Source organism: Glycine soja, chromosome 15 (assembly GCF_004193775.1).
Source record: "Glycine soja cultivar W05 chromosome 15, ASM419377v2, whole genome shotgun sequence".
Lineage (NCBI taxonomy): Eukaryota > Viridiplantae > Streptophyta > Magnoliopsida > Fabales > Fabaceae > Glycine > Glycine soja.
The window spans coordinates 7,451,188-7,522,453 of NC_041016.1; the positions used below are offsets into that span (position 1 = coordinate 7,451,188).

General features: G+C 32.2%; 7 protein-coding genes, 1 long non-coding RNA gene and 2 pseudogenes across 20 annotated transcripts; 6 read left to right on the top strand and 4 right to left on the bottom strand.

Annotated features, from left to right (window-relative positions):
- Positions 1-6,709: 6,709 nt before the first annotated feature.
- On the bottom strand, positions 6,710-10,227 carry LOC114388120 (annotated as a pseudogene).
- A 475-nt stretch (positions 10,228-10,702) lies between these two features.
- Positions 10,703-11,371, top strand: LOC114388121. Its single transcript, XM_028348454.1, has one exon. It carries the CDS (start codon positions 10,703-10,705, stop codon positions 11,369-11,371), a length of 669 nt encoding a protein of 222 aa, XP_028204255.1.
- Positions 11,372-12,131: 760 nt separating this feature from the next.
- LOC114387329 lies at positions 12,132-14,099 on the bottom strand (annotated as a pseudogene).
- A 4,025-nt stretch (positions 14,100-18,124) lies between these two features.
- LOC114386349 (anaphase-promoting complex subunit 7-like) lies at positions 18,125-25,486 on the top strand. The gene is made up of 18 exons (XM_028346346.1): positions 18,125-18,306; positions 18,425-18,493; positions 18,623-18,673; positions 18,850-18,984; positions 19,069-19,131; positions 19,433-19,548; positions 20,215-20,299; positions 20,936-20,995; positions 22,067-22,112; positions 22,455-22,528; positions 23,066-23,116; positions 23,250-23,450; positions 23,537-23,581; positions 23,703-23,796; positions 23,947-24,092; positions 24,172-24,401; positions 24,496-24,556; positions 24,793-25,486. Exons 1-18 carry the CDS (start codon positions 18,238-18,240, stop codon positions 24,877-24,879), a joined length of 1,683 nt encoding a protein of 560 aa, XP_028202147.1. The 5' UTR covers positions 18,125-18,237; the 3' UTR covers positions 24,880-25,486.
- A 917-nt stretch (positions 25,487-26,403) lies between these two features.
- On the bottom strand, positions 26,404-33,761 carry LOC114386539 (acyl-CoA-binding domain-containing protein 4-like). Of its 2 annotated transcripts, none has more exons than XR_003661107.1 (16): positions 33,184-33,761; positions 32,729-32,810; positions 32,491-32,643; positions 32,296-32,373; positions 32,042-32,146; positions 31,672-31,738; positions 31,523-31,584; positions 30,731-30,870; positions 30,422-30,548; positions 30,211-30,325; positions 29,626-29,714; positions 28,881-28,964; positions 28,452-28,802; positions 27,324-27,851; positions 27,184-27,246; positions 26,404-26,767 (listed from the first exon to the last, which is right to left on the bottom strand). XR_003661107.1 is itself a non-coding variant. In XM_028346553.1 (16 exons), the coding sequence occupies exons 1-16, from the start codon at positions 33,219-33,221 to the stop codon at positions 26,687-26,689; spliced, it is 2,160 nt and encodes a 719-aa protein (XP_028202354.1). In that variant the 5' UTR covers positions 33,222-33,760; the 3' UTR covers positions 26,404-26,686. The 2 variants fall into 2 exon arrangements, 1 of the variants encoding a protein (XP_028202354.1); XM_028346553.1 differs by having other exon boundaries at positions 27,184-27,243; positions 33,184-33,760.
- Positions 33,762-35,874: 2,113 nt separating this feature from the next.
- Positions 35,875-37,734, top strand: LOC114386742. Its single transcript, XR_003661174.1, has 2 exons — positions 35,875-36,228; positions 37,052-37,734. It is a non-coding gene; the product is annotated as an uncharacterized LOC114386742 (long non-coding RNA).
- A 944-nt stretch (positions 37,735-38,678) lies between these two features.
- Positions 38,679-42,128, bottom strand: LOC114387191. Of its 12 annotated transcripts, none has more exons than XR_003661265.1 (4): positions 40,682-41,030; positions 40,170-40,302; positions 39,271-39,320; positions 38,679-39,135 (listed from the first exon to the last, which is right to left on the bottom strand). XR_003661265.1 is itself a non-coding variant. In XM_028347337.1 (4 exons), the coding sequence occupies exons 2-4, from the start codon at positions 40,307-40,309 to the stop codon at positions 38,992-38,994; spliced, it is 354 nt and encodes a 117-aa protein (XP_028203138.1). In that variant the 5' UTR covers positions 40,310-40,837; positions 41,845-42,128; the 3' UTR covers positions 38,679-38,991. The 12 variants fall into 12 exon arrangements, 3 of the variants coding, with proteins under 3 accessions (XP_028203138.1, XP_028203137.1, XP_028203136.1); XR_003661256.1 differs by having other exon boundaries at positions 39,419-40,302; XM_028347337.1 differs by adding an exon at positions 41,845-42,128 and having other exon boundaries at positions 39,251-39,320; positions 40,170-40,837.
- Positions 42,129-44,086: 1,958 nt separating this feature from the next.
- LOC114387378 (monothiol glutaredoxin-S2-like) lies at positions 44,087-44,837 on the top strand. The gene has a single exon (XM_028347553.1). It carries the CDS (start codon positions 44,237-44,239, stop codon positions 44,543-44,545), a length of 309 nt encoding a protein of 102 aa, XP_028203354.1. The 5' UTR covers positions 44,087-44,236; the 3' UTR covers positions 44,546-44,837.
- Positions 44,838-48,154: 3,317 nt separating this feature from the next.
- Positions 48,155-49,072, top strand: LOC114386335 (monothiol glutaredoxin-S10-like). Its single transcript, XM_028346323.1, has one exon. The coding sequence runs from the start codon at positions 48,548-48,550 to the stop codon at positions 48,854-48,856; it is 309 nt and encodes a 102-aa protein (XP_028202124.1). The 5' UTR covers positions 48,155-48,547; the 3' UTR covers positions 48,857-49,072.
- Positions 49,073-63,759: 14,687 nt separating this feature from the next.
- Positions 63,760-69,297, top strand: LOC114387338 (serine/threonine-protein kinase PBL27-like). Its single transcript, XM_028347506.1, has 5 exons — positions 63,760-64,236; positions 65,042-65,241; positions 65,457-65,646; positions 67,797-68,188; positions 68,505-69,297. The coding sequence occupies exons 1-5, from the start codon at positions 64,086-64,088 to the stop codon at positions 69,114-69,116; spliced, it is 1,545 nt and encodes a 514-aa protein (XP_028203307.1). The 5' UTR covers positions 63,760-64,085; the 3' UTR covers positions 69,117-69,297.
- The last annotated feature ends 1,969 nt before the right edge of the window (positions 69,298-71,266 follow it).

Consider the following 71,266-nt stretch of genomic DNA (forward strand, 5'->3'; position numbering starts at 1 on the left):
TATGTATAAACTACAAATAAATCTATCATAAGGTCTTCACCTTTAACTTTCAGCTAGTACCATTTATGGTGAACTTTACTGGAGGACTGATAGGGCAGACCAGAAATGGAAAGCAACAGCATTAATTGTCTGGATACTAGAGTCTCCAATCTTTGAATTTGGAGGCACTTTATCTTAGCATGCTGTTCACCAGCTGCATGTAATATACACATGTGAAACCTTTTATGCAAAATAATCAACCAATTACATCGTAAACTCTTGTTTGCTTCATAGTTTTCAAAGGGAGCAGTTAAAATTATCTGACCAGGATGAACATTATTCAATAATTTGATATTTTGTGTCTTCCCTATCTTGTGTCATTGAAACAACGCCACTCTAGAGTACACAAATGGAAAAGGTTGTCTTATGAAAGGCCCACTTGTTAAATTCTTAGTTTTGTTTGTTACTTCGCATTTCAATGGTAGAATATTCAATTTTGTTGTATGGTTTATATATCTTAGACAGAACTGATGGTAGTAGTTCACATGCCTCAATAATGAAGTTAAGTTAGCACAGGAAAGAGTGTCAAACAATCGAAACCACTCAATTATAAAAGGTTAGAGTTTCTTGTTAATATCTCTTACATGCCAAAAAACATTTGTAGTTTCAAGCAGAGTTTAGTTTCATTTAAAACTTTATTATTATGTTTGTGTTTGGGATCATTCAATCAGAAAACCAATTTTGGATTCTAGAATGTTCATTAACAGTTTTCTTGTAATAATAAATATTTTAATCAAATTTTGGTGGTAGTTATGTCCAAAGGTAAAAATCGTCAGGAGTCATAAATTTTGGCCACAACGTCAAGGTTTATGAGGTCTTCGTTATCACAACTACGACTGCATTTATTTGCAATTTCTTCTATATCAAGGATCACAATAAAACTGTAATTGTGACCGCAATTTAAAACCTTGGTTTTGTCTGGACTTTGGATTTATACAACAGCATAAATGTACCCTGCAGAGAGTGTTTAAGAGCTAGTGAGTAAATGTAAGAAAATGGCTAATGGCACAAAATAGTAGATTATCAAACATTGCATGCATGTTCCTTGCAAATTTCCTTTGATCAATTTTCAATAAACTGATAATGAGAGACATGAGTACTGATCTCCAAAAGCCAATGGAAAAAAGGGGTAGTCAAAAAAGGGCAAGGAAAAGCTTAATCGAAGCATGCAAATTGAAGTTGACTAAACCACCCCACAAGACAAAAGCTATAGTGGGCCACAATTTTATTGATTCACAGCTCTTGTAGTATTATAATTTTACTCTCTTTAATTAAGCCTGCAAAATCATTCTATATGGCATTGGAAATAGCATGCCACTAATCATATCAAAAGGGTCAAGCCGTTTTGTTTTTATTTTTTATTTTTAGCATTTTCCCCTTTGCCACACAATGCTTTGTCATCAGTAACACCATGTTGGCTCAATTAAACCTGCAGTGAACCCACTAAATTGTGCAAACAGTGCAAGTGAAAAGTATTCAAATAGGAGACCAAAATGAAAGAGATCACAAACGGCTCAATTACAGTTGTTTGATTAAGAAATCATTTGGGTTTTGACTCTAAAACCTTGACTCTTCCACTAAAGATTTTAAGCAGCCGAAAGATACAGATATGTTTGCTCCATTTGGGCCCCCATGTTTAAGGGTAAGATATTATTAGTATTAATGATCTTCTTGTACCAAGACAAGCAAAAAATATGGACATACATAAATTCAAAAATAAAGAAAAAGCAAGAAGTTTCTTCTAGTCATAGACTATTAACTATAGAGCTTTAGTTGTATGCTAATCAATGCATGGGAAGAGAAAAACCAGTTTAATTATGAATGACATAATGACAGATTATATACTTATACATAGACACAACACATATAAGGTGTTTATTTGGTAAGAGCATATTTTTATGAGAGGAACTAACTTTAAACATACAACTATAAATTAATAGTCAAGATGACCGACCTCCTTTCTTTTCTCAATATATATAATATGATTAGATTCTTATATGTAAAGTCTTGGAACTTACCATTTTGTATGAAGAAAGGTTAGTCAGGGCACATCTAAAAAGATGTGTTTTAGTTGGGTTGGCAAATGAATTTTATACAAGGTACTTTGCATATCCCTAAAATGGATTGTTTTTTTCTTCTTCTTCATAATAGTAAAAGAAAGCACAAAAGATAGCTATCTTTCCCATTTTTCTCATTACTTTTTTTAGTTTATTTATTGTATTATACATGGTTTTGGAATTACAATTTTTTTTCCTTGTTTTAGATAATTTAATGTATCTTTTCACTTACTTAGGTTATTATTGTCTCTTGATTTTATTATGTTTTAGCATCGTAATTAAAGTGACACATTAAATAATAAAATGTTATTTTGTAAAATATGAAAACACTTGCGAATATCTCTTTTTTGAGTTTTTACAGTATAACCTTTATGGTTAGAAGAGAATTTTGCACATTCTCCAAAACTAACTCTTACTTTTTTTTTTTATGTTAAAGGTCATCCGGCATTTAGGGATAAAGATAACTATGTTTACTTGGACTTTGACGAAAAATAGACTAACGAGTTTAAGTGACAAGTGTTATAGTAAGCAACTTTTGGTTCAAACCAAACTTGTCTCATGTTTGCTTTAGCACCTTCAGCTTCAGCTTCTATCTGTTCATATACACACTTGTGTCCTCCCACTTTGCAACCAAAGTTCACGACACAATCTGGTCTTTTTTGCTTTTTAAACTCTTGCTTTATTTTTCGCTTTATTTAGTTAATTATGTGCCGTGGTGTTTTGTTCTGTCTTCGTGAATCGTGACCACCACAAAATACGCAGAAATGACATCATATTAAATATGCAAGAAAATTATGTAGAAGTAAGAAATGGAGAAGACAAGAGAATGATGACTAAGTAGAAATATAAATCCGAGAGAGAATATATTTCATATTGGAGAAATGAAGAATGGAAAAGAGTTTTCACAATAGATGTCACCACGGGTTGTATTTATTTCTTACTGGTTCTTAAATTTAATTGGGTCATGAGTCAAACAAAATCAATTGGTTCAATTATTTAGATTGAAAATTTGATTTTTTTTTCAAGAGCCACCGACGGTTTTGAACACGTTATTACAAGTAGATGTCATGGGGGTTTGCTTTTCTAGAACTTAACGGTCAGTTTGTTTAGAGTGGTTTTGGCGAGAGAGAAGTAGGTGACAAAGAAGTCTGAGAGAACAAGGTTTTCAATTGTTTTTGAGAGAGAAGAGAGAAAAGAATGATATGACCTACTTAAAAACAAATACTCTTTGAGTGATGAGATTTTGAGAGGAATTTTTTTTTTTAGATCCATTAAAATTGAAATAACATGAATATCATTTAATTTTGGACCACGTAATTATGATATTAGGGATAAATATGTCTTTTAATGCACACCCACTTTTCTTTCTCTCATACTTCTTTCTTAATTTTATCAATCTAAACAACTTAAAAATCTATTTATTTTAGTCATTTATTCTTTTCTTTATTCTCAAAATCTTTATCCTCCAAACAAAGTGGCAGTATTTTCGTGTTTTTTCCTTTTTCTTTACCTTTGTAACAAAATACCTTGTTCTTAAATTTGGAAAAATTCAATAATATACAAGTCTATTTAAGAATCGGTTTACTCGAATAAAGATATTATAGTAAGTACAATAATTATTTTTAGCAAATAAGATTGTGAATTAAACATGTACTATTGAGACTAAATATTCAATGTGATTCTCTAATTGTCAAAATATATTATATACAAAGTGGTCCTCCAATTGCCAAAATGTAAAATTAAGAAAATTATTTAAAAAAATAAAAATAAATGTTCAATACAAGATTAAGATAATACGTGGTTTAATGAGAATAAAAACAATCCTTAAAATGGTTCTCATTTAAGAATAGCTTATAGAAACACTCTTTTATCAATATGATAATTCAGATTTATAAGAGTATATCATTTTACTCGAATGACAGAAGTATAACTTGCCAATCATCCCCAGTATACAATATAAACTACCCGAGTTTAAATCAATCAAGGGCAGCGATAGAAAGCCGTCAACACTTCTAAAGGACGAACCAAAGTTCAATTCTTACAAAGGCAATTGTTAGGAATGAGTTCAGTTGCCATTGTTAAATATAGAAGTATAATTAATTCTTGAGGAAAATTTAAATTATGCTCAACAATTGTTTTCATCAGTTTTAAAATTTAAACATCTACAAACAAATGAACTAAGATAAATAAAATGATATGATGAAGCTTTGTAAAAGAATAGGAAGACAAAGTTGATGCACACTTGACCCGCTTCCTTACCAGTTACCACCTTTCGTAACTCCTTACTTTCACCTCAGTGATCGATCTTTCCAAATATTCTATATTTATAACGGAAAAAAAATTATTCGACATGAGAATGTAAGGATTTTTATGTGCACATATCACTTCCTTAATTGTTGCACTGCCAATCAACAAGAGTTTCATGAGAATGAAGGCAGGGGAGTTAAGATTGAGAAACTGGTCCTTCTCAGTATTTCATTCCAAACTCAACTCGGGAAAAATCACCAACTTAATTTTGGTTCCAATTTTATTGTGATTTACACATCCCTATTTGGAAGTTAAGGTAACATACAACTATAGCTCTTCGGATTTACAAACCACACTAGTCAGGAAAATCAAAACATAGAGTCGGTGTAGACAAGGATAATTATGGGAAGGATGTCGTCTAACTCTGATGCAGGAAAGCAAGGAAGGGGAAGTAGCAGAATGTCTTCACAGTTTTTCCCTACGATCATTAACATCTTTCTTCTTTGTAGAATCAGGATCATATCTCAAGCATATTTATAGTTAACAAGCCAGTAAAACGAGCTACAAACATGTTAATTAAGAGATAAAATAGAACAATCTCAATCCAGTCGCTTATATGATGACTTCACACAAAACTTGAAATTTGATGTTTTCTTTAATTTCATCGAAATATCCAACCAACATAAAAGCAATCTGTCAAGAGTAAGGATGCAATCATATTGATATTAGGCAGGTTACATCCTATACAAAATAATAAATAATACATCATTATACAATTACATGAGTAATCACGTTCTTCTGTTTGCTAGTTGTCTGATTTAAATGTGTATCACAACAACTGCTTCGTACCTGAATTACTCATGAGCAGTTGAAGACCTCAGCTTCAAGTCAAATATAAGAAACTTGAAATTGTAAATACAGCCAGCATCATGCCATCACAGGACAACCATGTAATGGTTTGCATTAACTTTATGTTCTTCGATGCAACTTTTCATGACTTTTATCCTCTTCTATATTAGTATCATGTAATGGTTAGCATTAACTTTATGTTCTTCGATGCAACTTTTCATGACTTTTATCCTCTTCTATATTAGTATCAACGCATTGTGATTGAATTTGCTTCCTACCTGAACAGCTGATCATCAACGAGTAGTAAACATAATTTCAAGATGGGGGTACCCTAATTGATAATCTTGATTTCACAAAATCACAAAAAGCTAAAGTACAAATGTTTGAAAATATTGTCAACTAAACTACTATAACAACGGTGTTGATGATGATATCCAAAATAGACACATAAATAAAAATGAAAGCATGATGATATCCTTATCAGGGAAGGTTAAAGAACCAATGGATAGGTTGTCACCTCTCCATTTGGCTGTCATTGGTGTCCATATGCACAAATAAAAAAAATAAAAAAAATAAAAAAAACTTCGTACCCCATTGCCCGGAGGCTCTTCGCTATGCGAAGGTATGGGGGAGGGATATTGTACGCAGCCTTACCCTTGCATATGCAAAGAGGCTGTTTCCGGATTCGAACCCATGACCAACAAGTCACCAAGGCACAACTTTACCGCTGCACCAGGGCTCGCCCTCGTCCATATGCACAAATGTTCCAGGAAAATATTATATAGGGGAAAGGGAAACCAAACCATGGTAAGAGCCACTATTATATTCAAACTAGATTGTTGCCAAGTTTCATAGGGATAACAAAGAATAAAAGTATAAAACCATTACAAGAACAATGTTCTCCTTACCTATGACATACTTGCAGCATACACGAATCTAGCAACACCAAAATTGAGTGGCATTACTTCCATTCAGCCCATTTAAATGAATCCGTGGACATTTTCTTCATCCTAGATACACCAGAATTGTCAGACGAGTCATGCCATACCTTCTTCATCTGATAAGCAGCAGAATAAATGGTCATTGAGTGCATATTATGGAAATGCAACAAAATATTATAGAAAAGCTTCATGTAGGACTGCATTAGAATATATTGAGAAGATTTTCTCCAGCTGCTAGATGAACCCCAGGTTGTCCTTGATGTCATAGAAGAGTAGGGGTCAATAATGTTCCACATTTAAGAACAACACGTCATTTAAGGAAATTAAAGGACAGCTAAATTTCATTTACTAAACCATATGCTAACATCATTGTTCACTGTGCTAGCAAGGATTGCAGTGAATAGAAATGCTGAAGAGAAACAAAAGACACACCTCTCCAACAATTACTGTGTCCCCTTCCTTTACACCAAGTTTCATGAGAGACTTGTACACACCACAAGCCTCAAGAACACGTTGGAATCTTCTCTCCAAATCAATGTACCCGTTAAAGATCCACAAATCTCAATGAAACTAGACATGAATGGGTAGGGTGTTACAATTTCAAGCATAATGCTTATCCTAATACACATTTTTTCTAACACAGTATCAATTATTAAGGATGGAATTTCAAATCTTAACGTTTTCTCACACTATTCAAAAAAGGTCTTCCATGAAATTTCCTATTATTATTGTAATACTCCCTCCATTCCAAAATAATTTGTCGTCCTAGGTTATTTTACACAGACCAAGAAAAAGCAATAAATAGATGAAAGAGAGTAATAGTTTTACAAAATTAACCTTATATCATCATTAATTCATTTATAGATTTTGTTTCCATCATTAATATTATAAGGGATATAAGTGAAAAAAGGTAATTAATGTTACATTAAAAAACTAAAATGACAATTATTTTGGGACAAATTTTTTTCTCTCATGGCAATTATAATGGGATAGAGGGAGTAGTATTTTTTGTTAGACATCTTCACATTAAAGTTGAAAATCTATGCAAGAAGCTTCATATCAGTGATCATAAATGGCTTTGCAAACAAATACAAAATGAATGCAGGATAATGATGTCAATACTATTTGTTAAATGTGATTTAGAAGTTACGCCTCAATATGTATGTTCAAGATGCAAGAAAAGTAACACATTGGTGGAAAAAAAATATATTAAGGAATTGTACTCCTGGTCACGTTTTTGCTGTTTAACCTACCGCCAATTCATCATCTGTATAAATCTTGCAATCCAGATCCAACTACATGCCAAATATTTGAATCACTGTCATGACAAATCTCAAAATCACTAATGGATGCATTCCGCAGCTTCTTTACTGCAACAGCGACATGGTTCAAGTTTACCATATCTCCTCCATCTGAAACAGGTCAAATTTATCCAAACGCAATAACTTTAATAGAGAAAAAAGAGTATTCAGGTGATGTGACAATAATACATAGAATAAGTTTAAAACATATTATTACCTTCATATTCCACCTTGTCTTGTTACTTTTACGCAAAAGCTCATAAGCAGCACAGATAACTTCATGAGTACCTTCCCTTTTGACAGCACTCATACAAAAAGGTGTGATCCCATGAGATTGCAACTTTTCTTTGAAGGATTTCCAGTTTTCATATGCTTCTGGAAGATCCATTTTGTTAAAAGCAACTACATAAGGCTTCTCAGCAAGTTTAGGATTAAAAAGCTTCAGCTCTAGACAAACTGCATCAAACTCAAGATCTGGCAGCGGTGACGAAACGTCAACAACATGTACCTGAAACCCAATATAGGCTTGATTTAAAGTTTAAACCACAAATATCAGGGTGCGAGAAAGAAGCAGGCAAAAAATATCAAATTAGCTTTACTTTGAAATAGCATGGTTAGATGGTAGCCAAATGTTGACAGGAAAAAAGTAAGATACTGGATAGTAAAAAGATTCTATGAGCTCAGAAAAAGCAAACAAGTTGAAATTTTACTCAATCTAATTTAGACAGAACTGACACGGGCAGAGGTGGGATCAAAAGGTTGAAGTGGCCAAAATAGAGATGGCTTAAGGGTCTCTAAAAGAATTACTTTTTCAGAAAAAAAACCACTGATGTCTCAAATTCATTTTTAGAAGAAAAAAAAGAAAGCAAAGAAAATACTTATAATTTACTCTTCTGAAACCCTAGGAGCAGTGTGGTAAGCTGGTAACTCTAGAATCAAACACAGCTGTATCAGAATTGAGATTTTCAAATGTAGCTATATCTAACTATATAAAGCAGAATAAAGCATCTCCGTTCAAAAGTACCAACCAGGGAAGCACACCTTTCAGTGTGTCGTAGAAACTCATGGCCTAAACCAAAACCTCGATGTGCCCCTTCAAGCAGACCTGGAAGGTCTGCCACTACCATGGTTGAATCATAGTCAAAGGAAACAACACCAAGATTGGGAAGCAGAGTTGTAAAAGGATAATTAGCCACAGCCGGCTTGGCAGCACAAACAACACTCAAAAGTGTACTTTTCCCCGCATTTGGAGCACCAACTATACCAACATCCACAACCAGCTTGAGTTCTAACTCCAACCACCTGATCAAAAGAAACCACCATTCTATGAACTCAAATGATTCCAACAAACTCAAAACAAACTTTTTTTTTCTTTCTTTCAGTATGCAATACACAAATGGTAGTTCTTATGTTACCAAAACAAATTGCATCCTTCATATGTAGACGACTAAGGAACCCTTTTTTGGTCTGAAAAAATGGCTTCTGTTTTCATTTTCAATTACAAAGATGCCAGTCTAACACATTATTTTCATTTCATTTCTTGTTCTCAAAACTTTGTAAGGTAAAAGCATAAAATGAATACAGAAAATACTTTTCTCAAGCCAAACAACCACAAACCAAGCGTGTGAATCAATTGATACAGAATTTATTATAGATCAACTAGTGATCTCAAGTTCGTGACCTGGTATGTAGCTGCATTAATTATTCTAATGGAGACTTTAGTTGACCATAACAATTCTACCATTCTGTAGAGAATATTTGTGGCTTCTATCCAAAATCTAAAAGATCCTAGCTATGTATTGTAGGGTAAAAAGAACTCACATTTCAGGACCCTCTTCGCCATTCTCGGCAATCTTGGGGACCTTATAGTCCCTGACTTGAACGAAGCATTCCCTCTTCCCCCTCTACCGCCTGGCAACAGCAACCCTTTATGTCCCGGATACACCAACAACACATTATTCTTGCCACTCATTCGAACAACCGTTCCAGGGGGCACCTTCACCACCACATCTTCCCCTTTTGCCCCACTCTGCATGCTCCCATGCCCGTGGCCCCCTCTCTCTGCCCGGAAATGCACGCTGTTCCGAAACGGCAGAAGCGAGTTCATCGCCCCGTCGACCTCCACGTACACGTCGCCACCCCTACCTCCGTCGCCCCCCGACGGCCCCCCCACCGCCACGTACTTCTCCCGCCGGAACGCTACCACGCCGTTCCCCTCGTCCCCTGCCTTCACATATATCTTCGCCCGGTCGAAAGACCGCATCACCGCCGGCACAGACTTCTCCTTCACACTCGGAGTCTCTTCCTCGCCTTTGACCACATTCTCGTCTCCCGAAAACTCGTACTCGCCGTCGCTTTCAGGTTCGGTTGGGTCGTTTTCGATTGCGGAGGAAGCGGGTGACCGGTGGCGCCGTTTCGGAGAGCTTGATTTCGGGAGAGGAGAGAGGGGAGGGAGCAGGAGGCGAGTGTAGGTGGTGGATTCGCCACCGGGGACGGGGAGGACTGGTTTCTGAAACTTAGGGTTTGGGATTTTGCTGCTGCGGTTCCCATTGCGACGAGCGAAGGCTGAGATTGAAGATGTAGCAGACTCAACATCTCAAATCAAGTGGAAGTAATACAAAACTCAAAAATATCAATTGGATAAGGCCACGGGGTTACAAACTCAAATTAATTTGATTAGAACTAAGTAAGGAATAGAAAATAAGTGGGAATGCTCTTTGCTCGGAAAACAAATACTTTGATGGACTAAATTTGCATTTTCCTAACTTTGAAACCTATTAAGCGCATTCCCATGTTCGGTCACTATCGCAGGGCATTGCTCTGCTTCAAGCACAACCCAAACTCCATCACTGCAATCTCCACACCCTTCTCTATTCTTCTCCGATCATTCTCCACTTCCTCTTCCGACCATAAACAGCAACACTCATTCACCTTAAACTACCTCCTCAACACCTTCGGCTTCTCCCCAGAAACCGCCTCAAAACTCTCCACCCGAATCCGCCTCGAAACCTCCCACGACCCCGACTCAATCCTCTCCCTCTTCAAATCCCATGGCTTCTCCGACGCCCAAATCCGCCGCATCATCCAAACATACCCTTACTTCCTCTCCTACAACGCCCGCAAAACCATCCTCCCCAAACTCACCTTCCTCCTCTCCAAAGGCGCCTCCACCTCCGACCTCGTTCGCATCGTCACCAAAAACCCTAGAATCCTCCACTTCGATCTCCACAACGCCATCACCCCGCGCTACGACTTCATCAAAAAATTCATGCTTTCCGATGATTCCACCCTCCGCTCCATCAAATCATGCCCCAGCATCATCTTTTCGAACACCCCCCTCCTCAACATTCAATTTCTCCTCCACAACGATGTCCCGGAATCCAAGGTTGTTATGTTGCTTCGCTACTGGGCCTGCTCGCTCGTTGCCAATGCCCCCACGTTTCAGGATGCGGTTCGGGAGGTTATGGAATTGGGCTTCAGGCCCAACAAAACGTTGTTCTTGGTGGCACTTCGTGCTAAGCTTGTGAGGAAATCGTTGTGGGAGAGGAAGGTTGAGGTGTATAGGAAATGGGGCTGGTCTGAGGAGATTCTGCTTTCCACGTTTCTGAGGAACCCCTGGTGTATGCTGGTCTCTGAGAAGAAAATTGAGGCCATGATGGAGTTTTTTATTACTCATTTGGGTTTGGATTCTTTGTGTTTTGCTAAGCATCCCGTGCTTATTGCGTTGAGCTTGGAGAAAAGGGTTGTTCCCAGGGCTTCTGTGTTGCAGTTTCTTTTGGCGAAAGGTTTGCTTAAGGATGTTAATTGGGCGTCCGCGTTTATAGTTACTGATAAGATTTTCTTGCAGAAATTTGTGGTTTCCTATGAGAAGGAAGCCGATCAGCTGTTGAAGCTCTATGAAGAGAAGAGAGATGTTCCTAGAGAAGAGAGATGTTGAAGCTCTCTGAAGCCGATCAGCTGTCAAAGGGAACTTTGTAACTGGAATGGAACCATATGGATTGGTGTGATCATAGAGACTTGTTCATGATCATGACTCTTCTACCATGTTTTGTCAGGATTCCTGACTTTAGTGGTAGACTGGTAGTAGAAGGTTTCTCTCTATCATTAGCTGAAATTATATGGTGAAACTTGAGGTATATTATATCTTGCCTTTTCAGTTACTATTGCTGAAATAATTGGTATTTCAGTTTAAACTTAATAAATTCTGTTACTTGATTCAGTAGAATTCCCTTAATTGTTTAAATCCAGGGTTGTGGAAACCACTATTTTCATTTTACAATTAAAGCTATTTCTGGCTGTGATGCCATCATCAATAGTTTGTTCTCAACCAGTTGATGTATATGCTATACCTATGTCCATCTACGACACGTGCCTTGTGCCATTTATGTGTATATTAGCAAGTGTACAGGGGAATGGAACTAACAAATGGGAAACAATCTAAAGCATACATTTCTATCAACACGAACAACATTTTCCATTTGTATAGTTTTATTCTTTCACATCTGTTTAAGATGAACTTTCTTATCAATATAATTGAGTGCTTGTTTTAAGGAGAAAATAAAAGGAGAAGATAAAGTTCAAAAATAACTAGGCAAAACCAAACACACTGTAACAATCAATCAGAAATATGTTGAATGCTCAAGTCAGCCATAGCAACAATTCAACTTAACTATACTCAATACAAAGTTACCATCAAACTTCAACTATATTTTGTCCTTGATATAGGATAATATCAATAAGTTTTCATTTTTCACATACAAAATGACAGCACCACAAAAAAAATCTCCACCGGGAAGCAACTAACCAATCTTGCTCGCGATGGATTCAAAGAAGCTGGCAAGCTCCTTGTGATGATCCTCAAACACCTCCACTTCATACTGGTATTTACTATCATCTAGCAAATTTGTGGCCTTAGTAATGGCATAATCGATCTTCTCCCTTTCTTTTGAGCAAAGCGAACTAATATCCTTCTTTAAAACATTCCTCATCTTGTAAACATAATAACCCAAAGAATTCATAGCATTGGCCTTCCTAAGAAACTTCTTATCTTCAGCCCTGTACTTCTCAGCTTCTTGAATCAATCTTCCAATTTCTTCAGTTGACAGTCTATCTTTGTCATTGATTATGGTAATCTCATTCTTATTGCCACTAGTTTTCTCCTCGGTGGAAACAGATAGGATACCATTTACATCTATAGCAAAACTTACATCTAAAGGATGACCACGAGGAGAAGGGGGCAAACCAGAAAGAACAAAAGAACCCAACAAATTATTATCATTGGCTCTCGCCCTTTCACCCTCGTAAACACTAAAAGGAACACGTTTTTGGTTATCTAAATTACAGCATACTTGCGTCTTCCTTACAGGAATCCTAGTATTCCTTGGAATCACCACACTCATGACATCTCCCTTGGTCAATATACCAAGTGACAGTGGTGTAACACCCAATAGAACCAAGTCTGGAACATTCTTAATGCCTTCACTCAACATAGCAGCCTGCACAGATGCGCCATAAGGAACAGCCTCGTCAGGGTTGATGCTCTTGCACAAATCCTTTCCATCGAAGAGGTCCTGCAATAGCTCTTGCACTTTGGAAATCCTAGAAGAACCACCAACAAGGACAACATCACGGACACTGCCCTTGCCCATCTTAGAATCAGTAAGACACTTATCTACTGTCTCCATGCATTCTTCAAACAGCTCCATATCGATTTCCTCAAACTTTCCTCGAGTTATTGAAGAGCAAAAGTCAATGCCCTTAAAATAAAGCATCTAACTCAATGTTGGTAGTATTCTTTTGGCCCTCTCACATGAAGTCCTCAACCTCCTTAGTGCTCTTGGGTTCCCACTAATGTCCACTTTGTTCTTCTTTTTGAAGTCGTCTACAAAGTAATTCACCATTCTGTTGTCAAAGTCCGACTTTTTCCGGCAGTAGCCTTAACTTCGTAGACGTCCTTAATCGTGAGGAGAGCAGCGTCTAAAGTACCACCACCAAGGTCAAAAATGAAAATGTTTCGCTCTCCAACACAATTAGTTCTCTTGTTAAGACCATATGCTATATCTGTTGCAGTAGGTTCATTAATTATACTCATAACATTTAGGCCAGCAATAGCACCAGCATCTTTTGTACGGTAACAACAACATTCTTCAGAGGTGTTTCCAAATAAACCTCTGAAATCTCCCGCATCTTTATGAGGCCATAGATGATATTTCCTCAGCACAAATTTGCTTCTCCTGACCCTTGTACTTAACAACAATCATGGGTTTGTCATTGATACCGGCAACAACCTTGAATGACCACAACGTTTTCTCTTTTTGAATAATGGGATCACTGTATTTCCTGCCAATTAATCTCTTTGCATCTGCAAAAGTTATAAGAAATCTGGACATAAAAGTATAGAAAAATCATAAAAAGGAAGGCAGTACTAACTAAATAGAAAAAATACCAAAAACAGTGTTTTCTGGGTTGGTGACAGCTTGATTCTTAGCAGCATCACCAATCAATCTCTGATTGTCTGTGAAAGCAACAAAAGAAGGTGTGGTTTTGTGGCCTTGTTGGTTGTGAATTATTTCTACTCTATTGTGTTGCTCCAGCCACACTCCAACACATGACTACGTTGTACCAAGATCGATTCCTATGACAAATTTCTGATCTTCTTTGGCCATTCTATTTTAAGTGAATGTATAGTTAAATACAGAAAAAGTGAAGCTTGTAAGTATGAAATATAAAAAATACTAGCTGAAATATATACATGTATGCATATTTTATTTTTTGGTTTAACCAAATGTATATGAGGTTTCTTATTTGGCACACAACTAATCTCCTACCGGAGGCTATTTTGAAGTAAAGTAGTACCTTCAGCAGTAACTCCATACTATACATGTATGCATCTTGATTTCGTAAAATGAATGCACATATATCTGCCTAGCCATCGGTAATCATGACTTAATTATTCCCATTAAAAAGGTCTCTTCGTGCACAGTGCATCTGTATCTGCAGGATATGGAAAGTGGAAAACTAGAAAACGGAAAGCCTTTTAGTGATAGTGTGATATACTACTATACGTAAGTTACATTCATTCACCAACAAAAAAAAACGTAAGTTACATGCATTAGTTTTCCTTCTTTAAGGGATAAAGTGATCTTTGAGGTAACGATGGCCCAATCAAATGAGGTAACGATTGAGCTAAAATGCAAATGACACAAATGCAAATAGTAGTAATTGCTTGAGATTTAGGGGATTAGTTTAGCAAGCATAGTGATCATCATTTTATAAAATTAATAATGATATATTGAGGGACTTTTTAAAATCATAAAACGTTTTAAATTCCAACAGAAATGGATAGCAAGTCAATTTCATGCCTTGTGATAGAAAAAGAAAAGTCGTAGTAAATTATATTTTGCTTTGTATATGCTCAAATCACATTTTTTATTTTCTTTTCTTTTAAAAATTTAAAATTTAAAATATACTGTGTAATAGTATGCTACACATTCATCATTTTAGAAAAGTCAAATGAATTATTTGATTTTTTATTATATTTTTTTATTCAATTTGATTATTTATCTTTTAAAAAGTTTAATTTGATTTTTTATCTTATTTTTTGGTTTAATTTAATTCTTTATCTTTTAAAAAAATTAGTTATTTATCTTTTTTTAAAGTTTTATCATTCGATATTTAAGATTGACGTCATTAATCATTTAAGAATGAACTTTTTCAGTTAAAAATGAAGTGGAAAGGAGAGAAAAAATGAACAAAAAAAATTTATTTGTTAACGATGTCAATTTTAAATAGATTAAAAGATAAAAAAAATCAAATAAATCATTTAGTCTTTTAGAAATGAATGAGTTATATTCAAATTTTTTAATATAGATGAACAAATGAATGAGTTATACTTAAATTTTTTAATATAAAAGAACATTTTTAAGGCAGATGAAACTTAGGCCCTTTTCTGAAAACAGTTTATTAACCCTTTTCTGAAAACATTCTTCACATTCACTAAGTACATCTTCATGTCCTGCAGGGAGGATTGGAAATTTTGCAAGAACGCTAGAGTTCCTTTGTACCGTGAAATCTGGTTAGTTATTTTTTATTCTTCAAACTGCATTTCCTGATCTTCCTTTGGTTTTTGAACCTGAATGTATTCATAAAGTCGAGCTCTTAGTCATCCAAACATAAACATGACTGACACATCAATTTAGTCATAAAGATGATAGACATATATCAACTTAATTATAAGTTGCAGCATATATGAGATCAGATTTGTTGACTCATATCAGCTTGCTACAGGCAGAAGGGGAATTGATAAGTAAATTTACATACTGTTCCTTGAGGACTGAATCAAATTTGTATTGTCATGTTCAACTTGTTCCTTAGTTTACATATACGGTGATTGTATATAATCCCCTTATAGATTACTTTTGCTGTCTTCGGAGCACTATACTTCCAGAGAATGTATGGTCGGTTAATCATATGGTCCATATTCCATACTCCATATGGTTAGATAGGAATCATGTTATGATTTATGGCAAGTTCAACACACTTGATGAGGTGATGGACATGGTAAAATTAAGATTGTATCTGGTTGAGATCAAAAGTACCATAATTTCAATTATTCTTTTCTGTGCTGGTGGCACACGTGGAAAGGCGAAGACCTCAAAGAAGTACAAATCCGATTCAAACGTGGCTCTATTTTGCATTTATGGGGACTTCCAAGTCATGCTTGCTTCATGTGTCCTTCACATACATTAGTGTGGTGATTGTGAATATTTTGTCACTCCACGCTAAAGGTGTCAGTGCATGAAAATTAATAACAGAAGTAGAGGTTCAAGTGTTGGTGTGCATTGTCAAAGGCTCAGATCGAATCATATCAAAATGAAAGAGGATTTAGAAATTGTATAAGTATAAGATTATGTAGTTGATGATGACTTAAAAAAATAAATTGATATTATTTATACCGACAAAATGCATTTGTTTTTCGGTAATCCATGGCTTAACTTCATAGTTAAACGTGTTTGATTTGAAATGAAGTAGTTATGAGATGAATGATCTTCTAGAAGTTTCCTGAAACACGTCGATAAAGACAAAGCATACTGAAATTTTTTTTGTTAGTTTGTAGAGTTAGTCATTGAGCTTGGAGGCGGGTAGAGCTGATTTTTGAAGTTTCGGCAAGGACTACTTATGGAAGTTTCTGACCAATAAGAATGTTAAATGAAGTACCATAATATGAGAGTTGTCGAGAAGTCGACAATAAAAAAATGTTAGACAATATGTTATACATATGGTTATTAGGTTTGGATTGAGTTAAATTTTGTAGTTGTTGTGGATGATACTTTAACTTATTTTGTTAGGGATCGATGAAAGTATTTTAGTTAGACATGATGCATTGATCTATAGGAAATGGGATTCCATTCCATTATATAAGCAAAATAATTAAAACAAGTTCAAGTGCACAAACAGCACAATGCTATATCAATCGTTAATTTTTTTTTTACTTTATTTATTTAATTTTTTTAAAGTTTAATGTATTAACTTTTTATAATTTTATGATTTTCTATGTTATATAACTCATTTTTTATTTTAGATAATTCATGACTTATAATTCCAATCCATCCAATAGAATCTTGAGTGAATTTACCAACCTTGTGAGTATCTTAATTAAAAGTTTGTATAAAATGCTATAAATAAGTAAATATGGAAATCACAATGTAAAATACATGTTTTGATTATAATTTATAAACACAAATATTTAAAAAAATTCATGTAAAGTTCATATAAAAGATACAAAAAGTTAGTTATTTTAACTTCAGTCCCTCAAATTAAATATATTGAGAATCAATATTATATCATTTCGGTCATACATGATTGAGTTACGAGTTTCCTCTAATTTCTTTGTAATATCACATTTGCGTCATATGTTAATCATAAATGTTAGGTCATCGCCTGACCCATAATCCAAATGTCACCCAACCTCATCAAGGTAGCAAGAGTCAAATACCTTAATCCAAAACCAAGTCAACGTTACTTTTGTTCAACCACCCACATGCACATCTAAGGATTTTGAGATAACAATTACATTGATTATGAAAAATAATCCCGAGAATATCAATATCACATTAAATACGATCGAAGATATATGATTTAACACTTGACAAAGAGACATATTACACTTTTTTACTTGAATACTTCTAGAATAAATATCCTAAATCCTAATTACAATCTAGCAACTTGAATAATTATTAAAATGTTCTCTTTTTCTCTTTAATTGCAAATTCAAAAACATTCAACAGAAAAAAAAAACAAGTATCAAATTATTGCCTAGAAGTTCTTCATGTAGCATCATTGCATCTTGCAATTAATGTCACTGAAAATTAAAAATTTCAAATTTATATAAGTATTGATTATACAATCTACAATAACTTCTCCATACACTTTATCTTTTTTTACAACATTTTATTTATAGCTGAATATTTATTTTAGAAGTATTGAGGAAAACCGGTACCATAATATTTTGTTAATTTTAAAAAAATCTATTAGTCTCCAAAATTTTAGGGTAACATTAATCAAATCAAATTTCAAACATATTTGAAATAAAAAAATCCCACATTAAAAAGCATATTCTAAATTCCAAATAAATTTTTTGAATATATTGTGCATATATAGAGTGAGAGATACAAATTCCTCATAACGTTGTTACTGTTTGCATTGAATCAAGTTGAAGCCCTTTGAGAAGAGAGAGAAAGAGTATTTCAAAAAGAAGAGCTTAGAGCGCGTTGAAGCGCACACACAAACACAACCCATCCAACCATGGAAGTTCCGAAGGATCAAATCGCCACTCTTCTCGAACATGGCCTATACAACTCCGCTCAGATGCTTGTAACTTTTATTTTGTTCAATCCGCATTTGAAAATTTGATTCCGCACCAAAAATGGTTGCCTTTTGATGTTTTGACTTCTGGGTCGGAGCTCTAATCCGAAGTTTCTGTGTTGAACAGGGTTGTTTTCTTGTTTCTTCACCTGCTGTTAATGCTGAATCTGCCGCACACCTCAAAACTGAGAGCTTGGTCTCTGCAAATTTTCATTCTTTTTTTCTTTCAAATTTTAATTCTATAAATTCCATGTGTTGGAATTTTCCATATTTTAAGAGTTCGTTGAAGTTTTTATCTGGGTTATTTAGTAATTTATTTGTGCAGGTGCTACTTGGTGATTCTTTCTTCCGTGAAAGGGAGTATCGTAGAGCCATTGTAAGTGGCTGTGCTATCTCTTTCTCCCTTTTGCATATGCACTTGGAAACCATTGCTTATTTGTGATTGTATTATTTTAAAGCTTTTTGTGAAATGGGTAATTCAAAAGTTGTATTTTTGGGGGGAGAGGTGAAAACTACCTCTTATTAATTATTATTTATTCTGTTGATGATCAGCACACCTACAAACAAGCTTTGCAATGCTACAAGATGATCCCAAAACAGAACATGACATCTTCTCGGAGTTCATTGTCATCAAACCGGTCTTCGTCACCGAATTCCTGCAATGGATCAGTGATCAATGAGAATGAGGTACACTGGTGTGTGTGTTTCTTTGATTCATGATTGTTGGATTGGATTGACTTGTTGCGCTTTTCTTTTGGATCTCTTTAACAGGTGAAGTTCAAAATTGCATCATGTCACTGTTTTCTGAACGAGAATAAAGCAGCTCTAGTTGAGGTTTGTTTGTTCTCTTCTTTCCTTTCTATAGACCAGACTCATGAGGGTGCATGCTCATTGACGGGTTTTTTAAAATATTTAAAAAATTCCTGTTGGTATAGTTTAAGGTGAAAAAATGCCAATTCTCTATTTATGGAGGGATTAACAATGGAGATAACGAGCCTTAAATGGCTATATTTTATCAGTTATGAATGTGACATTTTTTAATGAGAAACAAAGGTTATGATATTTTGTATTACATTCTTGGGTTGTTTTCAATTTTGTCATTCCTTATGAGTTATGTGTCACTTTCTCATTACAGATGGAAGGCATTCCAAGTAAAGCTAGAAATTTACCGATGAATTTGTTATTAGGGAAGCTATATCGAATTTCTAGACATAGCCGAGCTGCTGTTGCTATTTACAAAGAATGTCTAAGGTTTGTAAATATCTCATACACAAGTTGAACCTATGATATGTCATCAATAGGTTATCTTTGAATGCTTTTATGAATCTATTTTATCAGTTTTAATTTATTTGTTACAACTCCATTGTATATTGACCTTCAGCCTTCAGGCATGATGTCCGCCATAATCCTTATGTCTGAACTGATAGTGTTTGCTCTTCTCAAACACATCTGTAATGTTTGTTCATCCAGTGACATATTTGTTTTTTGTTGTACTAGACATAGTTAGTAAATCTCTAATGCACCTGCCAAAATTGGAGAGGGTGAGAGGGCAAAAAACTTGCTTTCAGATGTCCTGTGCAGCCATGCAGATAACCTCAATTTAAGATTTTTTTTTTTTGTGTGTGTGTGTGTATTGGGGAGGGTGTCAAAGAAAAAGCCACATATATATATGTTTGAGACTTGAAGTTTCTCTCTCTGTTCTTTCATATTCTCTTGAAGCTCATATATCATTTGCATTTTATTATGAAGTTCATTTCCATTGTTTGCTTTCTCTTTGGGCTATATTGATTGTGTTATGGACTTATGCAATTGGCTATTTGCTCTAAGCTTTGCGCATTTGCATCTTTTATATGATTGATATATTATTATTTATTAATTTGCTACTTGAGATGAAATTCTTTGATGTCTTTTTGCCAGACATTGTCCTTTTGTACTTGAGGCTATCACAGCTTTAGCAGAACTTGGATCCACTGCAAAGGACATCATTACATTGATTCCTCAGGTTTGTTGATAACAAGCTGAAAGAAATTTATTTGACTGAAGCTTTCAAGATGATCCTTTGATTTGCAATGGAACACATCTACTGCAAAGGACATTATGCCATTTCTTCCTCTTCTTTGGGGAATTAGGAACTCAGCAACAAAGAATAAACTTTACCCTGTAGGCTGATGTGTTCTATAATGTTGAGAAAGGAAAATGGGGTATTTATAAGACTCAGCCCTCTGGGTTAACAAAAGCACTCTCCTTAGATGGATTTTGATTCCTTTCCTTCTATTAATTAGATCTATTAGGTGAAAAGAAGATGGATCAACTGTTAACCTAAATTTGAGCATGCTTTGGGTCTTATATTTCTTCTATTTCAACTTGTGCTTTAACCTAATTGGAATACTTTATTTATTTCGTGCCTGAAAACCTTTAATAGTATGACGATTCTATGCACGGAGTTACTGGCTGATAATTACTTGATGATCAGGCTCATTAGAATACCTTAACTAGTATTGTGAAATTCCTTCTTTATATAGTTGATTTATTAATAACTCATTACCTTTTATCATGAAATATTTTCAATTTTTTTAAGTTGATCAATTTGCAAAATTTGAGTTTAATTGTGATATATAATTGGTCTGCCTACTTTCAGACCCCGAATAGAAGTGGTAGAGCTTCATTTGATCATACTGATTCAAGTCGTTGGCTTCAAGTAAGTTATACATAGTACTAAAATCCTTGTTTGTCTATGTGTTTTAAAGTACTTGCTACTGTTTATCCCTTTAGAGACTTTTCCTTTTATGTTATGCCTCTATAGATGCATCGTTATTAAACTGCACTGTGTATATGCTACATCAAATCCTTGAGCAGCAACAAAAGATGACAGTTAGTCTAATAATGAATAAATAAAGATTGATATTTACAGACTATTTTGATGGTTTGGTGGTATATCTAGAATATATTGAGCTTGGCTATATTCATATCTCAAAATAACAATTGGTTGCAATGTAAAATCCAGTCATTCCAAATGGATTGTCTTTTTGTGTATATTTATCAATTGTCTTGCTAGATACTGAGTCTTGCTACAAGATGATGTTCTTGGTTTTCTATGCATGATAATGATTTAGGAAGGATCATGCATTTTTAATTGCTATTTTTCTTTTCTTGCTTAATGTTGTTTTTAGTGATGAAACTTTATGAGTGCATACCTAACTTAAGCTTTTGGGAGAGTTGGCTCTTAATATGGTATCAAAGCCTCTATAACCTGGTGATCAATAATTTGATCCTTGTTTACCCCATTTTCTTTGTTAAATTGAATTTCAATCTGCTTGAAGTTTTCAAGTTAAAAGGGCTGCAGCTAACAACTTTAGTTTTCAGGATAGTTGGTTCTGGATGGAGCTGGTAGTTGATTCTGATTTAATTCCCCTTCTATGTTGCCTGGTTCAAAATAATATCTGCTGAGGTGTGAGGATATTAGTTAATATAGTTTACCTATTTTAATAATTAATGTCATCTGTCAATATATTTTTCTGTTGACCTGTAAGATTTAAGCATACACCAAGACTGTCAAGGAAGGGTGTATTCTATATCACATGATTTTATATCCTAAAGAAAATGACCCTAAATATAGGCATGGGAAATTTGGAAAATTAGTTTGTTCCTGATTCTGGTTGAATTTCCTTTTAAATTTGGTGTCATCTGTTACGTTGATTGTGTTTGTATATGGGCAAGCAAACTATTGGAAATTTCAATTACTGATTAATTTTTCCTCTTTTATTTGCAGCGCTATGTTGAAGCTCAATGTTGCATGGCTTCAAATGATTACAAAGGTGAGATATTGTATTTTACATGGAGTCATATTGGTTCCATTCTTGTGTGTTGGATGCTTGGATATAATTCAAATATGTGTTTTGTGGCATAGCCCTTTGACCAATTTCTGATACTCAAAATTTACAAAATGATATATTCTACTGTAAACTGTTATAGTGTTTATGTGGCTGATTTTTCTGCATTAGTTTCTTGTCCTCTTGTTTTGACAAAACTTACACAATATTTTAATGAGAGAAGAGGTTTATTTTTGGATTTTCTTATACTCTGTAGTTTCTACTATCTTCAGTGATGTGTGTTTGACACTGACACATCCAATTTTACTTTATTTCAAATGTTGGCAGGTGGATTGGAACTCTTTGCAGATCTTTTACAGCGTTTCCCTAATAATATACACTTACTACTTGAGATGGCAAAGGTTAGGCTTGCTGCAGTGATTTAGAACTAGTGTTAATATTACCTTCCAACCAGGCTGATTATGCATCTATTTCTAACTTTTCCCTTTGGACTCTCAGGAAAGGTTTGCTTTCTAAAGCTAGTGTTGTAAATTGTAATAGATGTATTTTGTTCCTCTAAAGCAAGTAGTTTCGTTTAGAGAGAAAAGTAAATCATCTCAACCCTTAAAGAAAAAGTTGAGAGTAGATTTTATCAAATCCATTATTTGTTATGCATGTTTAAGTAATATTAACTATTAATTTTTCATTAATGATTGAGATTTCTTTTTCCCACTGAAGGGAGGACATACTTTAGATGAGCCAAATTTGTGTCTGACAATCAATGCTATTCCTAAGAGTTGACTTGATTGCCTGAATTTTTTTTACCAAGTGATGCCCCTGTTAAAGAATTGTGGCATATCCCTACCATGTTAAAGGATTGCAGCATTTCCCTACTTTATATGAAATTTCCTTGAATTGATCACTTGACATCTAAATTCTGTTGTGTATTGTAAATGAAGGTTGAAGCTATTATTGGAAAGAATGAAGAGGCCATTATGAATTTTGAAAAGGTATTACAGAATTATTGCTTATTATGTTAATATTTATTTTAATTTAATTTAATTACTTATCCCTGCTTTCCAACCTGCTTATTTACACGTGCTTATTGAGCTTATAATTATATTGATAATTTGGTGATCACAGGCCCGTTCAATTGATCCATACATCATAACATATATGGATGAGTATGCAATGCTTCTAAAGCTAAAGTCTGATTATCCAAAGCTGAACAAGTTAGTGCATGATTTATTGAATATTGATCCTGCAAGGCCTGAGGTTTTTGTAGCTTTGTCTGTTTTGTGGGAAAGGAAAGATGAGAAAAAAGCATTACAATATGCTGAGCAGGTGCGTATTTTATTTGATGCAGATTGGGCTGAATTACTTTATTTATTATACTATTGCTTACAACTGTCTGATTATTTTGCTATTAGAGTATTCGGATCGATGAGAGGCACATACCAGGGTATATAATGAAGGTAAATAATATAATTTTGCATCATATGGGGCATGGCCCATGCCGCATGGAGGTCTATTTACTCTATATATGTTTGTAGAGGATGATAAATAAGCCTTTTCTGACATGTTGAGTTTATTCAGGGAAATTTATTATTGACGATGAAACGGGCAGAAGCAGCTGTGCCTGCCTTCAGAGCAGCTCAAGAATTGAGACCTGATATTCGCTCATATCAAGGTTTATTTTTTACTTGGAAAAATATATTGCATAAGTTGCATCTCTTTCCTGCAATGATATTCGTGTATTCTGGTGTCAATATCTACTACAAAATGCTGATAGTAGAAATTAAAAAATTTATAGATTTTGACATGAATCTGAATATTTCAGGTTTGGTCCATACATATTTGGCTCTCTCTAAAATCAAAGAGGCTCTGTATGCTTCAAGAGAAGCTATGAAAGCAATGCCTCAGTCGGCAAAGGCTTTAAAATTAGTAGGTGATGTGCATGCCAGTAATTCTAGTGGCAGAGAAAAGGTAACTTGTCAGCTCTTTGAAATTAGTATCTATAGACTACTATTTTACCTTGTTTTCTTATTTGTGAAATATAGTGTAGGCTAAAAAATTCTACGAGTCTGCACTAAGACTGGAACCTGGTTACCTTGGAGCTGCACTAGCTTTGGCTGAGCTCCATGTTATTGAGGGCCGAAATGGAGATGCTGTGTCTCTGCTTGAGCGATATCTTAAAGACTGGGCTGATGATTCGCTTCATGTAAAACTTGCACAAGTTTTTGCAGCCACTAACATGCTGCAGGAGGCTTTGTCACATTATCAGGCTGCATTAAGGTTGATCTCCTACCCTTATTGTTGAGGATATCCGTGTGATGTATGCCTGTGTTCATGATTTTACTATGCCTCTAATATTTTGCTTAAATGGCAGGTTAAACCCCCAGAATGAAGCAGCAAAACGGGGTTTAGAGCGATTAGAGAAGCAAATGAAGGTTTACTTTATTTATTTATTATTTAATATATATTTTCCTAAATAATTCTGATACTTGATTATATCTCTCTCAACTAATCACACACATTATTCACTCTTCATTCCTGCTGGATTATGTTATCTGAAATAGATGCATGGTCTAGTCCAAAATTATAATTTGATTGATGAGTAGTATTAGAGGATATAGCCTTGAAAAGTTGACTGAAGTTAAAATTTGTGATTTTGCATCCTTTGTAGGGAGTGGATCCTGATGCACCTGAAGAAGATGAAGACAATGATGTTGAAGATGCAGACGGAGATCAAGACGAGACTGAACTTCTGTGAGTACCAGTGTCCAGAGCAAGTCTATTGTGATGAAAACAGTAACGTGGGAATAGTTTAATGTTGAGATGGCATTAGAAGTAGGGTTGGTGCTCTACAATCTGGGCTCAGGTTTGGATTAACTACTGCTAGAGTTCACATCAGAAAGCAAAGCATTTAATACTGTTGCATCTGGTGGTCAAACCCTGAGGCTGTATAAAATATGGAATGTATGGATTGGATGGTGAAATTTCCTCTCCAGGTTGGGGTGGATTGGACTTTGGCCAGGTGGTTGTGTTCCTCTTTGTAAGGCCAAAGATGTCTCAGCTGGAAGCTTGTGTTATCTTCATTATAAAAAAATTTGTTCTTGGTTGTAAAAGCTATGATGATGATGAGTCATGTTAAAACTGTAGAGTCGTCTTTCATTCTCTGTAACCCTGTAAAACAACTGCCTATTTAATTTTCTTCACATGTCAAAAGGTGAGATTTCATGTAAGCTTTTCTCTTTATTCTTTATTGGCTAGCCAGGTGAAAGAGTAATATGTTCTACAACTCAAACGAGTGGCAACAAGACAACTTTATCACTGCATATTAAAGAGTTGTTTAATCTCTTTTTCACTTCTAATTTATATACGTGGGTTCCTTTTAATCTCTTAAAGCAACTTTTTTTTTTTGTGTAATCCTTTTTTCTACATTTACAATTCTAGCCGCTTAACGTGAGTGTAACTGTTGCTTATTTTTATGTAATTTGCACTAGAGTTGATCTTAGAGCCAAATTTTATGCTCACCAAATAAAATGTTTGGTGTCATATTGTTGCTATTGAGCATGTGTTTTAACTTGAGTTTTAGTCTTGAGTTTGCAGTTATGTTTAAATATTTAGATAGAAATTTACTAATCAAATTAATTTTATCCAACTTAAGTAGGATTATTTCCTATAGAGAATTCCCAAGATATGTAAAAAATAACTTTTAGGTTTCATATTGATTTACTGTTACATGCAATTTTTATTCAATAATATATTATTGTATTATTAATTTTTTAAAAGTTTTAACATAAAAATATAAAATTTCATTTAGTTAATTCAAAAGAGAATCTGTTCATTAACTATTTCATTTATTTCTTGTCTTTGATAACCACCAATATCGATTAATCATTTTATTTTTTTTCCTAATTATTTTGAGCATCTTTTAAATTTTAAATTAATGAATTGTTAGGGTGAATGCTTAATAATAAGTTAGAAGTATTTACAAATTAAATTGAATTTATTGGAAGAAGTCAAACAATTCAATTCAATAGGTTTTCTCACAAATATTATTGGTGGGGTATTTACAAATTGAACTGAATTCAGTGGAACAAGCCGAACAATCCACATGTAGATAAAGTGATATTTTGAGGTATTGGTTCACATTATTTTTCTTACAATATCATTGGTTTATTACTGTTCAATCTAAATCTAGATAGAGTTATATTTTATTTAATTTCTTACTAGTAACACTTTATTTTACTTAATGTATAATGTTATATTTTTTATGTTAATTTAATATTCATTTTGAGGAAATGTTAATTTATTATTTAATAAACTAATTACATAATGACAATGGTGGAGCCGTGGAGGTCAGTGATTAAAACATATGTACAGATCCAATTTTCTCAGCCAAAGGGCAGTTCCATTAATTGTGCTTCTTTTTCTTTGGAGCTGGTCCATCCAAGTCTTCAACGCCACCATTAACTTTCCCTTCCCTTAATAGATTGTGTCCTCATAATATAGGAGTATTGTCTCATCATTTATGCTGAAATTCATAGGCATGACATCATTGGCCTTTCAAAACACTACACTTGAAAAGGTTTCCTGGGAGTAGGGGCTCGTTTTTCCATTGATTGAAGTCTCTGTTTGAGATGAAAAACTTCAACCTATGCACCCAAAAAACATGGCAACATGTAAGAGTAAGAACATTAAAACCATTATCAGTTTATCACATAACGAACGGGACACACAGAGTGGAAACATATTTAAGAATTGAATTGAATGGCACTGAAACTCCAACACAAACAGAACCTCAATTTTAACAAAGTAACTGGACATACAAAATATAAAATTACGAGTTTAATGGTGATGCGCTAAGTTTTACACTGTCATCCAATTACAAATCACTATTGGTATGACTTTTAAGATAATTTTTTAAAAATCAACAAATTTATCATAAATGTTGATTTCATAACAGTATAAAATTATTTTACATTGTCAGTGCATATCTTTATTTCTCTAAAATTATACCTATAATTGGAAAGTCAAAAAATAAAAACTAAAGATTTGTAATCAATCCTACCTGTAATTGGAATGCCCTAGTTCTTTCTGCTGCAAGAACCCCTCTGGTTGAGTGCAATTCCTACTAAAAGTTTTTACTTAAGTCAATGCAGTCTTTATAAAGGTATGCAAGTACTTCCATCAAATGAAAGGTTTATATACCTTTTGAGTATCATCTAAAACAGCCTTGAGGAAAGCCACGTCATGCTCAAGCCTTACATTGTCAGCATGGACCATGTTGGATAGGTTGTTAGCTTCTTCTTGAACTAACTCTGCACTCACCAGCTTCTCTCTCAGTAATTCCATCTCCTTCAGTGTGTCAGCCAATTTTCTCTCCATCTCCTGCCTGCTTTTAAAGGCAGATGCTAAGCTTTTCTCAGAAGCTTCTCTGCTTGCTAATGCAACTGCCAATTGTCCCTCCAGAATGCCAAATTTTCTCATTAGGGAAGCCACTTTAGTTTCATAGTAATGATGGATGTCTGAAGCAGCGGACAGTGATCCTGATTTACTGTTTTCAGGGAATGACACATCATCACTTTCTAGCACGGGGTTTCCAAAACCGAGGTTTTTCTGATTTGAACTTCTAGATACTGACACCTGTTCCTCCATGTTGGTTTTGGCTCCACTTCTGCTCATGTGATTTCGAGGGTCATTTTGATTTGTTTTGTGATCAGCTGCCTGAAGTGAATTCTACATTACAGTATTAGGTTTCATTATATCTTTGTCATAATATTTAGCATCAGGATTGGAATAATAATCACTACTGATATTTAATAAAAGCATATTCTTAACATCATAATAAATGGTTCTGACCTTATTATGAACTACTGCAAATAATATACTTATATGTGATGGTTGGGAAGGGATGATAGATGCCATCAAGTGAAACTAGTGTAGATGGCAACATAAGCAGCTTATTACCACAAATGGTTCTGACTTTGAGGTTGCAATTATGGCCGTCCAAAGAGAATGCAATTAAGGTGTGTCAAGGGTGACCACAACTATGCGGCTTTCCAACTAAAATAATAATAAAATGAATTTTCCCTACATGCAACTGAATGAATTGAAGTACCTAGGACAGTGTCATAGTGGCATGGCCTAACCCAGACATTAAGAGTGGAGACACATTCAGAAAAGAAGCTGATTACATTCTGTGTATGCATGTATAGATATTTAGAGGTTGGGTAGGACTCTATGATATGTATCAAATATTAACCACCATGTGTTAAAACCCCATTAGAAGAGTTTAGTATTAAAGCATACAGTTGATTAATGGGAATTTGTGTTTACCCGAGGGAAAGAACTTTCATCTTCTGAATGCTTGTCAATCCTGACATCTGCATTGCATTCTTCATCATGATCAAATTGCCTGCGAAGGGAGATGTTGGTAGGGAGAGAATTGGAATCTTGTACAAGTAGGGATTCTGAGAGAGATTTTCTTTCAGAACTATGTTCAATTACAGACGCAAGATTTTGTCGAGCAACAGAGTTAATCAAATGTTGCGAAGAATCATTTTTAAGTTGAGAAGCCAATCCAGCAGATAATGAATGTTTTTCAAGAAGTATAGATCTTGGATCTTTGGTAGAAGTTGGTCGTCTTCCCAGGACTGATTCAATTTTTTCTGTTATCAACACTTCCACCTAATACAGTCAAGAAGAAAAAGGTTACAAGTTCCATAAAATTAACTCATACACTAACTTCATGCATTTAAGTCAAACCTGATTTGATGGCTCCTTTTTGGATCCCCCAAATGCAACAAGGAAATCTTTATCCTTGTGTTGCACAAGTGCTACGCTAAAACCCTGCTAACATTACAGATATTATAAACATGCTTTTTAAACACTGCAGAAAGGGTCAAAGGGATGGTCAAGCATACAAACAAAATCTGCTAATGCAGGAGATTTAAGAATTAAGTCAGGAAATGGATAAGTTGTACTCCTAATACCAAATATAACACATCTAGAAATAATTTCGCTAATAGTCAATTTACAGCTTATAGGTTGAATAAAAATCTCATTGAGAAATATAAAAACTAAAGGCAAATGCTAACAATAAGGGCATTGGTTAAGGAGCTAAAAGGAAAAAGCTTTTTATTGGGATATGTTAGCGCTGCCCATGACTTTTTTTGTGCTCCCCTATGATTTCCACAATAAAAACTTTCTTCTTTTAATTCCTAGCTAAAGATTTCATCACCACCATGAAACAAAATTTGAGTTATAAGCTGATAAGCACCAGCCACCCAAGCACTTGGAAAACCCTCCACTAAAAGCTAGCTGTCAAGAGGGGAGAACCAAACCACTTAAGTACTCCACCAAGTCGAATTTAGGCATCCCATTATACCCAAGTCCCTATCATAAGCACAAAAGGCTAAATGGAATACATTAATGCCAATAAATGTGCAGTGAACTAGCAGTATGAAGTAGCAGCAGATGAATGACAGGTAAACATGAACAGAAAGTTCACCTTGTTGGTAGTAATAGAAGATGGAGGTGACGTAATTGCCACAGACCATTCACTTTTTACAACATCATATACCAAAGTCTCCCCATGTCCTGAAAAATACAAGGGAAATTAGAAATTTGAAAAGAAATAGAATAAGAGACAAGTTATATGTGAAACAGGCAGCAAAACTAAATGGCAGAGATCAAATCTCAAATGTTTGTGTTCTTATTACAATATACATTTTTTTTTCTTTATAGTTGGAATTAACCTCCCCTTCAGTAATATGATCTTCTTACTATGTGTGTATTGGTCTCAAGTTACCAAGGAACATTGATTAAATGAAAGTTCAAACCACAAAATACAAGGAGTGCTCACAAAGGCTATACAATCAAAAGCATTTTAGTGATTAACAGACGCAGATGACTGGAATGAAAGGTAAGAGGAATAACTCAAATGCAATATAGTAACCAAGAACTAAATCAGTAAACTTCATGCAAAAATTACTTTTTTTTCTGAAGCTGAAGTGTAAAAGTTTAAGTTCACAAGATATAAATAAATAGTATGCTCTAATATTACGAAAAAAGCTTCCTCCTTTAAAAAGCATACGTTTTTTCTTGCTTCCACCCCCTGTAATATACCATTTAGTGCCACATAAAACACCACAGCAACCAGCTCTTGGTGATGGATGGAAACCATGTATTTTTATTCTTGACCATGCCATCTGAAAGAACATATACTTTCATTAAATTACACAATGAATGAGCATTTAATCTTCATCTTGGAGAAATAAAAAAGTTTCACTGATATGAGAGCTCACTGTTTCAAAGTCAAGTGAATACAAGTCATTCAAGGTCCTAGATTTTGATGCTCCTCCAAATATAAAAAGAATTTTACCATCATAAAGAGCTGCCACATGGTTGAATCTTGGACAAGGTGCTGCTCCCCTGCAAGTGATATAATATTTTAGGAGGTAGTATGGGGTAAAAAAAAAAAAAGAACACAGCATTACATTTCAAAAGCAAGGAAACATTTAAATCAGGTCCTTAAAAACATGCAAGTCAAAACTTTTGTTTTTGAACTTTAAAAACAGAAGTAATCAACCACAACAAAGCGTAAACACAATTACGTGCAGTGGAGAGGAAGCCATGTCAAGGATTTGAGATCAAACATATGTAGATCATTCAGTTTCCTCCTTTTTGCATCTTCTCCTCCAAACAATATTAAAACAGAGTTAGCCATAACAACAGTGTGACCACTGCGAGCAACCTGTAAAGAACAAAGTATTTGGTCAGTACTGCCTAGAAAGATTTCAATAGAAGAAACTAAATTTGATACATTAGTTCAGGTAATGTGTCATATTCTCATTACAGAATTTGTTCCTACTTCCTATATTATTTGAATGCAATTCTTTCAGCTCATGTCTTCCTGACAATTTAAGGTGTAATGATGAATCACACTCTTATCGTGCGAAAAAATGTCAATGTGATCAAGGAAAAAGCTTCCATTACACTAAGGAGTCCTCAATGACAGATTCTAGCACAAACTAATTAACATATTTTAATTGATAAAGAATTATTTCCGTTAAAAGAGAGAAAATACAAGTATGAATGCTGAAACTACATTTCAACTAAACCACATATTCAATATTTACATAAATGAATGTAATAAATACGAAGATGCAATTTTCTAATTATTATATTTATATCTACATGAAACGCTGAACCTAGACATAATAATACATGTTGTAATGATTAACATGATTTATGATATATTAAGTAATATGATTGGGCAAGATATGAAAATTGCAATCCAGTAGCATATGCCCTAATACTTGGATTCCTAATATTATGGAAACAATCCCCAAGATAAACTTTCTATCCCAGAAGAATTTGCAGTTTTATCAAATGAAAATTCATACTGGTATGTCTCCCTTTGCTTCCATGAGTGACCAGCACTCTGTCTCTGTATCAAACGCCCATACTACAAAAACCAGAAAGACAATTAGAACAATTTTGCAGCATGAACAAGGACAAAGCTATTACATATGTGAAGAAGATGAGGGTGAACCAGAAATTTTGTCGCTTGCTGGATCTGTTTTCCCTCCAATGAGGAGTGCCTTTTTCCCCCAAGAAACCTGGTTAAATTATCATCAAACACAAGAAAACTGAGACCAGGGTAAATCATTGTCAAGTATAAAGTTTAAACAAGGTACAATTAAATATGGGAAAGGTGTTAATTATCTTCTGGATGAAAATTTGATTTGTCGTATCATCAAGCAGCTCATTTATAATAGCCATTCAGGTTCATGAACTTTTCATCTTAACAGACATGCTATTTCATGTCTATGATGAGAGCATTATCAAGGTCACTTGGATAGAATACAAATAAACATGTCAGCATGCTGAGCATATGTTGTTAAAACCATAGAGAAAATTACCAAACAATGCCCCTTGCAAGCCGGAATCTTTAGTGGAAGACTGCTTGGTGACAAGTAAAGTTTAGACGATGCCGTGGTCCATGAAAATCTGTCAAAATTTAGCACCTGGACAATAAAAATGAACAGTATAGATCACAGTTTGTATGATGAGCCAATAACCAAATAATTAGTTAGTGTTAATATTGATGCTCATATATAGCAACAATCTCCCTCTCATAAATCTTCCAATTCCAAAACAAGAAATGCTCCCTCACCTGTACGCCGTCTAACAATCCACTTCCAGATTCACCACCAACCACTATCATTTTATTCTGAATGACAGCTGCAGCATGCTATTCACAAAGAGTGATAGTTATGTCTTTTGCCAAAACTGCTCAGTAGTCGTAAAACTTCCACAAAAAGACTCAGGACCAAATAAAAAATATAACAAGAATCAGAAAATTACATACATGGGATCTAGGAGTGGGCTTATTCCCTGCAATTGACAACACCATCCAGTTCTCTGAGCTGCCTGCTGTACAAGTATGCATCTCAGGTGCTGCAGACGAAAGCGGGCAATCAATTTCCTCAGAATGGCCACTTGTCCCTGCAACTCTATCACCCTGAAAGAAGCTTTATCAGTGGCCACACCCATTATTTCAAACTCAATCCCACACAAGGGTCAAGGAATGAAGCTGAAAAACTGACAGTGGAGTTTACATTTCGCTTATGGTGCCTGATGGGACTTCTAGTTCCCTGGGTAGTATCAGAAAGTTGGACCTTCAATCTACTGAGAAAACACAACAACAAAACATTGAAATTGACGCATTTGGAAGTTTATTTACAACTTACTTGAATTTATCTTGCGACATACATACTTATGTAAGCATTTGAGAAATCTTATGATAACTTATGATATGTCCATAATATGAGTTTTTAGCTTATTTCAATAAACTTCACCTTTAAAAAGTAATTTACAACATGAAAAATAATTTAATCTTCAATCATAGAAAAAACTTACAGATAAGCACAAACTTAAGTTCTTAATTAAGCTGTTTATCCAAAAGCACCCTTGAAAAAAAAATTAGTGGTACCTCTTAATTGGGTATACGGAAGAAAAAAAAAGGAAGAAAAAAGCAAGCTTTGAAAGAACAAATCTTCACCTGCCAAGTTTCATGTGCCTACGAGAGAATCCGAACATTTTCTTCTTCAATGCTCAGAGCAGAGCTCCTACAATAAACACTAACACTCCACAATTCCCAAAGGGTGGCTACATTATCCTCAAAGTCAAAGACTTTTCCCTCTAAAGAGTGCAAATCGAGATCGTTCCTTTTCAGTTGCCCAGAAAACAAGTACTACTCAACTTGGAAAACTCAGAGCAGAGTAAACACTCACAGTGGTAGAAGGGAAAATTCAATTGAAAGAAAACAAAAACATTGTCAGTGTGACAAGAAAGCTCGCCAAGTCCAGGGTGTTTGATTCCTAGTAAAGTTGGTGAGAAAGAAAGAGAAGCTCCAAATAGCACCGAATAGATTGAGCTATGTAGAAAATCACAACAACAACATCAAACTGAGTGATGGCATGAGCTGGAAGCGGTGTGAAACAGAGAGTGTGAGAGAGAACATTAACATAAACATTACTAACATACTACATTACAGAGCACAGAGCACAGAGAGAGAGAAGGCGCAAGTTAGCATTAGCAGGGTTAATTTAATTTCTCTCGTCTTCTTTTGTGTGGTCATTGTACTAGGATCATGTGGTCTTGGTTAGTTTCAGAGTTAAGTTACGCCGTGCCGTTAAAAAACGAAATTAAATTAACCCCGCACCAAGAAAATTGTGAATTTAACTTGCACAAAGTTATTCTCTCACATTTTCATTGTAAAATTTATTTTTAATTAAATTAAATATCCTTCAGTTGAGATTGTTTGGCATTCTCCATTTAGTTAAAGAAGTGATGGACATGCTTATTTTGCTTATTCTAATAATAAAAAAAAATGGATCTGCCGGATGATTATTTTAAGGATATTGATTAAGAAAATAAAAATATATATTTATTGCGTAGATCATAGAAAAATATAAAAAAAAATTATGAATAATGTAATTTTGCATATTCGAAATTGGTTAATATTTTTAAAAAAAAAACATAATCTCTTAACAAATGTTTCAAAGACACTTATTACTAAATTTCTAAAAAAACAAAATACTCAACACCAGTATTATTTTATAGTAATAAAAAAGAAATGTACAATAAAGTCCTTAATTAACATGAAACACATTAGTAAAAGAAGGTAAATAATTTATTTGATCATTTTTTTAATTTATTAATTTATTTTTAAAAAAAATTAATTTGATCTTTTATCTTATTTTATTAGTTTAGTGTAGTCTTTTATCTTTTTAAAAAATTTATTTGGTTTATTATTATTTTTTTTCAAATGGATTATTTTTCTTATTTTTTTCCAGTTTAGTCCTTCAATCTAAGATTGATTTCGTTAATAATTTTTGAATGAATTATTTTTGTTCATTTTTTCCTTTTTCCTCCACTTAATTTTTAACAAAAAAAGTTTGTTCTTAGATAATTAACTACATTAATTTTAAATAAATGGAAGAAATAAAATATAAAAAAAATGATATATGACTAAAATAAACTTTTAAAAAAATAAAAGATTAAACTAAAAAAAACATAAAATAAAAGGTTAAATTGAATTTTTTAAAAGATAAAACATCAAACTAAAAAAAAAATAAAGGATCAAATACATCATTTGATCAAAAAGATAAAAATGAATGATAATATATAAACACTCCATAATTTTTTAAAGATCTTACTAACACCTTTCATTTATTTATTTTCTCTCTTCTATCAAATCATTAATCCATTTATACCTAGCTATTTTTTTCATACGGGAGTTTGAACATGGGTTTTGGGTCGGTCGAAATAAGTGAGATGGGGGTAAGGTCCGTTGTGCATTGATGATTTCGTGCATGCATGCATAGGTGTCTCCTCGGGACTTGTGTGAGTGCGAGCCAGAACTAGAACGGGGAAGGAAAAGATCGCATCTATGACACCCCACGTGTCTCTCTTGTAGGTAAGGGTAGTGACCCTAAAGTTAAGGGACTCTCACAAACAATGAAACAATGAAGAATTGCAGAATGCATGTAGTTGATCTATGGACTATGATTACATTTTCTTCTTCTCCACTTCATTTCTGCCGTGGCTCATGCACGTTGTTTTCTCTGTTCAAGCTCAACTACACAAATGTCGTTGTTGTTGGCTGTTAGTGAGGTTTAACTTTTGTGCATGTTCTATGATTGAACCTGTCTCAGAAGTGTTCTTTGTTGTTATTATACTTCTTCCAATAATAACCAATGAGTGATTCTACTTCTTTGCTTCCACCCACGTTAGACGAATTGGTTACTACAAAATAAACTTTAAAGCATTGATTAAAAATTATAAAAAAAAGGGCAACATTTTTATAAGTAATTAGGAGAATAAATAGACATAAATATATTTCTAACAGATTAGCTTTCTATGTAAAAAAAAAAATAGCTTTCAGAGTTGCCCTGGCTCTCAGAAGAAGACAAAATATTAATGCTTGTGGGAATCATACATAGGCATAAGGCAATCTTTCTTTATAATCAATAGGGAATAAAAAAAAGCTAAAAGCTGATGATCTATGATATATAAAAATATACTTTGTGTATGCTCAACAATTTAATGTTCCCTGAGAAATTCTTTTTTCATTTGAGAACTTTTCGTCCTTTCCATTTTTATTGTGGTTTTGGATATTATGCATGTGAGGATTCTTTGTGTCTGGTATCTTAAAAAGCAATAGAGAAAAGAGCAAATTATTAAAGGGTTATCCTTTGGTGTTGACTCAATAGTATTTTCCAAATGACTATATTGCCCTCCTCATTAAAAAAATAATTTTGTTTATCCACTCGCCTTTAGGACTCGTGGTGTATAGGCTTCTACCTTTCCTCCTTTTGTGTTCGTATTTCTTGGTGTCCGTTGAGCGCCTGTCCCTTTCCCCTTTTTGTGTTCGTCTAGGGTTTCTCAAATTTACCAATTTTCGACACCCATTGTGTGATTTGCGCTCGGTGTCCTTGTTTATCTGTTCAGATGTGGTGGGTCGTCTATTTTTTCATTTTCATTGTGCAATCTGTGGAAGAAAGAGATCGTGGTCTGCAATCGCATTGTGTGAATAGTTGTGGTAAGTTTCTTATGTATTTCTTTATGTAGGTCCCATGCGCTTGTTGTTTAAAATGACATATTCGTTGCCATAATACGAAGCAGATTTCATATAATATTTTATATTGGAATGATTACGTGATTGGTAGTCAGTGTGCTTTTTTTTTCTTTCTTTTTTTCTATCGATTGGACTGGTATTGCTTGTAATGGTTGTGAAGCAGGTTGCAGTGTACATTAGCCATACTCATTATTTTGTTATTTTCATCCATGGGTAATAGGTTTGGGTTATTGATTTTAAACATGATGCAAATGAATTTTTGGTACTGTATGTTACTTATATTACTTGTTGGAAGTTTGTGGCGTGTATTTGTTGATGACCAGGACATGAATATGGAATGAGACAATTGGGCCTAACTAGTTGGAAGAAGGGAAATTATTTTGTTGAATGTGCGTGACAGAGGGAAATGTATCATCTCCATTTCCTTGTTCCTCCATTTATTCCATTTTTATTAGCTTTTGGGAAAATAAATGAAATGGAGATGATATGCACTTTATGGGGAGTAACATTTATTTTCTCAAAAGCTTAGTAATGGAAGAAATGGTGAGGATCCAAACCCATGACAGAGATAAAAGAAACGTGATGCCTCTTAATGTGTAATGCAATTGTGGATTTTGTGTGTTGTTGTGGTGTGATGTTACAAGTAGTTGTCAATGTAATTGTGTAGTGTTGCCTCTGTTGTAAGTTGTTTAGTTTATATGTATGAAACATGTATGAATAAATGTGTGATTTTGTATAGTCAGATCTAAAGCCTTTTTTCAATGATTGTTTACCGGTCATTTGAAAGATGGAGAATTCTTCGTCTTCGCAGTCGAGCAAGGTGACAGTGTTAATGAATATCAATGACATCTTGTGTCGTTGTGGTGCACCTTGTCGTATTCACACTTCATGAAATACACAAAAGCCTAGAAGGAAGTTTGTTAGTTGCAGCAAATATGATGGACACACTAAGTATTGTTGCTTTTTTTCCTGGTGTGAATTGGTAGATGAAGTGGAGTAGAAGGAAGAATTGAATGCTTTAGTTGCAGCCCAGTTGGCAGACATTAAGGAATTGCAGGATAAAGTTGAGAAAATGAAGGATGATTTGAATGAAGCTAGTAGGAAGGTTGAATTGGGGAATGAAATGTTAGTGGTTGTGAGGAACAAGAGTGACGAAAATGGTGTTGAATGTAGGAAAATTAGGTTTTTTGTATGCATAATGTTGCTTTTGTTGGTTGCAAGATTGATGTATAGTTCCTGAGGACATGTTATGGTGTATTTTGGTTCTGGTCATGTAGTTGGTACTTATGTTTTGTATCATTGTCTGCTAGGGTTTTTGTCCATGGCTTTGTTTACTTTATTTAAGGACAAAGTTTTAGGAGATTATGATTTTTGTTATTTAATTATTGGGTTTAGTATGTATAACTGTTGGTATTGTGATGTAAAAGACCTTGTTTTGTTCAATTGTGATTAAAATGTTGTTGTGTAGTATTTATGTGTGATTCGCAATTTCAATTGTTTGATATAAGCATCAAGTATGAACGTTAGGGTCGTGGACAAGTATGTTAACTTAGATTTCATATTTAGAGAAATACTAGCTGCAAGCAAGGCTCGACCCATCAGGTGATTTAATCAAAGGCTCACAACCTTAGTGCTAGTAAGTAGTACAAGCATGAGGCAGTTACAAAATTTGACCTTTGTGCTAATGACCGAGAGATGTGTGATTTAATCATATTTTTAGCAGTATTTTTTAGATGTTTGGCTTAATCGTATTCATTAGTGGTGGTACTAATTATTGGCCAAAGAGGTGAATCCAAACCTTATGTAAAAACAGGTTTTCATTATTTTTTGTTTTCAACTTTTTAATTTCACTCTTTCTTATGTAAACTTTATAAAATATGACCAAAGTAAAATAAAAATTAGAGTAGTCCTTTTAAACCAAACAATTTATTAATTATTCATTGCATTGAAGATTACATGATTTCAATTGTTAGACTTTGCACAATTGAAAAAAATACCAGTTGTAGAAAGTGTTTTCTAACAAAAAGGTCCTCATTCTCAGTCTCATTTCATTAACAAAACCACGATAATTCTAAGAGAAAGATGATTAAAAAGGGAAAATTATGAAAGGAATGACATCAAGAAGGAAAGTAAAAACAGAGTAGTTGGGAATGAGGGGGAAAATTGTATAATTTTAGTTCAAACAAATTGATTAAAAGTGTGAGCTATTTTGATTTTAAGCTCTTAATAGGAATGAATGGAGATACATTCAAAAAAAATTTAATGACTAGGATTTTCATGCGTACAAACACGTTGCGTTTAGCTATTTTGATATACTTTTGTATTGGAATTCATTTGTAAGAGAAAGCATCGTTGATTTGAAAAGATAAATGCATAACGAGTAATGCAAAAGAGTCCTAAAACCATCACCTAAATTGAATTCCAAACGTGTCATCATGGTCAGTATTTCATTTATCTGGGAGACAAACAAACAAGGTGATCAGATGAACGGAATTAGCATGCGATCCGTTAATGCAATATAAAGATGGATAACAACCATATACATTACATTATAGTAAACAACAAAATGTTTGGTAGAGTTCGACAAATATAAGTTTGTCAAAATATGAAGGAAATGGGGTATGACCCATAATTGTGCTTGTGTAGTAAGCACACAATTATGGGCCATACCACAACAAAAGAGCAAAGGTTGTTAACACAAAAAAACAACGCTAAGAAAATAGAAACTCAATTCGGCACAACAATCCTTCTTTGTTTATCCTCCAAATGTTTCCTGTTAGCTGTTGCATGCTGAATGATCTTCTCCTTGATGATGTTGTGCGAATCCAACACCAAGTATAGTGTGAATTTCATCCTGTCTTGTTCACCAACCTGCCACATAACAAAATATATTCAGTATTTATATGGGTTGAATGGTTCAAATGGAAAGAAATGACCAATAAAATATTTTTGTTCAAAGGAATTCCAAAAGGAAAAGTGTAGGTGCCTCAATACGGTAATCCTGACCCCATTTGCAGTCCTTCATCCACTTTGCGACCCAAAGATCACAGTCATTTCTATCAACAAAATAAACAAATTTTAGATTACCTCATTGCACTCGTTTTCTTTAAAAAAATATCCATATTATAGAATATAATAGGCAGGAGAATGTTACAATAAAGGGCCTTGTTCTCCAATGTCATCAGGTCTGACTAATTGAAATGCTGAAATTTGTCATCCAGCAGCATTACCTCGAGAAATATACCTTGTGTGAGATGATGGGTTAACTTTGTTGACGGTAGACTGTATCATTTGAAATTCTTAACAGTATTCAAATGCTTACCAATTTCCTCACAAATCTTTCTCTTGCATCTTATTCCTTTGCCTTAGGTTTTGAGTCTAACAATACAAGTTTCTTTTCAATGATATCAACAAGAAGGAACCAATGTTGTTTGTCGTTATTGATTGATAGGTACAAAGATCAATAATGGAAACACAGTTTTATAGTGTAAGTACTTAAACATAGTGTTGTTGGTCAGTTTATAACATTATATTTGAATATATAGTGTAAGTACTTAAACATTTGGTTACGCTACTCCAGAAATGACGAAACTATAAATCTCCCCATATATTATCAAACTTTACTCGTAGCTTTGCTTTACAATTAGTTCGAGTCAGAGGCCTCATTTCCTTTTTCTAATCCACCCTCATGAGATGTTTATTGTCCCTTTAAGCCTTCTTTGTTGCACACAAATTCACGCATTATAATATTTTCTTTCTCATCATGCTTCACTTCATCCTTTCTAATACCAAAACCATGTCATTTTCCATAGGTATAATAAAATTGGTATGCAAAGTCTTCACTTGCAAAAGTCAACAATTTCTTGTCATCGGATGTCAAATCAATAAAACTTTTGTATCCTAACCTTGCAGCATCACCCTCTGTGTCTTCACCTTCAGCGACATCATCCTCATCATTGTCACTTTCACCTTCATTGGCCTTGTTGTAAATAATATCAACTTCAGAGTCCACTTTTGCAAACAACCTTTCCTCAAACTCTGCCATCAATGAATGTAATTGTAAACACAACACATTTCAATGTCTAAAATCATAATTCTAGAACAATTGAATCAAATTGAACAGCAGCCATAACCGTTAAATACATTCAACATGAAAGCTAAACTACTTTTTTTTAACATGCTAACATACACAACATATCAGTTGAGGACACACAACTCAAAAATCAAAATTAACTCTAACCTAACCTACTTTCTAATGACATGTTAACATACACAACATATCAGTTTAGGCCACAAAAAAACACCCCAAAATTACATGGCAATTCCTTAAACTCGAATGCACACTCAACGCAACGCTATTCAAATGAAATCCAAAATTACATGCAATGCATCCGCAACTGTCACACACTACACAAACCTCAACCTCATTGTGCTTCGCACTACATCAATTACGATGTTCGCAACATTCAAGACGGGGGAAAAAGGGTCTGATGAATTCTTTTCAGAAGAAGAAATCCGCTTCAGATGTCACGAGATTGAAGATGGGGGCAAAAAGAGGAAACTCGAATAAAGCCTAATCAAACACACAACGAAGAAAACAAATAAGCCAAAATCGAATAGAAAACGACCATTTTCAACAACCGACGAGTAGATAAAACAATAATGAAGTTATGAGAGCACAAAAGACTTGAGAGAGTGTTCAACCAGAATACAGTTTTCAACATGAGGAAGACAAAATTAATTTTTTAATGGACATAACAGTCTCAAGAGTCACCAACTGATGCCTTCTCTATAGTTGGAGAGCATGTCCAGCTAGCTGAATCTTATTTGTCCACGTGTTAGGGACACAGGTGCACACGTTAAACACAACGAACATCAAAGGATTGCCCATAAGTTATTTATGGTTGTCTTTTCCTTTCCTTCGCTTTCTCTTGAGAAGAAGAATAACATATTTAACTATTGTTCATGATTAAAAGAGTAGCAATTTGTACTTCTCCCAAGACCACCCTATAATTTGTGATGCCAAGATCCCTCCTCATCGCATTACTCAATCTTTTTCTTTTTTTCAGCTTATATATAAAGCTAACATTCTTCACCAATTCGCTCCACCGCAATATATATATTGCTCTCCTCTTTCACCCATATAATTGTATATGTGTGCTCCACATATATACCATAATCATTGACGTTATATATATTTGATGTAGTCATGAAATAATAATGAAATAACTGTTGAGACAGATCAAAATGATGCTCGTGTAGTATCAATTATGGTGGTGTTATAGTACTATTAATTATTTATATAAACACATAATTAAGGCCAACTTACTTTTGTTCGATGCCATAGTTAATTTATATATATATATATATGTGTGTGTGTGTATGCCAACTACGGGGCTTTATTATATTATTATTCAGCATGTGTATTCTATTCACACAACAACGTGGAAATATCATTTATGCTTTAATTATAAGTATGTGAGCATAAGCAAGTTAGGAAGCAATAAAATTAATGAGTTAATTAGGACCATTATTTCTTCAAAGGACTTAAATTATAGATGATGTATAAAATTCATTTACCTTATGCTGAAAGAAGTATGGGTTGTTCTATATATCGCCTGTGATGATATTGGCTAGCTTATGAGCAACGAGATAATATTCAGGAAGAGAAACTTCAGCATGATTAGAAATATTGAATCTCATTAAGGTCAGATATTGGATTTTGTTTTCATATATAGCTAGAAGGTGTTTACTCTCTAATTAATTGTGTTTATTAATTCCTCTCTAGTAGCATATCTAATCTTGTAATCTACCCAGTGCAATTGGACTGAAGTACCTTGTGCACTCCTTTTAAACAAATTGTGTTTTATAAAAATACTCTTGGATAAACATAAACTTGTCATTAGGTGGAATTTGATCGACTTATATGTAATAAAATTAACCAACAGGAAGAATAGCCCTTGACTCTTGAGTTATACGAAGAGCCGGCTGATGGAGAATAAAATGCCTTAAATTTGTAGGTAGGAACCGTGTTTCAGTGTTTGAATTAGCTAGCCAAATTTGTGTGTAAGAAAAAACTTTTCATCATTTTTTAATATTTATTTTTCAAACAATAACTTTTCTATAAAAATAATTCCCAAACATGGTGTTAGTGCGGTGTAGTTGTAGTAGCAAGACGTACGTGATGCCGTGTGAAAGCTACAAGTACAAACACGCACACCAGGGTATATATGAAATTCTCATAGTTTTGGACGTGAAAATTAATTGTTGGCACCATCAAGATTCGTCTAGCCACAACCAAAAACACGGGTCGGAAAGAAAGGAAAGCAACATCACTAGAACACAGCCAACCCAGAATCTTTTCGCCCTAATAAGATAAGTTTAAAAGCTAATTTCTACTAATAATCTAATAATTGGTTCCTTTCCTCACCCCATGGACTCAAATTGCAAACTCTTACTGTATGTTTGGTAGGCTGAGAGAAATAAAAAAGATTGAAATTTAAATTATTATTTTTATTTTGGTAGAATTTCTAATACTCATATTTCCCTTTCTAGAATTGGATGCGAATCTTAATAGCGAGAAAGAGGTCCCAATAGGATAACTTCAACTTTTCTTTCAAGGCAGCAGATGCCTCCAAGATAGATAAGGAAGAAACCTCCAACATATAGCAGATTAAAAAAAATTATAATGGCACAGATAGGACAATTAAACATAGACCCTCTTATATATTTAATCTAGCTATGAATTTAATTAAAATGTATTAAGAATTTAACTAAAATATATTTTTTATATAGATTTAACTAAAATATATTGATGTAGTATAAAAGTATCTTATATTATTATTAAATCGTATTGCCATGTTTCTTATAAGTATCATAAATAGTCATATATGATAATAATATTATTAATTTTTATAATAATTATTTATATTTGTGATCATTTAAATTGGCTAATTTACATGAAAATTATATTTTTAGTCTACTGCTCTAGCAGTAGCTGTTTTATAACTAAGACGTTATACTATTAGTATAATATTTTTTTATCTGTCTATCATTTTATATTTTATCTCAAACTTTTGACTTTTCTCTTCTTGTTGTCTTTTAATTGTAAAATTAATTAATTAATTAATTAATTTTTATCCACAATAAGTATAGATATATTTATATAATCAATTAATTAGAAATAATTGAAAGTAAAAAAAAATTAAATTATTAATATAAAATCAATAAATTTATCATACATAATAATTTATTATTATTTTTCTTTAGACAATAGTATGATAAAGAACTTTTACATTATTATTCCAACACATTTTAATTAAACTCAAATCATCAATTATGCAACCTTATTATCCAAAAATAATTTCTCTTACATATAACACCATTCCTTATTCTCCAATTGTAGGTTGCACATATGCAACTGGGGTTAAAAATAATCAAGAAGGTTGTTTATCAAATTTTTCGCACCAAGAATCATATACTTTATAAGACTAGATGAAGCAAAAGAAACAATTATAAGGGGATAATATATGGACATTTTTTTAAAAAACTTTTTGGGAAACCGTACTAAAGATACGTCTTTGTTTCCGTATGCATGCATAGAATAAAAAGCAAACATGGATCAATCACTTTCAATCAAATGATCAAAGAAAATTAGAAACCGACCCAAATATCTAATGGAACATTCTCCACTTTTCTCCTCCTTTCTCCTCAGCCACTCTATCTATCTTTCCCTTCTTTTCACTGAGTTTGCATAGCAATGCATGTCCATCCATCAAAGCAACCGTACCAAGTCTTCAAACCCCTATATAAGCAAACCCCATTTGGCTCCTACATAATGCACACCACATAGCAAAACCTCAAGTACCTTCTCCTTCACATTCCCTCAGCACTTTCTGTATTCAAAACTTTTGGCATTGTTTCCAATATCCTAACTTGAGACTATATATATAGCAGCATATATATATATATAATGGATAGGGTGACACAGATGGCATCAGAGAGGCCAGTGGTGATATTCAGCAGAAGTTCATGCTGCATGTGCCACACCATCAAAACCCTCTTCAGTGACTTTGGAGTGCATCCAAATGTTCATGAACTTGATGAGATACCAAGAGGGAAGGACATTGAGCAAGCTCTTTCAAGGCTAGGGTGCAGCCCCTCTGTGCCTGCTGTGTTCATTGGTGGTGAGCTTGTTGGTGGAGCCAATGAAGTCATGAGCCTTCACCTTAACCGCTCCTTGATCCCTATGCTTAGGAGAGCAGGAGCTCTTTGGGTTTAATCAATCAATTAATTCACTACTATCAGGCACTAATTAATTAATAAATCTGTTTTGGTTACATATGTATAATTATGGTGAGATATTATTATATATAGTGGCCGGCCGGATCCATTATTATAGGATGCATGTATATTAGTACTCTGAGTTTATGTATGCTACTAATTTGTAATAATAACAAGGCCACTTAACTTTACTGATAAAGGTGTCATTTAATTAGCCCTTTTTTGTATTGAATAAATGTAGCCTTGTGTTTTAGCTAATTGAATGGAATTGCAGATCATATGAATTTTAACATCTTGTTTAATTAAGCATCATGTTAGTAAATTGTGGTTATTAATTATCAGCATTTTCACAAAACTTATAAATTCATCAAAATAAGGCAAAGATAGACCAAAAAGAAAAAAGAAAGGGAGAGGATATATGTTTTCTACAGCAATAATTGATGAACATGGTGTGAACATAAAGAAAATCCTTCCTCCGAGCCCTTTTTAACTTTTTCATATGAAAGAAAGAAATCAACAGAAATTCTCTTTAGTTGGGGCTTGATCCTCAACTGTGGCACTCTTTGTTAAGTGGCACATTGTAAGACAAAAATCCTAGTCCATATGATATGGCATTAAGGCTACAAACGGTGTCTTGTTCTTTCACATAGTCGATGAGGAACAATATGCACAATTACACAGAAAGGAATAAATCTATTGGTACAAGTGAATGCGACATGTCAGTAACATGGTTCCAATATCACATCAAATAGTTATATGCCGAAGTTAGAAAAAAGACAAAACAGAGAAGAACTAATAGAGCATATCATGGAGTTAAAGAGCCTCTTAAGTCTTCAATTAAGGAAAAGTGGTACATTGTACTCTGGATATGGCCATAATGGAGTTGGAACCCCTCCAACACTATCTGTTTCCTGGAATTATATTATTATATAATAAAACGATATGAAAGAATATGTAATCCAGTATTATTCTCGGTGAGAGACAGGTGAAAGTGAAAACCACTAATTAGTGATAAAATTGGCCATGTTAATTCAAGTCATAACCATATTTTACAAATGAATAACCATATCAGTTTTCTGCAATTTTTCTCCTATAGATCTAAATTATTTTAAATTAAAGTGCATTCATCTCAAAAGTCAAGATAGACAAGAATTAATTTTATATTCCAGCTGACTGGTCATAATATAGCCTATGCAAGTGTCACGAGTTTGGATACCCTGATGATGAATGAAATTCGTCAATCATTTAATATAGGGAGAAAAGAACACATTTTTTTAAAATGAAATTCGGCCTAGATAATGCTCCTTTATTATCTTTTGCATGTTGTTACTTCTGTAGAAAAAGTTACAAAAACATCCGGTGTCATATAGGATCGACAGTTGGATACTCAATAGTTAGCAAATGATGCAATAGCATTCCAATATTGTATGATTAGAAAACTAAATCTTATACATGATTATGATAAATAGACTAATATTTACTAAATTATTAGGAAAATAATGACATTTACATATTTATGCAAGATCGAAAGGAGCATTCATAATCTAACTTAAACCTTTGCTCACCTAATTGAATATTGTCACACTACATCATCTGTGGTAGCGTCAATCTTACAGGAAACATCAGTAGCTTTAGTTTTGGGCAATACCATACTGTATCTACTGTTTGAGACTCTATTAGCTAGTTAGCCTAAACCAAGAGTTGACATGCAAAGGTGGGCCTGCTAGCTATTGGACCATGGCAAAGGGCTCTTCTCTACTGCATAAAAGAAACCTGGGTAAAACTTTCTACACTCCCTCTAACTCCCACTATTGTTTCTTGTATTTCTCATTGGATTTGCATTTGGGAATGAACTTTTCATAATGCAATAAGAACAGGAAGCAATGGTAGAAGTGCAAGAAGCAACAGCCAAGAAACCTTAGAACTTCCATGTCACTGTGGTAAGAAAAATGGCAAGCCTAACAAAAAAATAGACCATGCATGCATGGGCTTGGGTCACAAGGACCAGTCCAATTGACTATCCCCAACAGACTATCACTTCCTACACCTCCATAAATTACTACTAGTACCCAAATGTAATGGGATGTCAATAGCAATTTATGAAGGTGTAGGAAGTGTTAGCCTCCCCAACATTACAGAAACCTAATACCCATGTATCTCACGTTAACGAAATTGCAGTAGCTAATGGAGAAGGGGCGTTTGGTGCCAGAGAGAAAATCAAAGGGAGGAACAAATAATGATTGGCATAAAATAGCTCTGACGAGTGCTTGTCTACTTGATCTTAATTGCATATGTACTTATCCCTTAAATTTAATTGATTAACCTAGTTCTTAATATCTTTTTAATTTTACCTATGACCCTATCCTCATTACAACTTATTGGAAAAGACCAGTTGCGCGTATTTGCTGTGCAATATTAATTTTAGAATCATGTCAAGCATATATATGGTATAGGTAGCATGTGATGATGTTTGAGTGTAAACAAAATCTACCATTTGGTGAGTAGTGTGAAACGCTTAATCCCTTGAAAAGTGTGAGGAAGATATAGATTGTTTGTGATAAAGTTAATATCTCTTAACTTGATTTGTTGTAGAGAAAAATCATGATTCTTAAGAATAAACGAATTCATTGGACCTAATGCAACCAATTGTTAAACTAGAAAGGTAACCCTTGAGTTTGATTAAATTGATCATGAGATAGAATAACGTTGATTATAATCCCTCTTTTAATTAAGAGTATTTAATATCATGAATTAAGTCTTATAAAAATGATTAAACCCTACTTTTAATTTAGGTAGTATAAATAAAACGCAAAGGAGTAACTTTTTAAATTAAAACCAAACTCAAAAATTCAAATACCGAGCATACTTCCAAAAAGAATGTAAGTTGTCTTAATTCTTTTCCATAAGTTGATGGAGTTTCTCATTTTGTTTGGTATATAAGATCTAATCACTCCACATATATCCAAATCTCGCATATATATTCACCTCAAGGAAAGCAACTATATCCGTATCTCTCACGTGTCAACCTCCATGCTCATGCGACGTGGTATGTATTCCCCTATCCAACATTAATAAAGATATTCTTAACGTATTCCAAAATTATTATAACTAATTTTTAAAGTATAACAAAATGACGTAACGTAATTTTTATGTTATTAAATTAAAAAGAATATTATAATCAATCAGAACCATCATAGAGTAATAGAACTACAAAAGAAATATTATTATTTTGCTGTTTAAAATCTCTCCGTGTTTATCAAGATTAGTTCTAGTTAAGTAAATTTATTTTTAAAACAGTTTTCCACACGTTTAATTTTTTTTATTCATAAAACTATTAATTATTATTATTTTTAAAATTAAAATCCTTGCCACTTACTTCTAGAAGTGTTGCTATATATATCCAAAATATTTAGTGTCGGAGTATTTTAGAATTTCTCCTAAAGTTGACATTCTTCATGCACCATCAAACCCACGTAATCAATGTTATTTTCATCCACATGAACCACCTCACGCTCCCCCCCTATTCTCCCTCTCTAATTTTCGTGGTCCCATTTTCCATTAGTAGTGTTTGGCTTATTTTCATGGCCATAGTAGATTCTTTGTCACACAAGTAGCTAGCTATATTAGCAACTAACACACCACACAAGTCCCTCTCAAATCAAGGATATTTTGGGCATCAACTCATACAAGAACCTTCAACCCTTTTCATCCCTAGCTAGCACTCCCAGTCGTGACCCTTAGCTTTCATCAATATATATGCCCTCATTCCTCACATGTATAAAATCAACGCAAACGCTTCAGCATTCGGTACGTAACACCACAAAATAATAAACCACCCCCTAACTTCCTCTACTAGTAAACTCCACTCATTTTTTCTTCATCTATTTTCTCTCTTATTTCATACAATTACACACTAACTACTTTAGAAGCTAAACAACCCACCAAGCCATATTATACGTATATTTAAGCAAGTAGATATATATATATACATATTCCAATTATGGAACGCATAACAAAATTGGCATCACAAAAGGCAGTGGTGATCTTCAGCAAGAGCTCATGTGGGATGAGCCATGCAATTAAGAGGCTGTTCTATGAGCAAGGTGTGGGGCCCGCAATCTATGAGCTTGATGAGGACACAAGAGGGAAGGAAATGGAATGGGCTCTGTTGAGACTCGGGTGCAACCCTTCTGTGCCAGCAGTGTTCGTTGGTGGCAAGTTTGTGGGTTCAGCCAACACGGTCATGACCCTTCACCTCAATGGCTCACTCAAGAAGATGCTCAGAGATGCTGGTGCTCTATGGCTTTAGAAACCTCATCATATACCTACGTACATAACGTGATGTCACATTCTAGGGCAATGCAAAAAACAGCTAGCCAAACACGGCCTTAACAGAAAGCTAGTTTATATTTGTTGTATAATAGCCTAGTTTTTTTTTTAATACCGGCGGCTTTTCGAATCTACATTTTACCAGAATAATATCTAGAGAGTGTGCTCCAATATAATCTTGAGTTCTATAACTTTGTGGGTGTCATGTTTCATTAATATATAGTATTTAAAATATATTTGAAACAACTTTATTATAAAATTAAGTTCTATAAAAAAAAAGGAGGTGGCAATAAAAATAACTTAATCGAAAAGTGCATGCAATGTTTTGGAGTGATGAGACATATTGATCAAAATCTCAATTCCTTGGATTTTGTCTGTGTTTCTTTCTTACGTTTAATTTCAGTATGATAGTTAACAATTAAATGCAATGCGTTAATACTTTTCAATATTTTCTTCAGACTGCATGCTACAGACAATATTGCTAATTAATAAATTTTTTAGAATATTTGTAATGCTATTTGGTGAAATATCTTTGTAATTACTCTGTAAATATTTTCTAGACTATGGTATCTCAAGATAAGTTGTCTCCTTAATATACTTTTTTATAGTTTATTTATTTCCTAGATTAGCTCTGCTATTTATGAAAATATTCTTAGTGTACAAGGATCATTGGAATATCTTTATATATATATATATATATATATATATGGCTTTGGCCAAATTCAATAACAGAATCATTCCATCAATAAATGTTGAATCCTGAGATAGCACGTCTTGTGCTTTTTTGGGTAATGTTAATAAAATTTTTGCTATCCAAACAAACAAAACCGTGTTGTGGACTAATACTTTTTGTGGACTAATATAAAACAATATTCGTGAAATGTTGTACTGGTATATATGAACAGAGGGAGAAAATAAAATAGGGTTTAACTGAATTGTATTATGGGAGTTGAGGATTCTGACTTACGTAGAGGATGATGATGAGCATCCATGCATACCTTCAATTTTTAAATTTTGACAAATTTTATGGGGGTGTACGTGTGGCACAAAAATGACATGTATGTATGTTCCAGTCTTTATCATTTCGAAAGAAGGATATATTCCTTGATTGATATACGCATATAAAAGTGGATAAATTTCCCATCGAATAGAAATATTCTTATTGTTGTGTTGTTCCATCATTATGTACACGAACTATCAAGTGTGGCCCTTCAATATGCTTCTCGGATATATATATATATATATATATATATATATATATATATATATATATATATATATATATATATATATATATATATATATATATATATATATATATATATATTATAATTTTTATATTATCTATAGTTTTAGGAGATTTTAAACTTTTTTTGTATGAATTTTAATTTATTTTATCCTTAAATAAATAAATTTTAGAATACTAGAAAAAATATGTTAACTGTTTTATTTTTCAATTTTTATTGATTTATTTATTTGTATTTTTTGTTTCAATGTTTTAGGTAATATAAATAAATGAGATTTTTTTATTCAAAAATAAATGAGAGTTTTAATAGATAAAAAAACAGCCCAAAAGAAAGCTCTTAAACTTGCCATCTAAGATTTTTCTTCTCTCACTTTTTAGGAGCTTTATGCATGAAAACAATTGGATAAGAGAAAAATATAGATGCACTTGTAGAGATATATCTTATTTTCAAAATGGAATGTTTCATTAAAGGTATTGGCATTCTGTTAGAAATTATTATTAGATAGGTTGCAAAACAATATTAACTTAACAGAAGAGAGAAATTATTGATTTCTCAGGGACATCTTATCCTTTTTGCAACAATGATATTGAAAATTCTCATCATATATTTTTCTCTAATTATATAGCAGTAACGTGTCTTCTTCCATATACGAAAGAAATTAATTGTATTTCATATTTTTCAAACTTTTAAAATGTCACATCTCTTCTATCAAAAGTCAAGTATTAATTTCATAACAATTATTCACACATCTAAATTACTAAGTTAATCATTATCCTCCTTTATTTTATTTAAAAAATAATTTAAAGTGTTATTCCTAACAACTAAAAATGCAACAGTTGAATTTTAATAATTTCAATATATATATATAATAACAATCTCAACAATTAATTTAATGAACAATTATAATTAGTTAATTACACTTTATCTTTTAAGTAAATTAGTGCATATCTTCTTTACTTTAAAACAATAAAATCTAATTAATATTATTAATGGAATCCAGAAATGCTTTAACCCATGTAAATATGAGTTATCTACAATACATTAATTGAGAGCAATAATAATAACAAAGTTTTATTAGTAGGTGAGCAAAAGCGATTTTCAAAATGTATTATGATGGATTTCACTGTTAAGTGATTCTGAAATATGAAACAACGTGCATGAATGTCGAATTTAGAATGTAATCTTTTCGTTCACGTGATTATTATCACTTTTTGTTAACCGTAGAAGATCCTGTAAGGGGTACATATTGTTATATTCTTGTTATTCATCACGTTTAAGGAAAGCTTAATTTGTTTGATTGTTTCTATTTTTTGTCATTTTAAATTTTAAGATAGTATTCGTTACTATTTACTCGATTATATTCTTATAAACTCGTCAAAAGATTTGTAACTCATCAATATATATATATATATTCTTATAAAAAGAAAAAAATTAAAAATATGAAATATCAATATAAAAAATAAATTACATGTTAAAAAATGATAAATAAATTGTTAATAACTTTTTTTATGCTATAACCTTGAATATAATTATATATAAAAAGAAATGAAAGAGGTAATTTATCACTACAAATATTAAAATATTAATAAAAAAAATAAAAGATATTTAACTGACTCTTGGTTTTGCCAATTGCCATTATTCTTTTCTCCTGATGACTGCGTAGATTTTAAGTGTAAAACGAATACTAATTGATCCAATGAGTCACATCCTAGTGTGACCAAAAATATTCCGTGAGATTCGTTTTTCCTTTTCACATAAATGGGTAAATTTTTTTAGAAAATTACAGGAATAACTTTTAAAAATATTACGGATGCGGTAAGTCGTATTTTAGAACACGAGAAAGTTAGATTTTTTTATAAAATAAAATAAAATACAACACAACTTCAAGTATAGTTTTTTAAAACTTAATATTTAAAAAAGACTAAAACTGTCCTTATATCTAGGACTTCGTTATTTTTTTAAAAATAAAAATAAAATAATACAAAACTCGTTTATGATAATATAACTTCTATAAAAAAGATATAAAATACTTGAAGTGTTGTTTTAAAACACGACTTTCTTTATATAAATACGTATTTTAAAATACAACTCATTCATAGCTACAATATTTTCAAAATTGATTGATTCCTGTAAAATTAACTCATTTCTGTAAAAGAAAAAAAAACCGTGAAATTCAAAATATTAACTATTTTAAGTAAGTAAAATTTGTACTAATTGAGAAACATCCGAGTGTGACACGGCCCATCATTTTATTTTGCAACAAAAAGAAATAAAAAATGACATTACATTTACATCATGACCTATAATAATAGAATAATAACTTGATAAGGGTTTGAATCATTTGCTAAAATTGACTGATGCCATAATATATGGGAGAAAAATAGACTTATTAATTAGTAATCAAGGAAAGGATTCTTCGAAACCAACTGCAATAAGCTTACGCAGAGGGCTGACTCTGCCTTACGTTGATTGTTACTTTTACCTGAATTAATGCTTTACCTTCTCTTTCAAGTTTCAACCACAATTTTGTTAAAGGGGATGGTGAAAGCCAACAATGGTAGACATGCCAGACCAACTAATATTATTTAGACGTCAAGCGGTTCTTTATGACGATATTTTTTTTAATTAATAAAATTATTTTAGTTTCATTTAATTCCATTGTTTAAACTTTTTAAAGATATATAGAATATAAGAAAATAAGAAAAAGTCATAAGATATTTGACCTATTTTTTTTATCATGAAAGTTTCTTTAGAATTAAAATTATTTAACAATTTTATAATCTTTCATCATAAAAGTCAAAAAATTATTACTTTTGTTTTTTAAAACATTAGTATAGCGAGTAAATTATTTTTTAAATAACTTGGATATATTTTCGTGTTGGACTAACCGTAACAAATAATATTTATATTTGTCTCGCATAAGTCCAAGGAATATTAATGTTTCCAATCGTCTTCAAGTCATGGTGTGGATATTTGGTGTGCATTTTAGTCTAGGTAAAGGAAAAGATATGGTGATCTCCTTTTTTATTTAAAGAGAAAACGTGAAACGTGCTGCTATTATAAATCTAGAGTTAGTATGTGTAAGAGTAGTCATAATTAATTAAGATGAACTATTATAAAACTAGAGTAACTAAGAACGTACGTAAATCCTTTCATATATATTTGGCGTCTTTTTTTTATCTACCAAATACTATTAGTTGTTAGTATTATTTTTATTAGTATTTGTCTATTTGATGTTTCACTTGTGTATCATCTTTAGTCTATTTATTCATTATTCGTTTGAGCCATTATGCCATTATCTTTTGGGCTAATAGGTTGGTTAAGGGATTTTGGTCCCCAAAACAATATTCACAAAAACCTTGTTACCTTGTTCTGATTTTGTTGGGAAAAAAATTTGATCAAGTGTGTTGGTAAAGTTTATTCTTGGAATTAAACGTATGTTATCATATACTTAAAAAAGTCAATCATCTACGAATTGTTTTAAATCTTATTGATATATATATATATATATATATATATATATATATATATATATATATATATATATATATATATATATATATATATATATATATATATATATATATATAATGTAATAGTTTTGGATACTTCTTGTACCTTCATTAATATTACTAATTATTATTTGCCGAGAAAAAAACAAAATGAGTTTTATGTATGTTAAGAAAATAGATATGGAATAAAGTTATTGTACTATAGAAGATTTAATATCATAAAAATATGTTTATTATTTTTAAAATAAAAAAGAATTAAGCATACAGATGTTTGATTTGCTAATTGTGTATGAAAAATATTCTTTATGGAGAGACAAAACTTGCTTCAATAATTTTTACATCTTCGGTTATGAGAATATGCAAAGAAAAATAAGAGAGAAATTAAGAAGTGGGTTTGTTATTTTTAACTCAATTTATAAGGATGGTTTATTGTTTTTACATATATTTGATCGTCTAAATTGATTATTATAAATCCATAATGTAATTTATATATTAAAAATATTTATATATTACAAATTTTAATTATATATATATATATGTAAAGAAACATTATGCTAAAATACTATTTATAATAACTCTTGAAGACTTTCAGATAATTTTGCTTTGAATTATAGGCTTTTTAGCTCATTTTATGTAGTTTTTATAGCTAAATTTTTATTTTTATTTTTTTGCCTTTTGTATTTGGTCTCTAAGCCGGATTAAGCTAGCCCTGAAACCTCTCATTAGCACACCGAAAAAGTGAGCCCTTTTTAGGTTTAGGCCCAGAAACAAAATGAGCCTATGCCACTGAAGGCTAAATCCAAGGGCTGGTTCTTGAAAAATATTACCCCTAAGCCCATTATAGATAGTCTTCCTCGAGTCTGGGCTCCATCAAATTAGGGCATATTGAACACCGGCTGTTATTTCATGCAACTCCATGTTGCATCTTGCATTCCTTTTGTAATTCAGAATATAAAATTACATTTCAAATTAAATATAGATTTTAACTTTCGATGGTCAATCCAAAAGATAGAAAATATTCAAGAAATATTGCAAAAAGCAACTTGTAGGTGCAGGAAGCAACTTGTATATTATATTTTTAGTGAAGAAGAAGAAAATATATACAAATTAAAAAGGCTACTATCAATGAATAATTATGATTCATTTTGTATAAAGGTTAATATATATATTCATTTGGGTGAAGAAAGTAATAGGAAAGAAACAACAAAAATAAAAATAAAATACGATGCTTTATATTTTGTCTTTGTAGGATTCGAAGGTGGATCTTTTCATAAGTTCAGCATAAACTATCTTAAAGAGCTTATGATAATAAGCTAAAAATATCTTATGGCCTGTCATAATTCATAACATTTTTCAACTACTCTCACAAATACGAATTAATTCCAAATAAGTTATTTATAAGTTCTTTCAAATTCCTCTAAAAAAAATTCTTTCAAATGCAATCTTATAAATAAATTAAAATTAAAAGCCTGGTCACACCAAATAAGAAAAAATCACAAGTCAATATAATTTTAACTAGTATTTTGGTTTGTTCTTTGTACAATTTTTTTTTATTATATAGACAAAAATTATATTTCACATAAGTTAATCATGTCTGAGTAAGATATAATTATCATGATTTATGAGTGACAAAATTTTTTCTCTAACTATTTAATATAAGTACATATTTTAACATTTTTTTATTATAATTAGTTATCATACAAAATGTAAAAATGTATCCACATCATATAAAACTGTAATGATAACTATTTATATCATAAAAACTGTAAATTATACATGAATTTGAAGAGATACAACGAGATTTTAAAGAAGAAAAATTAATAATGTAGCAGAATCTTTAGAGAGGAAGAATACAATATTTTGATTTTTAGATAATATATATATATATATATATATATATATATATATATATATATATATATATATATATATATATATATATATATATAATTGGGTTTATGATATTATGTTAAGTTTAGTTAAATAATTTAGTTGATATTAAAAACATAAGAAAATATATCATATGTATATTTGTCAAGGGTGTATTCAAAATTTGAATTATATATATATATATATATAAATAAAAGTACGTATTAGATGTGAATGATAATTTTATGTGGAAACAATAATAATTAATCTTAATCGTTAGATTAAAATGAAGGTCAACATTAAAATATTTTAAATTTAAATTAGAATTTTATTTAATAATGAAATCTATTTATCAACTAAAAAATCAAATATTTTAAAGATTTAATCTATGACATCTTAAACTTATCATGATCATTCTCTTTACAATTTTTACAATTGTCATAACCAACCATCAGGCAACCATTGTAATAATGATCAACCATCATTACCAGTATGACCTGTTGTCGTCATTATGGTCACCACCACATTACCAATATTGTAATTGCCACCTTGACTATTATCAACGCTTGCAACATTAGGATTGTCAATTGTGGTGATGATATTGTCATAAATTAAGTATTTAAAATATTTTATTTTTTATTTTATAAAATTTATGATTAAATGAGTTTTAATTTTAATCTAATCGCTGAGATGAATCATTTTTTATTTTCGCATAAAATACATTTTCATATGACATATCATTATATATATATATATATATATATATATATATATATATATATATATATATATTCTAAATTAGTGGAGAACTATAATTAATGCCTGACAATTTTTTTAAAAAATCGAAATAAAATCAACACATTTTCTATTCCGTAGCTGTATTCACCGACGAAAATTTTGACTAAAATTGAAATAGTGCAAATCAATTCGTTGTCTGCTTTTGAGAATAGAAGGCTTCCTTTGAAAAGATATAGATAATCTCAAATTAGATAGTCTTTCCACCGCCAATCTTTGGAAAAGTTCAAGGTCAACCATTCTTGTTTTTCTTTTCTTCTTCGCGGTTTTAGTTTTTCACTTTTTTTTTGTATTGTCCTTTTTATGTCTATATAAACATTTATTAAGACTAATTAACGATTCCCAGTATATATTATACACAGTATTTGATTTAACCTTTTTTTTTTTTTAGTTTTTCATATCAGGGCTCAAGCCAAACATAATTCTAGAAAACTATTAAGAATAAAAAAAAATACGTTTTTAAATGACAAAATATAGAAAGAATAATTCGCAATTAAATTAATTTTATGAGTTTTTAACTCTGTTTTTCCTTTTTCTATTTTTATATTCTAAATCTTAAGATCTATGAATGTACTATCTAATAACTTTTAACTTAAAAGTAACTATTAAGTTGACAAAAATATAAAACAAATTAACAACTTTAATTTTAATTTTAAAAGTTTTTACTTTACTTTGAACATTAAAGTTTTTTTTTCAACCAAAATAATTTGTTCAAACGTTATCGTAGATTAATCTCCGCTAAAAAATTTAACTAGTGACTAATTATTTTTAGTAAAATGTCACCTAATTATATTATTTTTTTTCACACACGAGACTCAAATAGAAAATCTTATTTAAAAGAACTGAATTGATAGTCACTCGAAACAATCACTAGTAGGTAATTCGGATATACTAAATCGAAATGAATATTCTTACCCAAAACGAAAAGGAATCGGACTTGCATTATAAGATATTTAATTTTTTTCCTTTATTAATGGAAAATGAAAGCCCAAAATTGACCCTAAAACGGTAGCCGGAAAACGTGTCGCCATGGTCTTGGGCTTAGTTAAGGTACTGTTTGGTGTGTCTGTTTTATATATTGAGTCGTTCATCTCCATTTCTTCCCCTATGGCTGCTGGGTGAACTTATGAGTTGTGTGAGTTTTAGCTCACGTTTTTTTTATCCCTGTGTTTTGGCCTTTTGCTCTTTATTGTATCTATCATTATCTGTGTTTATTGCGCAACAATTTAGTTGTAGTTAGTCCTATATTTTAATTAAGATGTGCAACTCACTATTTTACTAAACAAAAAGAATATTCTAAGCATATGATGGAATTGATTGCTGTTTAATTCAATAATCTAACACCACAATTGAATGTTGTACACTGAGAAATTCCAAACAAGTTTTATATATTTTTTACAAAAAAGGTGATGTTCAATTATTCATTATGCTATCAAGAGGATTTAATTCATTTAGTTGAACATTGTATTTAAATTATTATAAATTTTTTGATATTTGAGTTTGATTTTTATGCATAAAAAAAATACTCACTATGGTCAACTAAATAATAAAGAAATTTAAGTAATTTGCATGAAAATTTATAATTCAAATTTTATTGTCATCCTTGTACATTGGAAGAAGAAAAAAGCAATGTTCAATTGTCTTCAACTGAATTTGGGTATACAGAACACCTAAAGTTGATCTTATGAAGCACATTGGTGTGTGTTTATTGGAAAAATATTTCAAATTAGCTTGAATCAAACTTGTATGTTTTTATTCAAGTTCAACTAAGATATATTGATGTTATTTTTATTTTTTAATAATATTTACAATCACGGGTCATTGTCGAGTACAGATGCTTCGCTAAACTTGTATCTTCATTATTTGTTTTGATTGAAAATAAAACATGAAGTGCAAACTCGGGGGAAAATGAAGGTTTCTTTTAATAACAAAATATTTCAAAACATTTACTAATTAAGACGAAGGCTAACCCATCAAATTTCAATCTCAATAAAACGATTGAAAGAAAAGTTTGTGCAGGTTTGCTAATTATATATCATCAAAATCAGCATTCCAACTAACTAAAGAGACGTATTATAGCTCCAAGGAAAGTCTTCCATCATAATAATGATAATGATATTTGTTTGGTTGATATGAAATGGCATTGATACGCAACTATCTGATTATGTTGAATTAGAAATACATATGCTTTAGACATTTCACGTGCGGGTGAAGACAATATCAAATTTTGTAAAATACTGTAACATACTATTGAATAATTTTTATAAATGCAATCGTATCAATTCGTTTTATCGTTAAGTTTAAAATTCTTGTAGAATAAATTAAATTTATAAAAACATACACCACTTAAAATTTATTTAATATTTTAATACACCATTTAATTTATTTTAGAGAACAATATATACTTAAAATATAAGTAGATATATATTATTAGATTATAAAATTATGAATGTTTCAATCATCTATAATTTGATATACTTGATTACCAAGATAATATTCTATCTTTTAATGATTTAATTGATAAAATTTACAAATATTTTATATGTATTTATTAAGGCACTATTTTATAAAATTTAACAAAATTGCTTTTTGTACAAAAATGAGAGGAGATGATCTTAACCATTTAAAATTTTAAATAACTAATTAAGACGAACAAAATTAAAAGCATATGAATAATAAATTAAAAAAAGTCACATGAATTTTCTTAAAAAAATAATTATTATTATTTTGATCTTAATAATATATAATAAGATCTAATTATAATTTACTCGTCTCATTCTCGTGTGTGTGTGTTGCGCTCTTGAGTTACAGTTGGGTAAATAATTTTTGTATAACATTTCATTGTTATTTTAAAGTGATTTCGGGAAATTACACGATTGTGGCTAAATAATTAAAGCATTTTAGATATTTTTTTAGTCTCTATAAAATGAGTATTTTTTTTTAATTCTTTGATTTCCATTTCTTAAATATGAAATCATTGTTTATTGTCTCCGACCGTTGTCATTAACACTCGTTAATGGTTTATTCTATAATAAAAAATAATTTCAAAATTTAGAAAGATAAAAAAAATTCAAAGACCAGAATCTAAATTTACTTATTTTATAAAAGGTAAAAATATATTTAAGTCATTAGGTTATACCAAATTAAGCTTCTATTTTGTCATAAAAAAATAATATAATAAATAATTGTTCACATTCATTAGATGTATTATGAAGAAACTGTAACTCTGTCTCGGTGGACAAAACTTATAAGTCATTAAAACATTAACCCACCAGTCAAACCGTATCTATAACGTGGTCAAATCTTAAAAAACAACAAACTTGATTTTCTTAATGCTCACTTCTAGTAGAGTTTTAGTAGTTTGCATGAGATATTATGTTCAAATTTCATTATTGGCATTGTACCAAACTATATAAATTAAGTTATTTTATTTTATAAAACTAAATATTTGTATATAGATATATTTATATCATGCATTTGTGTAAATTAAAATGCTAGTATATATGTATATTGTTTATAGCAAAAGAAGAGTGAAATGAAGTCAGTTGTGTTTGTGAAATTCACAGCTAGCTATTTTAAGTAAACAACTCCGTGATTCACGTGTGGACTCGTAATGCAACCGAATAATTCAATACGCGTAAACAAGATTATAAATAAATGAATAAATAAAAAAGGATTGTTAATAAAACAAAAAAAAAAAAGATATACTACCATGAAAAGAATCATGGGGGCAAACGGCAAACAGAAAGAAAAAAAATTATTAGAACAAATGGAAAAGGTGTGTATAAAAAAAATTATTAGGTGACCCACTCATGGTAACCAAAGGAAAAGGTGTGTATAAAAAAGTAATCCCCAATTCCATTTCTTAATTAATATTATGATTTGTGAGCACAAAATAGCCGTACAGGCACATTCATGCGCAACATGAAACATTTCAAACCTAGACCATGAGACTGGTCAACAACTTAGTGAGGATTTGAAAAAAAAAAAAAAAAAGAGAGCGATGTACCACAACAAAAGTGCAAATTCCTTTGCTTCGAATCAAATTAGCATAAAGAGGGGGAAAATGCATTCAAATAGCTTAATATATAATCCATTCCGCTAAAAAGAAACTTAATATATAATCTGGGCCATAAAAGTAGTCTAGCATTATAGTATCAGTGTTTAACGAAAAATATATTCTTGTCACTAATCATTAACATTAATAAATCTATTCAACTCAATGTGAGTGTAAAAAAATTGTCAAATTTTTCATAGCCAGTAATATTAGTTTTTTTATGACGGTATAATTATATTTTTCTAAAACATGAATATATTTTTTTAAAATTAAAATTCTTGTAATTAAATTGATGAATCGACCTAATTTAGAGTTTGAGACAAATGAGAATTTATTTTTCTATCAATATAACATTAGCATAAAGTATTCATTAATTTTATTAAAAAATAATATATATCGAGAAATTTAGTTTATAATTTTAGTAGAATCTCACCTTAAATCATTTTTTTTATTTACAAGGTTAGAATTAGATGTTATTTAGGTTAATCTCTTGTTGGTAAACAAATGATAGTCTAGTTATCGAGGTAAAAAAAATTGAATTTTGAATGGAGAATTTTCCTATCCTATGTTCCAATGTATTTTGTATGGCGATTTTCAATCCAATAGTTTAGTTTGTTGGAAGTAGGGGTGGGAATAGTCCAGGCCGACCTACCGTGACCTACGACTTGATCTACATAAAATCTGATATGAATTGACATATTTAATTAAAATATTAGACTCAGAGTTTTTTGAAAGCCTATTAAATTAAATAGACCAGGCTTAGACTTATTAAAAAATCTTATAAGCCTGATAGACCGGCCTATATATATATATATATATATATATATATATATATATATTATCTTTTGGGTACCAATATATACTTATATTATTTTTTAAGTACAATTATTTTTTTTTGTTGAAACTAGCAGACTTTGATTACAGATTATTCTTCCATAACTTCCATTCTTAAAATCAAGTAAACTTACAATTTAGGTGTGAGTCATGTGTCATTTTATATTCCTCATTATTTTTATTAGTTTTTCCTATTCCTGTTAACATTTCTTTTTTCTTTAACTTTCTTATTACATGAGCAAAAGAATATTAAAGATGTAATGGGAATAAGACTTTTAAAAAAACTATCAAATTAGGCTAGACGTTTAAAAATGTTAGGCCGAGCTAAAATAAAAGTTTTTGATATACTATAGGTCAGACTCAAGCCTCAAAAATTCATCGTAGGCTAGACTCATGCCTTTTAAAGTTTGGTTTGACTTATTCCTACCCCTAGTTGGGAGAACACATAATCCTATATTCTTCATATTTAATTGGTGTAAAATAGAACTCGATTGATTGGATAAGTCTTTACTCGATTTGGATTCTTTTATTCTTAAGTCTTCATAAATCGGGTCAGTCTAAAACATTTTTATTTGAGAATAATAAATTAGCACATAAATTTTCAATTAAAAAAGTAATAGAATACTTTTATATTTAATTTTGACTTAAATATATTTTTAATATCTATATTTTGGGTATTTTATTTTTCTATGGTATGTTTTAGTGTTGTCATTATATCAACGATCTTTCACACAAACATGTTTCAAATACTTAAATGACAAATAATTTTATGGAGAATAGAAAGTAAAACATCAAAATTATAAAGACTAAAAATGATTAAAATAATTTTATTAAAATTAAAAACAAAATATTCAAATTATAGAAACGGAAAAAAATATTTAAGTCAAATTAAAATAAGAAAATAAATTCTCGTTCACCATCACCATTTTATTATTCCACCATTCATCCTCTCTTTCCACCATCCCAACCACAAAAGTCACTGCACTAAATAAGTGAACTCAAAACCTAATAAACCGCTGGTGGCAAACCGCAACTCATAACTATGAAAATTTTCAATAATTCAATCCACATTTTCGATTTTTAGATTATGATCTAGCTCGAGGGAGTTTAGGTTCAGAATTGGTTTGTCGAAAGTGGTGGCTCTTTTGTTAAGATAGTGGAAGGACAAAATAGATCGTGGAGGGACAAAATGAAAGGATTTACAACGATGGTGGTGAATGATGATTTTAATTTAACATTAATATCTATCTATTTCCTATATGTTGAATATATATTTTTTAGTTCCATAAAATTACTTTGGTCATTTTAGTTCCTAAAACATATTCACATGTGAATGATAGCTTTAACATTTTTTTCACAATAGAAACTGAAAAATACAAAAAAAAAGTTTCAAAAACTAAACTAACCAAAATAATATTTGTAGGCAACCAAAATAATTTTTAATGACTAAAAAATGTTCAAATTATATTTCATGAAATACTAATTTAATTTTTAAGTATATACAGTATTTTTTAATTTTAATTTTATTTATTTATTTTAAGCTTAAATATTTTTAAAATCCTTGATAAATTAATAAATTTTATTGTGGATCTCACTTTTTTTTCTTGTTTGTATTGAATAGTTAATAAACAAAATACATTATTTTTTTATCATTATTATTTTGTTTTAATCCTTTTAATATATTTATCATTTTTATCCCTAAAATATGTAGATTATTTGTTATCAGTCCCATCAAATATTTTTCAAAGTAACTCATAAAAAACCAACAAATACTAAAATAAAAATAGATATATTAGAATTAAAACAAAATAAACAGGACAAAAACAAAAGTTGTGTTTTCATAACACAAACAATTAGGACCTCAAACATATTTGAATTTTTATTTTATTTATTTATTTTCAATTTTAAATTCAAATCAGAAAAATCTGTACAATTTACCAATACTCATCAGTATCGTACAATTTTGCCCTAGTGGGTAGATCAACCATCACCTATTGCCCCCTTTCTTTTCCATCTCTCCTGAATGGGTTCTTAATTCTTCGTGCGAAGAAAATTGCGATTTTATAGTTTTAAACTAAATAACCACAGACAAATTGTTTTACTTTAAATGTATGAATTAACTAAAAAAATATTTATATACTAGTATGCTAAGTTAAAAACTTAATAATAACATAAAAATACAAGAAAAAAAGAAATAAAAGTTGTATGTCGTTGCTGGAGTTGAACATGTGTTAGCAATGCCCATCACACATGGTAAGGGCGGGTCCCATTTCCCGACCGCGATGATGATTATTAAAAACTCACAAATGTACATGTACATGTTTGTAATTATTGAGAGTTGCAGGGTGAAAGTGAAACTTCGTAGCAACTCAATGGCAACATCGTAATAGAGATTGTGTAACGCAATTGTTGAATTCCAATTGTGTTCCCTAATAATTAATTACCACCCCAAATAATAATTCTCCATTTCCAAATTTGAAAATTCCCTTCCCTTACACTTTTTTTTTATTATTATTATTATAGTCTATAGTCTATAGATATATAAATATTTTGCCTTTCTTCTATTTTTATTTATTATTTATTATTCTTCCTTTACCTTGTGTTTGTGTTTCACCACACACCAGTTTCCTCGATTGGTTGATCTGCTTTCTGGGGCATGTTGGTGTCGATGAGGATCATGTTCAGAAGCATCCACAGTGAGTTGTAGAAGCCGAAAGGGAAGAGCTTGATGGTGATTTCTGAGATGGGTCTTCTGTGGGTGTGGGTGTGGGTGTGAGTGTGAGTGTGACTGTGTTGGCAGGCTTTTTTCTGAAGGGGGTTTGCATTTGTTGTCATGAGAGGCATTATTCGTTGGTGGGTTTTGTGAGGGGTGGCTTTGATTTGCTTGGATTTGATATGGGTGGGTGTTTTCCTTGTTTTGGATCATCCAACAAGGAGGGCAGTGGTGGGGTGAGGGTCAAGGAGGTGCCCAACAGAGATTCTTCTTTTAAGGAAGCTGCTGCTTCTGTTGTTCCTCAGTCTCACCACCCCAGCAGGGTTAATTCAGGTCTGCCTCCTAATTTTGGCAACTTTCTTTCTCAAACTTCTCATGCCCTCTTTGATTGGATGATGGCTTCCTTGGCTTGGTTTCAATTGTCCTCAATTCCCCCTTTTCTGTACTTTTTCTTGGTTTTTCTGGCCATGTTTTTCAATCCAAGTTGTTGGCTGCTTTGATCTGGTTCATCTGAGGCTGTGCTTGTACTGGTGCAGCCAGTGAAGTGATTTGATGGGTAGTTGATGTGTTTTAGCTTCTCTTAATTGAATTGTGTTCCTACTAAGGGCTCCTAGTAACATCTTTGGGGATCTGTCCTTGCCTTTGGATATGACAAGTACATCACATTGTTTCATAACGTTTTCCATTTATTTTTTTGACAGTTCTGGGATGCAGGGTCCAATCCAATTGCTGCATTTTCTGTAGATTCTTCAATGTAGTAGTCTTGTAGATAATTTATTGATTTTAACCAAGATGATTTGTGCAGAATGCCCTTATCTAATTAAACATTTAGTTCATTCAGAAGATAGGTACTGAAAATTTTACAATCCGGCCTGGAATTTGTGTTGCCGGACAATTGGAATTGTTAAAACTACTTGAATCACATTCTAACTGACAACGGGGTGTGATATATGATTTAACAATGAAAATCTTGTCATTGAGCAATTTAAACCAACATAGCTCAAGCTGTGTTAAAGTATTACGTGTAATTATGTATCAACGTTGTGATATCACCTTCTGTACATATTTTTGTTCTCTAGTTTATCAGATATGTTTCTCTTTAGCTTTGACTCCTTCTTGTCTTTGATTATCCATTTAGATAAATCAAAATCACGAAGTGGCGCAGATACTAAGAAGGAAACACCAGTTCCAAAGGATGGCCCAACGGCCCATATTGCTGCACAAACATTTACGTTCCGAGAACTTGCAGCTGCTACAAAGAATTTTAGGCCAGAATGTTTATTAGGCGAAGGAGGTTTCGGGCGTGTTTACAAAGGTCGCCTTGAGACCACAGGACAAGTAAGTTGTGGTTGCTGCTATGAAAATTTTGGATTTATCGTATAGTGAAGCTCAGCCTAATGCCTTTCATATGAATAGGATTCATCAACTTTCACTTTGCATTTTTATCTTAGAAAAGTTATTTGTCTGCTGGAAATTTTCCCATTGATTATTGCTCTGTTACTATAACTATGCCTCTTTCGTAATCTTCATTAATGAAATCATTCTCTTCGCAGGTGGTTGCTGTAAAACAGCTTGACCGAAATGGTCTTCAAGGAAATCGAGAGTTTTTGGTGGAAGTTCTTATGCTCAGTCTCTTGCATCATCCAAATCTTGTGAACTTAATTGGCTATTGTGCTGATGGTGATCAGCGGCTGCTTGTTTATGAATTTATGCCATTGGGATCTTTGGAGGATCATTTACACGGTCAGATTGCTTTCTTTTTTAACTGATATCTTTGCTTCTTCAACTATTGTGCTTTCATATTATAAAACTATAAAATATTAAATTTCATGTTATTTCAATCTTTTTAATTTCTTAAATGTCAAAGGAATGCTATAACTTGTAGGATAAAGTGGAGAAGGAAAGTGTAGGATTCATTCTTGAATGGGAAATTTCTTTCATTCTATGGTTAAATTCACTGTTATCAAACAAAAGAACTTATGTGCTTTGGCTGTGTCCTTTCCTTTCTAAATAAAATGGGGGAAACTGTATATGACACGAAAGCAGGGAGAAAACAAATAAGATTGTTATCACGTGGTTCAAACCTCAAAGGGTGAAATGTACCATTACAGAGGCATTAAAAAAAAGAGAAAATGCATCACAATTTTCTATTTCTACAAATCAAATAATATTAGGAGTTAGGAAGTTAGCCAGGAAACTTTTTGTAGTTTGTTAATAGAAGGGTTAGACAGTTAGAGGGGATTTGAGAGGTAACTAAATAGGAGGAGGATGTAAAGGAGAGGCATTCTATCTTGTATCATTGTAGATTGAGCTTTTTCTCTTTGTGAAAGGAGAAATAGTTTGTGAAGGGGGAACCCTTGGAGGAGATTGATCTCTCCTATTTTCTGTTTCCATTCAATTCAATAAAATATTTCTTTCCTTCCCATTAATATTCTTGGTGCCTAACAATTTATCTTCTCCTTCAGCTAGTGAAAGGGTGTTGCGCATTAGGAGATCATATATCTTTGAATAAACATCATAGATTCAAATTAAAATAATAGAACTGTAGGACTGTAGGAGTAATTAGGTTAAGTTGAATTTGGTTTCAATAATGGTAGCAATGAACTTGCTTGATAGAACTTACTTCTGCTGGTGGCATGGGCTGGCAACATTAGATGATATAGGATGCCTATATTCTTCACCGTCAATTTTATTAACCATTCATTCAATCAATCTTCTTTGTAGTAATTAGATTAGTTAAGCCATAAATGTTGTACAATACGTGCTAATTTAATGTCATTTTTTGGCTTGAGTAAGTTCTCAACTGGTTAAGGAGAAAGCTAAAAGATGATTTGGATGTTACAACTCTGGTAAATTAGGGTGCATTTTGAAGATCTTTTTTACAGTTTATTTTGACTTATCTTGAAGCATACGAGCTTGTGCAAGAGTTTGTGAGATCTTATAAGAACAGTTTATCATATGTATATAAGTTGTTTTGAGCTTATTTTAATAAGTATCTAGTATATCTAGTATAGCTTATAAAAACAAGATACAACTTGTATGAAAACAATTTAACCCTATTTCTTCTTTGATTAGAAACAACTTATACGCAAGAGCCCATTTGGAAGAGCTTATTTACAGCTTATTGAAGTGTATTGTATGCCAAAGTTTTTTTATTACACTTTGGTGTAAATAGTTTGATTTTTTATCAGCATAATCTTCATAGTGGGAACTTTATCTGTGAAAATTTGACTTGAAGTAACACTGTTGAGTGATGCTTTTATGGGTTTGTGTGTGTGTGTGTGACTGTGTTGGGGGAGACTCATGAGATCCTCAATAAGCTCTGCCAAAAATGTTCACTACTCATGTTAGTGGCCCTACTACCTAGGAATCAGCAAAGCTAGTATCTGACGATTTAAGATAAGGCCTGCTACAAATCTATTTGACTCCAATGGCGTTGTAGATATGAGCTGTCTTCTAGTAAAATTTGATTACAGATCTGAAATTTTGATGTCACTTATGAGGCTTGGTATTCCATCTATTTCGTTACAGTCTAACAAGTACCAACTGAACTGTATTTTTGCAAATAAAATAAAATAATCTCTTTTGCCTGTATTGCTGTTTAGATGTTGTTACTTGCTTGACATAATGCATATTGGTTTATGTTGCAACTGCAAATATGCTGATTTATATCTGGACTGGCTAGGTGCTAGTGTGCCAAAATTCTGCTAATCTTTTGGAAAGGGTGTATTATCTATAATGAACAGACCCTTCGATAAGTTCTTTAGAAGCTCATTACAATGTTGGTTTACATCACCAATAGACATTGCTTTCAGTTTGTTATTAGAAATTAACCCATATAAGGTTTCAGCCTATACACTGGAGAAATTTCTGACACTGAATCTCTTTTCCAGATCTTCCTCCTGACAAGGAGCCTCTGGACTGGAACACTAGGATGAAAATAGCAGCTGGAGCTGCAAAGGGATTGGAATATTTGCATGACAAGGCAAATCCGCCAGTGATATATAGAGACTTAAAATCATCCAACATCCTCCTTGATGAGGGTTATCATCCCAAGTTATCAGATTTTGGGCTGGCAAAACTTGGTCCAGTCGGCGACAAGACTCATGTATCCACACGAGTAATGGGAACATATGGTTATTGTGCCCCAGAATATGCTATGACTGGTCAACTAACTCTGAAATCTGATGTCTATAGTTTTGGTGTTGTCTTCCTTGAACTCATTACTGGGCGCAAGGCTATTGATAACACCCGTGCACATGGAGAGCATAATCTTGTTGCATGGGTAAGTATCTCTCACTTGATCATCCTTGTGTTATGTCATGTTTGTATAAACTTCTCCATAATTCGAAGAAAATACTCGGCAAATGAAAAAAAAACTTTTCTCATAAGCTAAAATTAACTTATAAGGTTTTTTTCATTTTTCCTTCTTATTTTCTCCTCGGCTTCTCCTATAGGTGCTTATGGAAAATCTTATCCAAACAGAACCTTAGTTCTAGGTTATAAATCATGTGAATTGGTTGGTATGTTAATATTTCTAAATTAACACAACATATTTACAATTATTTGTCTTCATATTCTTGGGACATGGAACTTTGTAGGCACGGCCGCTTTTCAAAGACCGTAGGAAGTTCCCCAAAATGGCTGACCCTCTACTTCAAGGCCGTTACCCGATGCGAGGACTATACCAAGCACTTGCAGTTGCTGCAATGTGTCTGCAGGAACAAGCTGCTACAAGGCCTCTTATTGGGGATGTGGTGACTGCTCTCACATATCTGGCTTCACAGACATATGATCCAAATGCAGCCAATCAATCCAACAGGGTTGGTCCATCAACCCCTAGGAGCAGGGATGACAGAAGGAGCATGGCAGACAGTGTGGACAGCCCCGACCATGGCCGGCTCGGCTCCCCTTCCACCCACAGAAATTCACCCGACTTCAGGAAGAGAGACAGCAGGGATCCAAGCACCGCGACCGAGTTAGGCAGGATTGACACCGGTGGGGGGTCAGGGAGAAAATGGGGATTGGATGATTACGAAAGGCAGGATTCTCAGAGAGACAGCCCTGTAAATACTGCAAGAGCCAGAGAGACTCCGTGGAACCGCGACCTGGACAGAGAGCGTGCGGTTGCAGAAGCGAAAGTGTGGGGCGAGAACTGGAGAGAGAAGAAGAAGGCAAACGCTGTGGGTAGCTTCGATGCTACGAATGACTAAACAGACACGGGGAACACCAAACCAACTTACTATTCATGTATGATCGAGTCAGAGGAGAGAATGTGTTGGTTTTCATGTCTATGCGCGTCTTGAATCCAACTATGACTGTTCTCCCACGTCATTCTGGTAGTTTGTTAGTCATCATCATGTGAAGGAAAACAATACACATTTGAAAAAAAAACAAAAATTGGGGTTTGGGAGGGGGGGGGGGGGGGGGGGGGGGGGGGGGGGGTAGTGTGGATTGGGGTATTTAAAATGTAATGATGAAGATGGTGCAGAATGTGAATTCAAGATCCATCCATGTCAATGTACTAACGATTTCTAGGTTCATGTTGCATAGAGCAGCAGCAGCAAAGGCGTCTAATTTTTGGCCCCATAATTGGTTTGTATGATGGGTGGAGCTTGGTGGATGCTGGTGTCATTGCTGTCACATGTGTACTCGTACAGTATCTGTTGTATGTCTGAGTCTATGTTTTCGGCTTATACCAAAAAAAAAAATTATTTTCCACATGGCTCTTCTTTTGTCTTTTGCACATGCAATGAATGAGGATGTATGTCCACATAAGCAGACATGTCACGATGAGAAAAAAGTTTTCTATTGGCTATCTGAATCAAACCTCCAAACTTGTAAACCATTTCATTATTAATTCGTATCCTTATTCATTTATCTAAAGAACTGTTATTAATTTATTTCTTCATGAAAGGGTGTACCAGTTTCGAACAGAATTCTAGGATGTTTTCCCTGTTATCGCAAAGGTGAAGTTGATTTTTTTGCATGCTTTAAAATTACATATGTATATAATTAAAAGACATGCTATAATTAATTATACATTTTTTTAGCATAAAATAATTATCCTAAATATAATAAAAATATTGAATAGTATCAATTCAAATTATTGGATAGTGTTAATGTAGAAAACTAACTAAAAATAAGCCACTTTCAAGATAAATTACATGTTTTATGCATGATATTAATTTCACCTAGACGTACATTTGACAGAAAACAATTCAATTTGATTTTAATACAAGCAAATTCACTTGTAATAGGTGAATGGGATCATTATCAAAATTAGAGATAGCAAAAAATCTAGCACTTGCAGATATTTGTGGGCACTCAGCTCCTTAACAAATGATCAATAAAGGTTTTACTGTTCCAAATACTACTCCAATCTACTGTAGAGGATCTGCATTCTACTTAAATTCCATCATTATATACAAAATAATTTATTTTAATTTATTTAGTAAAAATATATTTCAATTTTTTTTTCATATAAATATGTTTCAAAATTATTTTTTTTAATATAAATGTGTTTTAAAATTTCTTATTTTTAATTTATTTTTTTACTTGTAAAATTTGTTGATACTCACCTAACAGATATCCGTGCAAATATGGACAAGTGATGAGGGACTCCTACCTGTATTTGTCCTGCCTTGCATCCCTACTCAAAATAATTCACTTATGCATACTCATCTACCATTTTTCACTAAGTTTTACTTTATTCTTCTTAAGCAATGGAAGGAAACCGACAAAAGGGAACAAATAATATACAGTAGATGATAAATGAATTACTTAACATAAACTTTACTTTTTTAGTTTGCAATTCAAGAATTGTTACTATGAGAATTACTTTATTTGACCATCTTTAGCTCAAGGATTAGTTTCTTAGTTATGTTTATAGGAATGCCTTATCAAATATTAAAAACTTAAATATGTTTTTAATTTTCATATATTAATGGTTTTTCATTTTTTGTCCATACAAGTTTATTTTTTAATGTAAGTTTATGTTTTTTTAATTTTGGTTTCTATCAGATATTTTGCAAGAATTTGTAAGCATTTACGAGACTAAAATTAAAAAAATAAACTTATATGAACCAAAATTTTTTAAAAAATATTAACGTACAGAAATAAAAAATATACATGTCTATAAGAAATATCATGTTGAAAAATTATCTTCTAATACATAAAAACGATTATATTTCCATCTAAAACGTAAATCTCCCATAATGTAGATATGAAAAATATTGTTGAATGTATTTACACAATGAATGAAGAATCTAGAAAATATTGTATTTATGATACTGAAAAAATGATTTAAAATTATTTTGTAATAAATTAATTTTAATATAATGCATTAGTAAATTAAATGCTT

What these genes read in the sequence shown, in the direction of transcription:
- LOC114386349 (XM_028346346.1), top strand. Translation starts at nt 18,238, where the DNA reads ATGGAAGTTCCGAAGGATCAAATCGCCACTCTTCTCGAACATGGCCTA. An exon ending in CAGTGATCAATGAGAATGAG is followed by an intron (nt 18,985 to 19,068) that starts GTACACTGGTGT and finishes TCTCTTTAACAG; the next exon opens with GTGAAGTTCAAAATTGCATC. An exon ending in GATTAGAGAAGCAAATGAAG is followed by an intron (nt 24,557 to 24,792) that starts GTTTACTTTATT and finishes CATCCTTTGTAG; the next exon opens with GGAGTGGATCCTGATGCACC.
- LOC114387378 (XM_028347553.1), top strand. Translation starts at nt 44,237, where the DNA reads ATGGATAGGGTGACACAGATGGCATCAGAGAGGCCAGTGGTGATATTC.
- LOC114387338 (XM_028347506.1), top strand. Translation starts at nt 64,086, where the DNA reads ATGGGTGGGTGTTTTCCTTGTTTTGGATCATCCAACAAGGAGGGCAGT. An exon ending in TTTGGAGGATCATTTACACG is followed by an intron (nt 65,647 to 67,796) that starts GTCAGATTGCTT and finishes TCTCTTTTCCAG; the next exon opens with ATCTTCCTCCTGACAAGGAG. An exon ending in AGCATAATCTTGTTGCATGG is followed by an intron (nt 68,189 to 68,504) that starts GTAAGTATCTCT and finishes GGAACTTTGTAG; the next exon opens with GCACGGCCGCTTTTCAAAGA.
- LOC114386335 (XM_028346323.1), top strand. Translation starts at nt 48,548, where the DNA reads ATGGAACGCATAACAAAATTGGCATCACAAAAGGCAGTGGTGATCTTC.
- LOC114387191 (XM_028347337.1), bottom strand. Translation starts at nt 40,309, where the DNA reads ATGGCAGAGTTTGAGGAAAGGTTGTTTGCAAAAGTGGACTCTGAAGTT. An exon ending in ACAGAGGGTGATGCTGCAAG is followed by an intron (nt 39,321 to 40,169) that starts GTTAGGATACAA and finishes TTTTGTTGATAG; the next exon opens with AAATGACTGTGATCTTTGGG. An exon ending in GTCAGGATTACCGTATTGAG is followed by an intron (nt 39,136 to 39,250) that starts GCACCTACACTT and finishes GTTATGTGGCAG; the next exon opens with GTTGGTGAACAAGACAGGAT.
- LOC114386539 (XM_028346553.1), bottom strand. Translation starts at nt 33,221, where the DNA reads ATGTTCGGATTCTCTCGTAGGCACATGAAACTTGGCAG. An exon ending in AAGCAAAGGGAGACATACCA is followed by an intron (nt 30,871 to 31,522) that starts GTATGAATTTTC and finishes TGTTCTTTACAG; the next exon opens with GTTGCTCGCAGTGGTCACAC. An exon ending in AAAAGGAGCCATCAAATCAG is followed by an intron (nt 28,803 to 28,880) that starts GTTTGACTTAAA and finishes TGACTGTATTAG; the next exon opens with GTGGAAGTGTTGATAACAGA.
- LOC114388121 (XM_028348454.1), top strand. Translation starts at nt 10,703, where the DNA reads ATGCTTTCCGATGATTCCACCCTCCGCTCCATCAAATCATGCCCCAGC.